General features: G+C 38.8%; 1 protein-coding gene across 2 annotated transcripts; it reads left to right on the forward strand.

Moving 5' to 3' along the window:
• Positions 1 to 22,205: 22,205 nt before the first annotated feature.
• LOC127787078 (heterogeneous nuclear ribonucleoprotein Q) lies at positions 22,206 to 52,760 on the forward strand. Of its 2 annotated transcripts, none has more exons than XM_052314935.1 (9): positions 22,206 to 22,396; positions 23,316 to 23,769; positions 23,893 to 24,009; positions 24,203 to 24,343; positions 24,454 to 24,633; positions 51,165 to 51,369; positions 51,925 to 52,103; positions 52,192 to 52,277; positions 52,367 to 52,760. In XM_052314935.1, exons 2-9 carry the CDS (start codon positions 23,368 to 23,370, stop codon positions 52,506 to 52,508), a joined length of 1,452 nt encoding a protein of 483 aa, XP_052170895.1. In that variant the 5' UTR covers positions 22,206 to 22,396; positions 23,316 to 23,367; the 3' UTR covers positions 52,509 to 52,760. The 2 variants fall into 2 exon arrangements, with proteins under 2 accessions (XP_052170895.1, XP_052170894.1); XM_052314934.1 differs by having other exon boundaries at positions 22,207 to 22,396; positions 23,322 to 23,769.
• The last annotated feature ends 19,329 nt before the right edge of the window (positions 52,761 to 72,089 follow it).

Genomic DNA, 72,089 nt, shown 5'->3' on the forward strand with positions numbered 1-72,089 from the left:
GTCAAGGTCCTTTGTCTTGTTTATTACGAATCTGTTTTAGAACGATCCTTGGCAAAGGAACCATTATTGAGCATCGAGTCTCACCTTCCTTCGTGGGGTTCACATCAGGAGCTAAGGAAGAGAAAAGCAAGGCATGAGTGTTTTTCTCTGTGATATAGAAAAAAAATGAGCTAAAAATGAGAGGGTTCAATACAACAGTTGCAATCCCTTCAATCTCTCTCTTTTAGGCTTATTTGTCAAACATCTAAAAACCCTAATCGCCCAAATCATCCTCACTAGAGACAAGAGACATGGAAATCGGGCTGGGGATAAGGAGGAGACCGGAAGGACGCACGCCATCCTCCCTTCATCCACCTTTACCACACACCCTACCTTTTCATTACAGAAGATGACAAACCTACCAATGCAAAACTATCGACAGTTTCTAACAACTGTCGACAATTCTAGGACCTTTATCCCAAACTTCCAGAAATTGCATCTAAGCCCTTTAACAATTCTTACTAGCACTTTCATTATCTCATAATGACACTAAGACCCCCATTAACTCTTAACGGCATGCATGTTAACTCTTAATGATTACTCCTTATTAATTTGATCAATGAACTCGATCTGTTAACTCTTAATGGTAACGTTATTAACTCTTAATGATGGTTTCAGCTTTAATCGCTTAGTTAACCATCACACCCGAATATGCGTGTGACCTTCTAGGTTCACTATTAAGTAGCAATCATGATACGTCAACTCTTTAAAGTTGATCAAACATTTTGGTCTACAATGAGAATCTATTCATCTCCTCAATGTACCTTGTGACGCCCCGCTCCCACTTATGGGTGTCACTAGTGAACAATCATCCAAATTGCTCACATCCCCCACCATTTGTGAAAAGCAAACTATGTTTCAACATGAAACGTCTTAAGTGGGAACTAGGTTTCGTCCATCCCTTCCCTCAATCCCAAGATCGACTAGCAAATTTGGGCTTTAACCATACCACACTTGGTTAATTAATTTTCATTAAGTTTGCCCAATCATCATGATTATTATTTTAATTCTTCTTCTTTCCAAGAATTCCACTAGGCTCCATATATTTCAAAACTCCAAACCACTCATTGATTTTACCAATTTTGAGGAAAAATTCATAAATTTTAATTTTTCAAAAAATTCTGCATTTATCTCCAAAAATGCCTGAAAAATCTCTTTATTTAAAAAATTTCTCCAGGGCCCAAAATCAATCAAGAAATGCCCCAAAACTCCCCAATTTTTTCAAATTTTTTTAAAAAATTAGCCAGTGGGGCCTGCTGGCACCCCCGAGGCCCTACGGTGCGCTGGTCACGCGGGCTGGCCGAGGGCCGCACACGCTTGCCGCATGCCCGCACTCCCGCACCGGCGCACTTGTTGCCCACTGTGGCCCCAGCTACTGCCACTGTGATCCTTTTTCTCTTTTTTTTTTTTTCTCCTGGGCTTTCTAGCCCAAAATTTCGATAAATTAAATACCAAAAATATGCATACACAATTGCATTTTTCACTCCACTTTAACTCTTTGGCCTTCAAGCCTTCAAACCAAATTTTTATTCAAATTTTCCTTAGAGCTCCACAATAAACCATGAAAGACTTACCAAAATACACTTGGTATCAACCATATACTTATACAACATACATAAAAATTACAATACATGCTTAGGCTTCAACAAGCCATAAACTAACAACACAAAAATACATCCCAAAGCTTCTAACCTCAAGCTTGCAACTTTCCCAACCTCTTTCCATAAGAATAACCTACAAGGTGAGGATGAAAACCTCATGAGTTACAAAGCTCAGTAAGGGTGCAACGTATGTAAATATGAATATAACCATGTTTATGTATGTCAAATGCATGCAAATGGTCCATTCGTCCTCACAACCCACCCAGGTTTGAGGCATCAACATACCCCTTCCACAACACTAGTCCTCCATATGGCCATAGGTACACTAAAACTCACATTATGCAAGTGTTAACCATTATATGCAAATGCTACATAAAAATTTATAAAATATATTTACCAACTTGCAAGGCTACCTCCACATGGGGCCATCCCTTACCTTTTCCATTCTTTCCTTTCCTTTCCTTTTCTTTTCTTTCTTTCTTTCTTCATATTAGAAAGCTTCTCCCAATCTCTTCCTTTTTTCCCTTCATCTTCCATTCTTTCTCAAATTGGAAGACAACTTACCCTTATATATCTAGTAACTTCAAAACCCATTCCTAGCCATTGGATCATCTTATGAGAATAAATCCTCACCTTCCAAATAAACACCATCCATGGCATTAGGTCTTGCTTAATATCCACCTTTGGATCACATTCACTTTCCAAGATAAGATCTTAACCATACAAGAAAGCACAATCCATGTGCTTTTGAGAGCTTTAATCTCAACCATTCATTTCTTTAAATTACATTCCTCTCTCTTGGAAGAAGCACAATCCATGCCCACTTCTAAGACTTAATGGTGGCCCTTGGATCAATTCTTTTTCCAAGAACAAATCTCATCCATTAGATTTGTAAATTTCTCACCATTTAATAAATGAGACAATTTTCATACATCAAGAATGAAAGACATAATTTTAAATAAATCCTTCATTTTCAAAGTATTAATGGGTGACAATTTTCCATTTTCATTTGGAATTTCTTTATTCCAACACCATCATTACATGAATGACTAATTTTCATTAACATTTGGATTTATTTAATCCCACCATTTTACTTGAACAAGACTTTGCCAAGTGTCATCTCTTGACACTAATCTTGTCTTCCAAACATTAAATCCTAGCCATCCAATTTGCCACCACCTTTATTCACCAATTTAGGGGAAAATAATTTATTTCCACTCACTAGTTTATTTTTTCTTTTTCCAAAGATTAATTCCCTCATGGAATTATACTCCAAATTACCAAAATGCCCCTAGGAATTAACAATTCCATCAATTCCACTCAATTGCACAATGAGATAATTCCCAACAAATTCTCATTCCAACTAGGGACTAATTTCCAAATTTTTCGATTAGCCTTAATGGGGTCTCGCTACCCAATTTATTAAAATGCCCCTCCCCAAGGGCACTATTATTTCCATAGATCCACTTATCACAAGGGCACTTTTCGAAAGTTTCAAACAACTTTCCTTATTTTCTAACACCAATAACACCAGGTGTTACATATCCCGAAAGACCCTGAGTGACAACTAGCATTATGTCAGGGCAATTCTACTAGAAATGAAGTCTTACTTCAGAATAGAACCTATTTGGGCTTTTGATTTTCATGTACTATAATCCCTCCACCAGTTATCATCCTGATCAAGTGCGAGTCATGGACTGATCAAACTCACTAACTCGATGACTATGCCAAAATCAGTGTGGTGAGATTGAGACGACATGTCGGAACTCTTTTCGACATTGGAACACTTTCCAATCAAATGTACCCTAACTAGGGGTTTCTACAATCAATACCACCATTGATTGCATAGGATGTTCACCTCACACTGAAGGTCGATGGATCCCATTAGCAATCACCTACCTCCATATGCCACTACACAGGGACCACATAATACATCTCTCACTCGGAAACCAAATGGTTCTTAGCAACGACAAATCCTTGGCACTAACACATAAGACAACCGTGTTGCCTCTGGTCAAAGGATCACTAACACAATCGAAGCCTGTGATAAACCATAGATCCTCTAAGACATGTGATCTATCACGTGTGTCACATTCAGTAAGTGTTCCACTAATACCTACCCACATGTATACTATATCTATCTCATGGATTATGGCATGTGACTCACCATCCTTTATCATTAGCATCTCATACTAATCAAAGATAGTATCCCATATGTCAGTCCGTACTTGACTAATCATAGTCCCCTTTTGAGATGTCTAAGGACTGGGAATTTATTAATAAGATATCCTTATTGCAAAGGTCAATTATCACATATTCTTAACACTTAAGAATAAGACCTAATATGCCTTTCAAATGAGGAAAGGTTCATAGAATAACGAGTGGGAAGGCACCTCGCAGCCCCAAGAGTCCAAAATGTGATGAGAGTCCAAAAGGTGATGAAAGTCTAAAATGTGACAAGAGTCTAAAATGTGACGAGAGTCCAAAAGGTGACGAGAGTCTAAAATGTGATGAGAGTCCAAAAGGAGCAGGCTGAGAAAAAGAGACTCTCTTAGTCCAAAAATAGCAGGCCAAGAAAGGGAGACTCTCTCAGTCATATGACCAAGAGACCTTCTTAGCCATACTAGGGAGACTCTCTCTATCATTTGACCAAGAGAGTGTTCTCCCCTCACTTACTTGGCCACCTCATGCCTAAAACACTCTCTCACCACCAAGAATATCCCTCGGATGGGCCGCGAGACTCTTTGGACTGGCCGTGAGACTCTCGAGACAATCACCATGTGTCTCTCTCTCCCTCTTCTATAAATAGGAGACCATGCCTCTGACCTCAAGTATGCTCTCTCTAGCACTTGGAACACATTCTTGCTCTCAAGAATTAACTTAAGCATTAGAGGGTTTGAGCGGGGATATTCACCCGCTCCCTTAACCGTGTGTTCATCTTACAGGTCACTCAATTATCAAGGCTCACTTGGTTATTAAGACTCTCTCATTCATCAAGTCACCCGTTCAAAAGATCACGAGAGTCTCCCGTCACTCTGTGTACCCAAAAGCCACAAAACTCTCAAGACACTTGGTGACTAGACTCTTGGAACACTTTGGTAACGAGACTCTCGGGACACTTTGTTAGCGAGACTCTCAAGACTCTCAAGATCCCTAATACTCATAAGATCTTTCACTCTCGAGACTCCCATGATCGACCGCACATGTTGTATTCTCCCACAATTAAAACTAGATTGTTGTATTTTGGCAATAACAATTGGTGTCGTCTGTGGGAAAATGGACAAAGAGTCAACTTAAAATATGGCAAACACCCATGGACATCGACGAACTTTCTCTTAGGGCGTAGAAACACGCCCATCGCGTAGAAACATGCCCACCTCCATGGGACTCTCAGCAATAGGGAGCGTACCCATCTCCACAGGACTCTTACCCATAAGGAGCACCCCACCTCTTCCAGACTCTCAGCCATAGGGAGGTGCTCGCTCTACTTTCCTAAATCCACAAGTGGGGTACAAGCTAACCCCACCTCCACTTAACATCAGCTCACAAGCATACCCTACTGATCAAGTTGGGACTTCGCGACAGCCACCACGCATAGTCCCGTGGGATGGATATGAAGCATTAAGACAATGACATGTTGAAGGTATACAAGCACTTCGGGACATGGTTAGGATACTCCAAAGCATGATGCATGGAGGGGCACTACCCGATACCTTGAAAAGGTTTATGCCAGAACCTATGTAGCCACAGAAGTCTTAGCCTAATTTGGGAGCCGATTCCTATCGGGAAGCTGCTCCTGACTCTCATTCTCAGTTTTCTCCTCATCTGGAGAATAGTCCAAGATCACCACTACTAAGGAATAATTCCCACGTTGGACCCAAAAGAAATGATAATCCACGAATGGATGGCAGGGCGAGGAGCCCACAAAGGAAGAGGTACCATGAAACCATGGCCAGTACGCCAAAAAGAGGAAGACAAGAAAACCAAACAGTAGCAAGTATACGAGATGATATGAAAAAGGGTAGTTTAAAAGGTACTTGAATGGAAAAAACTAATCCCGGCTGTAGAGGAGCAACAATGCAAAAAACTTCCCTTTACTGCAAATTTATTAGAGAAGCCATTACCCAGGAAATTCAAGATACCCCAGATCGCCCCTATTCCAACAAGGATGATCCTTATGATCACATCCAAAACTATGAGTCATTGATGATATTGCATGTATGGGATGATGACATAATGTGCCGGACATTTCCCTAACTCTATCAGGGTACGCCCAAACATGGTTCAACAGTTTACCCGAGACCTTTATCTTTTCATTTGGGCAACATGGAACAGAATTCATTAAGGCCTTTGTAATTAACAATCGAAGGAAGAAGAATGCCACATACCTACTTAGTATTCGACAAGGGAATAAGGAAACTCTACGTCAGTATGTGGACAGATTAAGGAATGCCACCCTTGAAGTTCACGATTTGCTAGTTGAAATGGCAGTGTCTGTTATGTTACATGGAACATGGCTAACTTCCTTACAAGAATCATTGTCTTTGGACCCACCAACATCCCTGGTAGACTTGTTTGCTAAGGCAAATAAATACGTGATCTGTACAGAAGTTATGAGAGTTGTAGGAGGAAATGAGGATAGAGAGCAGAAAAGGAAGGAACGCGATACTAAAGAAGACTCTAGTCGAGTTAGGGGATCGGATGTACCTCGACCCCAGTTCCACCATTACACAAAACTTCTGCAACCTCGGTTGACCATTCTTGCAGCCATCGAGGGGTTAGGTTTCATTAAACTCTCGAAAAAGGTTGACTATCCCATGGGAAAGAATAGAGAAGAATATTACAGATATCACAAGACTCGTGGTCATTCCACTGACCAGTGTAGGGAGTTGAGAGATCAGATTGAGATTCTAGTTCGTGATGGACATTTTCAAAGGTATGTATAGTGTAGAGATAGAGAGCCTCGAAGAGGAGAAGAGAGACGAGAAGAGCGGGAGAGATCAAATCAGAGACAACAAGAGAGAGGAAAGGAATCCATCTCTGGACAATGAACTAGTTCATCAACCCATACATGTTATCTCAGGCAACGAAACTATGGCAGGGGACTCATTCTTTTCCCAAAAAGCTTACGCCCGACAAGCATGCCAAATTAACTCAATAATGGAAGTTAAGGAGAATGAAAAGCCTATTACATTCACACCAGCTGATAGAGGAGACATAATCATTTTGCACGATGACCCATTAGTAATTTCAGCTATTATTGTAAGGCATCCCATCAGCAGAATACTGGTTGATAGTGGTAGTTAAGCCAATCTTATTTACGAGAACTGTTTTGAACAAATGAATATCTCCTGTGATCAATTGAAAAAGGTTTCTTCCCCCCTATGCAGCTTCACCGGAAAAGCTATTCTCGTTATAAGAGTTATTCAACTGCTAGTCACACTTGGCTCTGAACCTCAAACCGTAACACAACAAGACACTTTCATGGTAGTTAAGACCTCTTCACTGGCGTACAATATAAATTTGGGTCATCCTTTGCTCAACGATATGGGAGCGGTGGTTTCTTCTTGTTATTTGTTAATGAAATTTCCTACATCTGAGGGAGTGGGACAAGTTTGAGGGGATTAGCGAAAGGCATGCACCTATTATGTGGCATCCACAAAAGGAAAAAAAGAGCGAAGTTACTTTATACATTGCCAAGATAAGCCATGAAAGGTCAGGCCCTTAGGAGAGAGCGGTTAGTGACTGTTACGCTACCCTGCACATTTATTGTTCAAAACTATAACCAAATTCACCAAACGTCAATTCTCTTATTAAAGCAGGTGTAGGGCGATTATACTGGGCAGTGTGTGTGTAGTACAATTTTAAGTTTATATTTCAGTGAGTCCAAGTCGGTTCACAAGGAGATTATTTATGGATGAAAATAAAAATCACAAAAGATTTGATTTTCGAAGGTGATTAAAAAGATCTAAAGGGACGAATTAAAACTAAACAAACACTGAATTTAAGCAGCTTGGGTCAAGACAATTTCAGTGTCAAAACTAATTAATTCCCGATTTAATAGAAAAGATCAGTAATATTTATCTGAATTAAGTTTTGTAGATCTGTCAGTAATTTTAGTTCGAGATAATGATAATTCTTGTTTAACTAGTCTCCATACATGGCATGAAAATTCTAAATTAAGCAATTATCATAAATTGAATTATATTCCACAGACAAAATTTATAGATACAGATTAATCATTTGGGATTGGGTATGAAAACATTTTCAGGTCTAGCAATCTCCATATATGGCATGAAAATGCTAAGTTAGGCTTATACTCCAATCCAAACTCAAAGATACACTATACGTATACTGCTCAAATTAAACCAGATTAATATTACACATTTAAAGCACAGCTTTTTTTGGAATCATTGGCGTTGGACACTATCCTTGTCTTAACCCAAGATTAGATTTAGCTACTTTTCTTCATTTGAAAATAAATTGGTAAAAATTTAAATGACGAGAATTAAAAGACAGTATTTAAAAGACAATATTTAACCGACCATATAGGCGGTATATAATTAAAAGACAATATTTAACCGACCATATAGGCGGTGTATAATTAAAAGACAATATTTAACCAACCATATAGGTGGTGTATAATTAAGAGACAATAATTGAAAGATAATATTTAACCGACTATATAGGCAGTATATAATTAAAAGACAATAAGAATAACATAACACAACTATATGGAAACTAAAGTTTGAAGATTTGAGAGAGAAATTCTAAGAACACAACTATACAAAAACTAAAGTTGAAAATTTGAGAGAAAAATTCTAAGAACACAACTATGCTTTCATTATATGAAAACTTGGATGGTTACAAATGCAACCAAGTGAGCTATTTAATGCCCACAAGATGCAATGGAGACCACACAAAATATATAATTTAATAATACAAAATATCTAATTTAATAATATAAAGAAAAACAAAATACCTATTTAAAAATACAAAGATAAATAAAATATCTAATTACTCAAAAAGTTTGGGCCAAAGTGTAGTTCTTGGAACTTTATGACTTGATGTAAGCGATGACAGCATTCCAACCCATGATGTAAGCGATGATGCAAGCGATGATGTAAGCGATGATGCAAACAATGATGTAAGCAATGATGTAAGCAACTTGTGGGACTTGGGCTTTTCCTTGTTTTGGACTTGCAATCCATATATTATATTTATTTTTTTTTATATTATATATATTTATATTAATATTTTAAACCTGCACGCAATTATAAAATGCATAATAATACTCAATTTAAACCATTTTAAGATCAAAATAAGGGTAAAATTAGAACAAAACTTTTACAAAATTAATTACTAATCAGTTAGTTGTCATTAACTCCTTCAGAGAAAAAACTAGGAGAAAACTCCAGACACGTTCAAGATAGATTATGAGAAAGATCAAAAAGATGAACTATTCGAAATTGTGCATGACTTATGTATCTCGTGATTAATGGTAGCGATAAGACCCCAAAACGAAGCAGTGGATGTACTCGTTTATTTACTAAACCATGCAAAAAATGTTAGTGTTTTCATTACTCTGACATTGCTTTATGAAATTTGTTTGTTATGTTTTGTTTGCAGGAAGTAAAAACAAATTTAAGCCCGTTGTCTCGCTTATAGTCTAGTAACGAGGGAAAAACAAATTCAAGCCCATTGCCCTACTTACAGCCCAGCAATGAGGGAAAAACAAATTCAAGCCCGTTGTCCCATTAGTAGCCCGACAACAAGGGAAAAACAAATTCAAGCTTGTTGCCCCCACATATAGTCCGGTAAGGAGGGAAAAACAAATTCAAATATGTTGCCTTACTCACAGCCTGACAACGAGGGAAAAACAAATTCAAACTCATTGCCCCATTCACAGCCCAGTAACGAGGGAAAAACAGATTCAAGCCCGTTGCCTCGCATACAGCCCAGTAATGAGGGGAAAACAAATTCAAACCCGTTGCCCTGCTTACAGCACGATAGAAAGGGAAAAACCAATTCAAGCTCGTTGTCCTGCTCATGGCCCAACAACAAAGGAAAAACAAATTCAAGCCTATTGCCCTGCATACAACTCGACAATGAGGGAAAAACAAATTCAAGCTTGTTGTCCTGCTCATGGCCCAGCAACGAGGAAAAAATATATTCAAGCTCGTTGCCCTACACACGGCCTGATAATGAGGAAAAAACAAATTCAAGCCCGTTATCTTACTTACAACCCGGTAACAAGGGAAAAACGAACTCAAACCCGTTGCCTCACTTACAAACCCTACAACGAGGGAAAAACCCAATGCAATCCTGTTGTCCCGCTTATCGCCCGACAATAGGGGAAAACGAACTCAAGCCCATTGTCCTGCTCAAAACTCGACAACAAGGAAAAAACAAATGCAAGCCTATCATCCTGTGCATAAAGCAAATAACTGGGAGTAAAATCAATCTAGCCCATTATACAGTGTATAGCCTGTCAATAAGCAAAATCAAACGCATTGTCTAATACAAAGCTGGGCACATATGGAAAGAAAACTTTTCGTGTACCTCCATAAGGGAATTTGAAAGCATGAAAGCCTAGAAATTAAAATGCATGATGCACGAATAGATTCGAAAGAACGTGTAAAAGATGAAACAACTCAAGAGAAGAAATATCCAAAAGTTTGCAAGACAAGGTACTCTTCTGCTCGAGACTCTCAGCCAAAAAAGTAAGAAGTAATTGATATGCCTTGCAAACAAGGAAAGGTTCACAGAATACCGAGTAGGTAGGCACCTCGCTGCCCTGAGACTCCAAAATGTGACGAGAGTCCAAAATGTGATGAGAGTCTAAAAGGTGATAAGAGTCTAAAATGTGACGAGAGTCCAAAAGGTGACGAGAGTCCAAAATGTGACGAGAGTCTAAAATGTGATGAGAGTTTAAAATGTGACAAGAGTCCAAAAGGAGCAACCTAAGCAAGCCAAGAAAGGGAGACTTTGTAATACCCGGTATTAAATAATAAGAGAATTTTTGAAGATATGGGTCAAAAATAATATTTAGCAAAGTTTCAGGCCTAAGTGCGATATTTGAAACTTAAACAAAAGAGGAATGACTAAGTTAAGATGAGCTAATTGACGAGAAATGGCACAATTAGATGATATTTGATAAAAATCAGGGATTTTCAAAGGTTTGAAGTCAAAAGCACGCAATTAGGGGAGTTCGGGCAAAAGTACAGATTTTGCAAAATATCAGAGGGAGGTCGAATCGACGAATTTTTCAGAAATTCCAAAAGGAAATGGAAAATATAGAACTTGAGGGCCGTTGTGGAAGTGTTAGAAAGTCCAAGGGTATCTAAGAAAGGGAGGAAATTCAATTAAAAGAAGGTTGGGGGCTAAAATGCAATTTTTGCAAAGTTCTTGGTGTGAAACCGACTGGCCGCCTATGGCCATCAGCGGTCGCTTCTAGGGCATCGGGCAGGTCGCCCGGAGGCTCTAGGCTAGCCTCCAGACGATGATGGTCTCGTTGGGAGCTTCCATTGGCCGGAAAATGGTGTGATTTGATCGGAAATCATGGCCAAAAGATTTCTGATTTGGCCGGATCTTTCGGGGGCTTAGGCTCGCGATTTGGTGCTTATTAATTGGTTTAGAAGCTAGATCTAGGGTTAAGGGGATAAGGGCAACCGATCTATGGTGGAAAATCGGGTCGAGAGAGGGTATAAATAGACGTCGAGAGACCGAGGGTTTTCTTAAAAATTGAGAGAAATTCAGGGCATTCGGGCTTGAATCGAGGCACAAGGATAAGGGGCTTTTGTTCTTAGTGTTCTAAGGATCGATTCTGGAAATTTTGGGGGCGTTTGGTGTAGAAATAGAGGGGTTTTAGAAGCTTGGCCGGAAAAACGAATCGTCGCCGCCGCGACCTACAACTCGCTTTTAATCCTACCTCCGGCCACTTTTTCCGACGAACAAGGGCACCATTGAGGTCGCCTTGAAGAGATCTACAAGCCCCTATAAGAATTTAGGGCATTGGACGTCGCCGGAATCGGTGAAGACGACCGGAGAAGAAGACTGTGCGGCGGCGCGTGGCAGCCACTCGCGGGACCTCTGGGTGGCGCATGAGGGCGCGTGAGGTATGATTTTTATGTGTTTTTAATTTCATAATTTAGGTAAAATTATTCTAGGAATTATCATGGAAAAATATTTTGTGAAAATTGATGTTAGGTATTTTTAATGAATTTCTGAAGGTAAAAATGTTTGAAAATTAAATAAAAATAGAGAAAATTGTGAAAAAAATAGAAATGTTGATTCCAAAGGTCTTAAATGGTGAAATAGGAATCAATTGGGTCATTGGAAGAAGAATTACACAATTTTTGAAGTGTGGCACGTTTTTCGAGGCAAAATCCGAACTTTTCCAAATTGAGGTGAGTGGTTTGATTTTAGCCTTATCTTGACTTGAAAGTGTTTTTAAGTGCTTTTGGTGAGTTCTTGTGAGTAATTATACCCTCCTAGACTTAGCTTATTTTACAAGGCTTTTACTTACATTCGTTGTGTCGATATTCACTACATTGCATTAACTGTTTATTTTTAAAATATTGGTGCATGGCGTGTAAATTTTCATATCATGTGAGGTCAAGTCTAATTGCATCGTTGGGTCCGTATGGGGTGATATGGGGTCTACTTGAGATTGGGACAATATTAATCCAGGTGAACGGGTGTCACGACGGTGCACCCGAGGGATTAACATTAGACCAGGTGAACGTGTGCCACAGTGGGACATTCGAGGGATTAAGCATGTCAGGGTGATATCTCGAGTTAGACGTGTCCTACATGTTGTCGTATAGTATGCCATGCTCGTATGTCTTTCATGCATTATATAACTATTTCATACCTTCACTTAGATGGTTTATCATCTAACATGGGTTATGCCCCTGGAACATTCAACGTTTCAGTCAGGGACAGCAGCGAGGTCGAGGACACGACCGATGAGCCAGTGGTGTTTGTTTGATAGTTGTTGTGTTGTATTATTTTGGAAGCATTGATGTTATATATCGCTTGACGATGTTGTAATAATTTTTATGTTATATTCGTATGACGGTATGGGAACATTTTGGTGTGTAACACATGATAGGCCACGTCAATTTGATTAATTAAGTATTTCCGCTGTGTTTATATTGTTAACTAAACGAGTAAAACTGGAACTCTCGGGGTATATATCTGCATGTGGAGATTGTTCTTAAGATCACCGCGGGTGCCAGCTGTAGTTTTACAACGAGTGTTTCATTTGCATGTGAAGATTGTGCTCACAGGCGCCGCGAGTAACAGGCTTGAAAAAAAAAAAAGAAACCCCGGGAATTTCCTTATAGTGACACGCCTGTATAGGGCGGGGTGTTACAGACTTTCTCGGTTATATGATTGAGAGACCCTCTCGGCCACACAAGGGCGACTCTCTCAATCATTTGATCGGGAGAGTGTTTTCCCCTTACTTACCCCGATACCTCATGCCTAAAACACTCTCTTGCCACCAAGAATATCCCTTGAATAGGCCGCGAGACTCTCAGGAAGGCAACTACGTGTCTCTCTTTCCTCTATAAATAGGAGGCCATGCCTCCGACCTTAGGTACGCTTTTTCTAGCACTTGAAACACATTCTTGCGCTCTTGCTCTCAAGAACTGACTTAAGTATTTGAGGGTTTGCACGGGGACACTCAGCCACGCCTCTAACCGTGCATTCATCTTATAGGTCACTCAGTCATCAAGACTCACTCGGTCATCAAGACTCTCTCATTCATCAGGTCACCTATTTAAAAGATCATAAGAGTCTCTCATCAGTAGACTTACCCAGAACCCACAAAACTCTCAAGAGACTTGGTGACTAGACTCTTGGAACACTTTAGTGATGAGACTCTTGAAACACTTTGGTGATGAGACTCTCATGACACTTTGGTCATGAAACTCGCAAGCCACTTTGGTGACGAGACTCTGAAGACCCTCAAGGCTCTCAGGACTCTCAAGACTCTCAGGATCCCCGATGCTCACAAGACCCTTCACTCTTGAAACTCCCATGATCACCCGCACATGTATTCTCCCACAATTAAAAATAGATTATTGTATTTTGGCAACAACAAGACCTTTAATAGGAAATCTAAGGACTCATTCATATATAATGATTGGAGAGTTATGAATAAAAATATAACCTCAAAATATGAAAACACATTTTGTTATATATATATTCTAAGAATTACATCATTAGTCCTATAATTATAAATGTCAGATGTCATCTAATTCTAGCATTAAAGCATCAACACTAACATATCCGAGGGTGGAACCGCCAATGACACTTATGGATATGGGTTACTCAAGGGTGAAGTTATCCGAAAACCCCTATGGATGAGGGTCTCTCGGGGGTGTCACAAGCCCATGGATGAGGAAGTATACAATGCAAAAATCATGAATCCAAGGGAACTTTGAGAGAATTCTTGCAGGAGAGTTGTTAGAGAAAAGATTAAATAGAAGGCCAAGAAAAGATAACTACGAGAGACGTGAAGATAGAGGAGAAAGATAGAGAAAAAAAATTTATTAAGGAAAAAAATGGCCTATTGAAAATAAAGTAGAGGAGTAAGCGAAATACTCTTCCTCCTGGGATGCCAAAAAAAAAAGAATAGTGAGCAATTGTTATGCTTAAAAAAATACTGGAAATGAAAAAAGAAATTGAAAAGATAAGGAAACGTCACATGGCAGCCTAAAGAAGCCCCACGTGGTGATTGGGAGTAACCTCAGATAGGGGTTAGCCAAGGTGGTAGGCATCTTCGAGTGGGGGTTACTCGAAAGTGACAGAAGGCCATACCCCCAAGGGACATGTACTTGGGGGTGGCGTAACCAGGCATAGGCCCCAGCAATTGGCCATGCCATGCTGCCATAAGACAAGGGACTATCCCCCCACAGTGCCATGATGGCTCATCCCTAAATGGGGTCACTTGGGGGTGTTACACCCATGCACAACTGCATGCCTAACAGCGTACCTGTGTCCATATCTGTCTGAGTCTGTGTCCAGGCCCATGTTTGCACATGCTAATACCATCAACACCCTTGAGTGAGGGTCATCTAGGGGTGCCACGAATGCGTCTGTGTGCCCACATGTTCGTACCCTTGTTAATGCCTTTGAGAGACTTAATCAAAACTACTCTCGCGAGACTCGGTTAAAATCTTATCTGAGGTTTTTGTTGAGAAGATTGGGTTACTCGACACTTGGTAGCCTCTTCTATTGCTATAAATAGAGGGGTCATCCCCTCCATTGGGTACACTTTCACATTCACACTTACTTCTTACATTTAAGTATTCCACTTTTATGATAGGTTGATTTAAGTATTAGAGAGTTTGCACAAGGATTCTCACTCGTGCCCCTAACCTATCTTTTTTTCAAGAAGGCAATCCATTGCTCAGAGGAGTTATCCATTTCTCGGAGAAGTTATCCATCCTTCAGAGAAGTAATCCATCGCTATCGTTCTATCACGAGAGAATCACATATCGTTTGGATAAGCTATACCTGAGTCATCCTAAGGCAATTTCCCATCTATAAAATCATTGTTATAGTTGAGTAACAACAATGTATTAATATCTCGGCATGAATTTTGAGCCCAAACTTATCTTGCGATAAGGTTTTGAAATCCTATGGGCTCAATAAATGAGAGATAAAAAAAGTTAGGGAAAAGAATGAGAAAATAAAAAATGATATTGTTGTGCCATGAAAAATAGGTTGAGAAAAAATGAGAATTTTTAAAGAAAAAATAAAAAGACTTGCGGTAGTGTGCCACAAGCCCACTTGCGGCAAAGGGTTTGCCACAAGGGCCTTGCGACAGTGTACCACGAGCCTTCTTTGTGGTAAAAACTTGTGGCAAGAGCTAGTGGCAAAGGCTTGTGGCAAAAACCTTGTGGCGAGAGCTAGTGGCAAAGCCTTGTGGCGAAAGAGCTAGTGGCGAAGCCTTGTGACAAAACCTGGTGGCGAGAGCTGGTAGCAAAGCCTTGTGGCGGAAGAGCTAGTGGCGAAGCCTTGTGGTGAAAGAGCTAGTGGCGAAGCCTTGTGGCGAAAGAGATAGTGGTAAAGCCTTGTGGCAAAACCTTGTGGCGAGAGGTAGTGGCGAAGCCTTGTGGCCATTGTTGTTAAAATCTCGATTTTACGCGTACGATTTTACGATTCGAAGACCCCCAAACGATTCAAATCCCATGTAAAATCCAATTTGGGATAAAATCCTATAAAATCTCAATTTTACATGTACGATTTTATGATTTTACGCTTCAGAGATCCCCAAACGATTTTACGATTCAAAGACCTCTATTGATTTAAGTTGTAATTTAGAGGATGCTTCCAACGTCTCAATGTCACATAGCATCTGACATTGGAACTTATGCAATGAATTATTATATTTTGCCTCTAAATTGGAACTTGATTTAACATTGATTACATAAATTCCAATGTCACATAGCATCTAACATTAATTGCATAAGTTCCAATTTACTTGATTTAAATTATAATTTTTACTTGATTTAACATTGATTGTATAAGTAAATCAAGACAAACAAGTAATTAATTAATGGACCACCCAACCCCAAATTGGGATATTACTTGATTTAATCAATGTTAAATCAAGAAAAAATTGCAATATAAATCTAATGGAAGACATTGGAAGCATCCTCTAAAGAATTTTAAGCTATATTTTACCTCTAAATTACCTATATTTTGCCTCTAAATTGCCTATACCAACCTGCTAGTTTTTGAGCTATATTTGGGAAGTATCATTTTTTGAATTATAATAAGGAATAATCAAGTTATTAAATAATATTAATTCATTTTCTACAAAATTATATTATTGTAAACATATATTTACAAAAATTAAAGGGTATTTTTAATTATCTCTAAAATCTTACGATTTTACGATTCGATTTTACGATCCGATTTTATGGACCCTTTGTCGATCCCACTTAAAATCCCGATTTTAACAACCTTGCTTGTGGCAAAGCCTTATGGAGAAAGAGCTAGTGGCGAAGTCTTGTGGTGAACAAGCGAAGGCGAAACCTTGTGGAAAAATCTTGCAGCGAGACCTTGTGGCGAAAGCAAATCTTTGCGGCTAGACCTAGTGGCAAAGTTAAAGCCTTGCGACGAAACCTTACGACAAAGACTTGATTGCAGCCACACACCTTAAACATGGTTCATTCAACAAGCAACACGTGTCAATACCAAGCATCCTTGAGAATTATGCCCTATAAATACCCAACTACAGGACATTGGAAGGGACTTCTAATTTTGATAAAATCTATACACTTTGAATGCACATTTACTGCTTTTGTGAATAGTCATTGAGATTCGAAATTGACTTTGGCATCAGAAGGTCTTCATGGGGAAAGATTCTCGCGAGCCTTCTAACCCATTTTCTTCGCATCAACAGGGTTAAATCCTTACGGCCAAGCTAGCGGCGAAGTCAAATCCTTACAGTGAAGCTAGCGGCGAAAGCAAAGACTTGTGGCAAGAGTTAGTGGCGAAAGAGCTAGTGGTGAAGCCTTGTGGCAAGAGTTAGTGGCAAAGCCTTGTGGCAAAACCTTGTGGCGAGAGCTAGTGGCGAAACCTTATGGCAGAACCTTATGGCAAGAGCTAGTGGCGAAGCCTTGTGGCAAAAACCTTGTGACGAGAGCTAGTGGTGAAATCCTTGCGGCGAGCATCCTAACAGCAAACTCCCTTAAGGTGACCTTTCTTACGGCAACCTAACTTCACCCTGACACCGAACTCGAGTAGACCCCACATCACAAATTTTAATTATTGTATTTTGGCAACAACAATTTGGCGTCGTCTGTGGGAAACGCAACAAAAAGCCAATCTTAACACAAGATGATGAGAGGGACAAGATCAACTAGTTGGGCGAACCCGCCTAACCCTGCCCGACGGAGCGCTCGTACCAGGACAAGAGCCATGAAATGCCCCTATCAGGTGCACTCTTCCATACCAAAATTTTCAATAGATCACTCTAACAACGATGTGCATTTTGGGAACTTTCATGTACTCGAATGCAACCATACCACCGGACTGGGAGGTATGGAATGTTCAGAGTAAGGAGAAGTACACGTAGCTGGATTGAGGAGATATGTGACAGGGCGAGAGAAGCAAGTCCCATGTGCAGCGCTCGCTAGTTAGGAACAACATTCCTCTGGGCAATCTTCAATTCCAAATGGAAACATCGTGGGGACTTCAAGAATAGCTCCACCCACAGTCTTACTCTCAGATTATGAACTACTGCGGAAGAATTTTGAGGAGCTGAAACAACAGAATGATGAACTCAGAATGACCAATGAGGAGAATATGAAAAGACTATAGGAAGTTACTACTTTGTTACATGAACTAATGTTGGACATTCACATTCCCCACATGGGACAAATCGATACGAGGGTAGAATATCAAAGATCCCAAGACAACCCTTCAAGGGCTCCTCGACAGGGGATAAGAATCAGAACTCCAGGGCTAAATAGTCAAGTCTTGGAAGTAACGGACTCGAGAAGGAAAAATAGCAGGAGGGAAAGAAAAGCTCACACGTATAGAGAGACAATAGAAAACACCTACTTAGGAGTTCCTTATGACCCATCTCTTCGCCAAAATGAAGTGAAACATGAAACACTCAGCGTGTCTAAAATTAAACACCTCATAGAAGAGGTGCTAGAACAGAAACAGGTAATAATGGTACTAAAGGTAACTCCCTTGAAAGGGTTCCCTCTATTTGAGGAACTCCAAAGGCGACCAGTGCAACCAGGGTTTGAACTGCTGCACCTTTCGGTATACTCGGGAAGGGAGGACCCCGAGAAGCACTTACAACATTTTATCGTAATGGCCATGCTAGATGTATGGAATGAGGTCACGACATGCAGGGCTTTCCCACTCCCCCTGGCAAGACAAGCTCAACAGTGTTTCACTGAATTACTAGCATGACATATATGATCATTCGAACAGTTGAAGAAAGAATTTCTAGATGCATTCTCCGTCTATCTCCCAAAGAAGAAGAGTGCAATATATCTAATGAGTTTACAGTAGAAGTTAGATGAATCCCTAAAACAATACATTGAGCGGTTTAGAGCCGCGGCGCAAGAAGTAAGGGATCTCCCAGTCGGATTAGCAGTGTTAGCCCTGCTAAATAGAACTACATATGCTTCTCTTAGAAGATTCTTAGCTTTCTTTGACCCAAATTCTGTGATTGAGTTGTTCGACCGAGCAGAATAGTTTATCATCCAAATGGAAATTTTTGACGCATGGGAATGTAATAGAAGAGAAATGGAGACCCAGCCCGAAATGCGAAGGACCTTACAAAATTCAGAAAATGATAGGCCCCAACATGTGCACACTACCAACACTATAAAGCTAGGTGATAGGAAAAGCTTGGAACACCATGCACCTCGAGAGGTACTTCCAAGCTTTAGCCCTAGGGGAAGGGACGAAGCACGAGACGTAGAGTGAAGCTTGTCATCAGAAGCATTACTTGATCTGGTTGGAGGCCAGAATTGTCTCTAATTTTCCATTGTAATAACATTTCTCGATATATAAAAGAATATACCCCCTGCATTCCCGTGGAGTAGGCAAAACTATAAGCTGAACCATGTAAAATCTCCATGGGTCCAGATTATTTGTATGTGTCACGCAGGTATGGCGGCTCAAGGACAGCTCGCTTCCAAAGGTCAAGTCGCCTAGTGGCAATCTAATGCCGATGACCACGGGTTGGCCCGGGATTACAAGAACATCTGATGCCTATGCCCACAGACTCACCTGGATCTCTCGTTCGAGTTAGGTGCCATGCTTTTTTGGCTAAACCCAACTCCTTGGTTGATCTAGCGCCTAGGTCTCTTAACAAACTTGGATGTCTGGTAGGAATTTCGCGCGTGGACCATTGGCCAAATCCAGATTCCCTGAAGTAAACTGACCCTAGGAATGAAGAAAAAAAGTAAAGTGATCACATGATAGCTCTAGCATAAGCCCGCTCCCAAAGGTCAAGTCGCCTAGTGGCAATCTAGTGCCGATGGCCATGAGCTGGCCTGGGGTCACCAGAGGATCCGATGCCTATATCCGCAGACTCACCCGGATCCCTCATTTGAGTTCAGTGCTATACCTTTTTGGCTAAACCTAACTCCTTGGTTGATCTGGCGCCTAGGTCTCCTGGCAAACTCAGATGCCTGGTAGGAATCTCATGCCGAACCACTGGCTAAACCCAGATCCCTTAAGGTAGACTGGCCCAACGAAGGCATGAAGAAACACACAACCCTATAACAAGTTCTGCCATGATCTCGCTTATCAGAGTTGAGTCTCCCAGTTGCAATCTAGTGCCGATGACCATGAGTTGGCCCTGGATCACCAAAACATCTGATGCCTATGCCCTCAGACTCACCCAGATCTCTCGTTTGAGTTGGGTGCTATGCTTTTTGGGCTAGACCTAACTCCTTGATTAATCTGACACCTAGGTCTGCTGGCAAACTCAGATGTCTGGTAGGAATCCCGTGCCTGACCACTGGCAGAACCCAGATTCCTGAGGTAAACTAACCCCGAAAGACAGACATGGAGAACACAATAGCCAGTGCGCCATGATTCATCCTAGGATCATCGGACGCTTCGAAGACTGTGCTCGCAGGCTAGCTAGGACTCCTTGACTGAGTTCGGTGCTATGCTCCAAACTAGACCTGACTCCTTGGCTAATCCAGCGCCTAGCCCTCCCAGCAAGCTCAGACACCCGGTAAGAATCCCACAGCGGAATCTATCTCTCGAGGGCCTGGTTGCCCAGAGATAATCTAATACCTAAGCCCCCGGTCGACGTAAGATCTTTGGGTATCCTGGAACCCTTGATTGAGTTCAGGTGCTAGACCCGGTTCTTTGGCTAATATTTTACTCTTCAATTTTGTCTAAAGACAAAACAGAAGAGTGGGGGGAATTGTTGTGCCGTGAAAAATAGGTTGAGAAAAAATGAGAATTTAAAAAAAAAAAAAAAAGGCTTGTGGTAGTGTGCCACAAGTTCACTTGCGGCAAAGGGCTTGTAGCATAGGCTTTGCGATAGTGTGCCATGAGCCTCCTTTGTGGCAGAACCTTATGGCAAGAGCTAGTGGCGAAGCCTTGTGGCAAAAACCTTGTGGCGAGAGCTAATGACAAAGCCTTGTGGGGAAGAGCTAATGGCAAAGCCTTGTGGTAAAACCTGGTGGCGAGAGCTAGTGGCAAAGCCTTATGGCGGAAGAGCTAGTGGCGAAACCTTGTGGTGAAAGAACTAGTGGCAAAGACTTGTGGCAAAAGAACTTGTGGCGAAGCCTTATGGTGAAAAAGCTAGTGGCGAAGTCTTGTGGCAAAACCTTGCGGCAAGAGCTAGTGGCGAAGCCTTATGGCGAAATAGCTTGTGGCGAAGCCTTATGGCGAAAGAGTTAGTAGCGAAGCCTTGTGGCGAAAAGAGCAAAGGCGAAACATTGGGACGAGACCTTGTGGCGAAGGCAAATCTTTGCAGCTAGACCTAGTAGCAAAGCTAAAGCCTTGCGGCAAAGACTTGATTGCAGCCACACACCTTGAACATGGTTCATTCAATAAGCGACACGTGTTAGTACCAAGCATCCTTGAGAATTGTGCCCTATAAATACCCAGCTACAAGACATTGAAAATGACTTTTAATTTTGGTAAAATCTAGATACTTTGAATGCACATTTACTGTTTTCGTGAATAGTCATTGAGATTCGAAACTGACTTTTGCATCGGAGGGTCTTCGTGGGGGAAGATTCCCGCGAGCTTTCTAACCCATTTTCTTAGCATTAACAGGGTTAAATCCTTGCGGCGAAACTAGTGACGAAGTCAAATCTTTGCAACGAAGCTAGCGGCGAAGCCGAATCCTAGTGGTGAAGCTAGCGGCAAAACCAAATCCTTGCGGCAAAGCTAGCAGTTAAAGCAAAGTCTTGTGGCAAGAGTTAGTGGCGAAACCTTGTGGTAGAATCTTGTGGCAAGACTTAGTGGCGAAGTCTTGTGGCAAAATCTTGTGGCGAGAGCTAGTGGCGAAGCCTTGTAGTGAAAGAGCTAGTGACGAAGCTTTGTAGTAAAAGAGCTAGTGGGGAAATCTTGTGGCAGAACCTTGTGGCAAGAGTTAGTGGCAAAATCTTGCCTTGTGACAAAAGCCTTGTGGCGAGAGTTAGTGGCGAAATCCTTGCGGCAAACTCTCTTGAGGAGACCTCTCTTATGGCAACCTAACTTCATTCGACACCGAACTCGAGTAAACCCCACATCATAAATTTTAATTGTTGTATTTTGATAATAACAAATATATAAAGATATAAAGAAATGAAATGACTAGTTAGGACAAGTTCTATCATTTTTACTGCCGTAACTATGAGAAAGATGGGAAAGACGAGAGACAGACATAAGAGAAGGGGTTTTGAGAATTTAAGAAAATGTGGCAGTCATAAATTAGGGATAGGGGGGTATTCACAACATGTTCTGTAAAATAAGGTTACTTACTGTAATTTCTCTAACATAAAGGGTAATCTATGTGTTTTACGAAGCCTCGCGTATGGGTGTATTTTACCCATTAATTTAGGGCCATTTTTCTGGACTTTGAAACCTTTCTGGGCTTCATCGAATGCCTCACGGACGCGACTGCAACTAGATACCAGAGACGGATAGGTATAAGCAAAAGCGCATCACTATCCTGTAATTTGGCCCTAGTTCTTGAATCGCTTTTGGACTTGCAAAGCTCGATTCTTTCCCGCTTTCTATTGATATCAGAGGTACGTGGATTGGTATACGAACATATGTGCATTTCTCAGAACCAATTTTGCTCAATAGGGTTTAAGGATTGGATGCCGTTCTCTCCTCTCTCGGTTGCTGCTGTAGATTAATTTTGGATTGTGTATTTCTGCATTGCTGGTGATTTAGCATTCACTCGTGTTTCATGATGGTTCACGCTCATGGCTGGTATTTGATTTAGCGTTCCCTTGTATTATTCTTAAATCTGCTAACCTCTATGGATTTCGACATCTTAGATGCAATTGAATTGGGTATTTACTACTTGTCTTCATCTGCCATCGTCGTGTGTAGATAACATAGAATCAGCTTTTCATTGGCAGTAGTAGAGATTCTCTTTCTGCTTGTCTATTCTCAATTTCATTTGTGTTTCAACCTTTGCTTTCTGGTAATAGAAACATTGCAAATTTGAAATTTTAATTGGTTTCACGTTGGTGTAGGATTCTTATGTTGAGAATTCCAGTTTCACTGCGGTGGTCAATGTGCTGTTTCCAGTAAACAATTTAAACCTTTCTTTCTTCCCCCCCTTTTTTTACTGCTAAATCTTTGGGAAACACTTCTTGCCAGCATGTGTTTCTGACCCTTTTTCGTTTTTCCCGAGAACAGACAACAATCTTCCGGGATTGATGCCAAATTGCTCTTTTTTTACTCCCTTTTTTATGTTTTTTGTTCAATCAAATTATTAACGACCATGGGGTACAGTATAGAGTTCGTTAGCTTTTGCTTTTCGGACATACTTCATTACAAAACCCAGATGATTTTCTCATGTAATGGAAAGTTAGCATGCTTTTCTGGTCTTACATTTCTTTTCCGAACATTCTTTGCCTTTACTTCTCTTTTACCTATCCATACTGGTATCCCTTTATCATGAATAAAATATGCTTCTTATGTCCTTCTTTGTAGTTGCAGATTAAGTGTAATCATTGGATGATATTACTTGGGACGTGAAGCAGTCATGGCTGAGGGGACAGAGATTGAGGACAGGGTGGATTTTGATGATGACAATTACATTGAAGAGATGGATGATCTTGAAGAACAAATAGATGATGAAGGGGCTGGGGAAGGTGGCAGTGAAAATAATTTAGACAGACCTGAGGATGTGAGAAGTGAGGATAGTGGGAAGGACCAGTTGCAAGAAGTAGATGGAAGCGAACCAGATCAAGCCGTCATTTCCAGGGAGCCTGTGGAAGATGAAGAAAAGCCTGCTGCCTCCATTGATGAAGATGAGAAAGCGAAGCATGCTGAACTCCTTGCTCTTCCTCCGCATGGATCTGAAATTTTCATTGGGGGGCTTCCTCGTAATGTTGCAGAAGAAGATTTGAGGGATCTCTGTGAATCACTAGGTGAAATCTTTGAGGTCAGTTCCAATGCACAGGAAAGATAAAAAGCTAGCATAGACTTCATTTTCTGTTGTTTCTGGAATTTAGGTGTTGGTTTTATCACCTTCCTATATTGTTTTAATTTCTAAACCATTTGACAGATAAGGTTGATGAAAAATAAGGATACCGGTGAAAGTAAGGGTTTTGCTTTTGTAGCATTCAAAAGCACAGAGGTTGCACAGCAGGCCATTGAAGAGTTACACAACAAGGAATTCAAGGTACAGCTGGAGGTTATAACAATACTACCCCCCCCCCCCCCCCCCCCCAACCCCCACAAAAAAAAAAAAAAAAAAACCAACTTAAAAAATGAACATTTTATGAATGTTAAATGGTTTGTGCCTTAATCTTACTTACTTTGATGCATTTTCTTTATGTATTTTGTTTGACCTTTTGTATGCATAATCACTGCAGGGGAGAACATTAAGGTGTTCGCTATCTGAAGCTAAATACAGATTATTTATTGGAAATGTTCCAAAGAGCTGGACAGATGATGAGTTTAGAAAAGTCATCGAGGAAACTGGTCCTGGAGCAGAAAACATTGAGCTTATAAAGGTATGGTTTGATGTATGTGAACAAAATATACATGAATCTCTAAGCTTCTTTTTTATCAAATTCTTGATACTAATAAGAGTGCTGGTATCATTGTGTTTTTGTAATAACAGGATCCTCAAAATCCAATCCGCAATCGTGGTTTTGCTTTCGTAGAGTATTACAACAATGCTTGTGCTGATTATTCTAGACAGAAAATGTCAAGTGCAAATTTTAAATTGGATGGCAACACCCCAACTGTTAGCTGGGCTGATCCAAAGAGTACACCTGATAATTCTGCTGCTGCTTCTCAGGTAATTTTCCATGGGATGGAAACAGCGAAGTCTTACATCAAAATTACATGTTAGCTACTCCCTGAGGCCTTTAGTATTTGGTAAATTGCTATAGTTTTCTGTAAAGGTGTACACCTGTAGATGATTTTCTGTTGCAACTGATGTTACACCTATAATATCCTTCAATTTAGTCTCTTACTTTGGTATTGGCCATGATATCTTGTTAGAATTTGCATTAGTTAAGTTGTCAAGTCTCGGTAGAGGGCTTTGTATGTAGTGGGAATAATTTTTTGTATGTTTATATTTTATGTGTTTAAGATATAACGGAAATAACTTGCTGTAAGTTATTTCCGGTAGTCCTTTTATACTTTCCGATTTGCATCTAAGTCCTTGTTTGTAACCGCCTCTATCCCTTTTATAAATAGAGGCAGATAGGTTCTCGGGGGTTTTTTTACATTCAGCATTCATTCTTCTTGTTTCATCTTGCACTGATCTCTAGAGAGAATTAAGAGAGAGCATTGCTTGGTCCTTGTATTCTCGAGAGAGGAGGCTATTGTTCATAGCCAAGTGTGTGTGAGAAGGAGTGTTATATCCTATTGCTTTCTAGTGGATTCTGTCTCGGTCACCGACAGTCTGGATGTTAAGTTCTTGCCTCTTTTACTTTTTGTTATTGCTCTTTGATTTACTCTATTAATTTGTTAGTTTATTTCTATTACTATCAGGTGAGAGTTGGCTGTGAGGGAGTGAGAGTTCTTGTGTAATTGATCCTAGACTCAACAATTTGGTATTAGAGCTTAGGATTACACACAATCACTTTCAAGATTCATCCAAGAACCCTTATAACAGTCTTAGAAACCCAAGAAAATGGCTCTGTCTGGATCTGCATCTAGTTATGATGTAGAACAATTTAATGGCTCCAATGATTTTTCTTTATGGAAAATAAAGATGCAGGCCCTCCTCGGTAATCTTGGATTAAAGGAGGCGCTAAAAGAGGAATCAAGGGATAAGGAAAAAGTTGGGTTGGGGCTAAGACACTCTCGGTAGAACAAAAAGTAGATATAGAGAAGAAAGCTTTCAATACCTTGATTCTCAGTTTAGGAGATAAGGTATTGAGGGAGGTGTCTAAGATGACTACAACTTTAGAAATCTGAAAAAAATTGGATAGTCTCTATCTAACAAAAACCTTGTCAAGTAGGTTATATCTAAAGACAAAATTCTTTACATTTAAGATGAAAGAAAATCAAAAGTTACAGGATCATATAAACGAGTTCAATAAATTTTGCCTAGACTTAGAAGACATCAATGTCAAGTATGATGATGAAGATAGGGCATTAGTCTTATTGCACTCTTTACCTCAATCATATGAGCATTTTGTTGATATTCTGCAACATGACAAAGATAAACTATCTTTAGAAGATGTAATAGGAGCCTGAAATTCAAAAGATTTGAGAGATAACCAGGAAGAAAAATCCTCCAGTGGTGATGATCTGACTGCTAGATCTAAGAGTTTTAAAAATGATTCAAAAGGGAAAAACAAATCTAGATCTAAGTCAAGAAATGGGAGGAATCCCTTTAAATGTTACCATTGCCAAGAAGAAGGGCATTTTAAAAGAAACTGTCCAAAAAGAAAGAAAGATTTCAAAGAAAAGAATGTCCTAGATGGTGGAGCATCAATTTGTGAGTTTGGGTATGATAGTTCTGATGCACTAATAATGTGTGAGAACTCAGTAAATGAAATGTGGATTATAGATTCTGGTTGTTCCTTTCACATGACACCCAATAGACACTGGTTTGTGAATTACCAGGCAACTGATGGGGGCAAGGTTCTTCTAGGAAATGATCATGAGTGTAAGGTCCTAGGAATAGGAGATGTAAGGCTTAAAATGCATGACAATATCTATAGGACCCTTCAAGCTGTAAGATACATCTTGGAATTAAAAAGAAACTTAATCTCTCTTGGTGAATTAACTAAGAATGGCTATAGTTTTAAGGGAGAGGGATATACACTTAAGGTATCCAAAGGATCCTTAGTGTGTATGAAGGCCAGCCAACAGAATGGGATATATGTTCTGCAAGCTGCTGGGTTAAATGGGGAAGTAGCAGTGGCTGGTGATAAGGTAGCCACAACTACAAGATTGTGGCACTTTAGGATGGCTCACATTAGTGAGCTTGGCCTTAAAGAATTAGCCAAGCAAGGGATGTTAAAGGGGGATCAAGTGGCAGGACTAGAGAAGTGTGAATCTTGCATATATGGAAAGGCCACTAAGGTAAAATTTAATAAAACAGCTATACACTCATCTAAGGGACCCCTAAATTATATCCATAGTGATTTATGGGGACCTGCCCAAATTGTCACTTATGATGGAGCTAGGTATTTTTTGTCCATAATTGATGATTTCTCAAGGATGGTATGGATTTATTTTTTGAAAACAAAAGAACATACTTTTGAGGCATTCAAAACATGGAAAACCATGATATAGAACCAAAGGGGGAGGAAGATAAAGACCATTAGGACTGACAATGGCCTTGAATTCTGCAATAAAAAGTTCACAGACCTATGAAAAGACAGTGGGATAGTTAGGCATTTGACTACCCCAGGAAACCCTAGACAAAATGGCCTTGCTGAAAGGATGAATAGGACACTCTTAGAGAGAGTTAGGTGTATGCTATTTCATGCAAATATATTAAAGGCATTTTGGGGAGAGGCTGTAAACATTGCAGCCTATGTCATAAATAGGTCTCCTTCAGCAACTATCAAATTTAAGGCCCCTTATAAAAAATTGACAGGTCATAAACCTAGCCTAAAACACCTAAGGATATTTGGGTGTATTGCATGTGCCCATGTAAAATAAGAAAAGCTGGAACCTAGGGCACATAAATGTATTTTCATAGGATATCTAGCCGGGGTAAAAGGGTATAAGCTATGGAGTCTAGAACCTGAAAACCAAAGGATTATAGTTACAAGGGATGTTATCTTTGATGAGAAATCAGTAGCTAAGGGACTGCATGATAAGGGTAGTGAGGAGCCAACATCTACAATAGAAAATGTAGATATAGAATGGCAGGAAAATATACCTAGTGTAGAAGCATCTGGCTTTCAAAGCCAGGATTTGAGACATCAAGAAGATCTAGAGGAGCCCATAGCTGACCAAGGCTTTGACCCTCATGAAGAAAGAAAGGAGGGATCGGATGCAGAAGATGTACCTGACTAGCATAGGTATAATGTTGCTCGGGATAGGCAGAAAGGTAGTCCAAACCCCCTAAGAGATATGGTTTTTCAGACTTGGTTTCCTATGCACTTACAAGTGCATCAGAGGTTGTGGGGGAGGAACCTCAAATGTATGATGAAGCTATAGCCTCTAAGGATTCAAGGAAGTGGATTGAGGCTATGAAATCAGAAATCAACTCATTAAATAAGAATGAGACATGGACCTTAGTTGAAAGGCCTAAGGGACAAAGAGTAATGGGCTATAAATGGCTCTATAAAATAAAGGAAGGAGCTGGGAAGGATTTTAAGCCTAGATATAAAGCTAGGCTAGTTGCTAGAGGATTCACACATGTTGCAGGAGTAGATTATAATGAGGTATTTTCTCCTGTGGTTATGCACACCTCAATTAGAATACTCCTTACAATGATAGCCCACATGGATCTAGTGCTGGAACAAATGGATGTCACAATTGCATTTTTACATAGAGAATTAGATGAAAAGATTCTCATGGAGCAGCCTAAGGGGTTCGAGTCTAAAGGAAAAATAGAGCAAGTATGGTGTCATGACCCAAGTAGTAATTAAAGGGCAATATAGTAATAGTATTATAATAATAGTTAGGAGATATTTTAGAAGCACATGGGGTGCATGTGCTAGGCCACTATTGAGCTTGTAATGCCTATATAAGGCTACTGCTATTGGTTTGTTGGGGTATGCTGAAAAATTATGGAATTGAAATTCTAATTTCTTCTCTCTACCATTCTTCCTCTCTCGTTCTTCTCTCTCTTTTTCTCTTCTGTTCTTCTATTTCTCCCTCTCTTTCTTCTCATTTTCTTCTCCAAATCTGTCAATTCTTGGTTCTAAATCAATCGGATTCTTTTGATTACCCGTTTAAACCTAGATTAAATCTTGGGTTCATGACAAATTGGTATCAGAGCCGTACCATCCTCGGCTGTGATTCTGTTGCAGCTCCAATTTGAAGGTGAATCCGATTGGGGCTCAGCAGTGTGCTGCTCATTTGGATTGGAAGGTGATTCCGACCAGACCATTCGTTCCTCGACTGTGAGTTCAGTAGTCGTTCGATCCGATTTTGAAATAAACAAGCTGATTTGAAGTAGAACATACAATCCTCGGCTGAAGGTGAGGAAGAACTCCAAAAATGATTTCATAGGCGCTATAATTCAAGCAATTATCAAGACGCTGTTTAGAATCGATTACGAAAGTCAGTAGTACTCAGGCGAGTTCGAGCAGTGACCAGTAACTCTCGGAACCTATCTAGGTCGTTGCACGTGGGCGAGATGAGCGCGGGCAAGCAAGCTCTACGATCAGCGACAGTGATTGGTGAGACTAGTAGAAGATCCACGAACGAACAGACAATCGAAGATCCACCGGACTTGAGCCCATCATCGATCAGTATAGAGGAGAGTTCGCGATTGGAGTGGGTCGATAGGCAAGTATACATGAAGCGTCGCGAAGATCCACCGGACTTGAGCCCATCATCGATCAGTACAGAGGAGAGTTCGCGATTAGAGTGGGTTGATAGGTGAGCATACTTGAAGTGTCGCGAAGATCCACCAGACTTGAGCCCATCATCGATCAGTAAAGAGGAGAGTTTGCGATTGGAGTGGGTCGATAGGCGAGCATACTTGAAGTGTCGCGAAGATCCACTGGACTTAAGCCCATCATCGATCAGTACAGAAGAGAATTCGCGATTGGTGTGGGAGTCCGCCGAAGGAGGTGACGTGGACATCCAAGTGGGTCGCGACTGGAGTGAGCGATTGGTGTAGGAGTTCCAAGCGATCGCGGTTTGGTCGGGCAAGGAAGTTAGTGTTACAGCTGAGTTAATTGCAGTAGGTCTGGCGATTGTGCAGCGGGTTCCTCACGGTGGTGCAGTGGGTGTCGCGGCCATTTTCAATGGTTGGTGATTGGGCAGAACCAAAGGAAGGACCCGAGGTGAGTCTAGCAGTCTGGGCGAACAGATTGAACACCTTTGATCGGAAATATCGCCTAATCGGGATTGGAAGGAGTTCCACTGACGAAGGCTGCTGAACGCGAAGGATCACAAGAAGCAATCTTGGACAAAACAAGGAATGGATTGAATAGCTAAGTTGATCTATTCGGGAGGCTGTGCTGGAGGCGACTTGGCCAAGTGGTTCTGATAGTGCATTTGGTGGCTCTCGGTTTGAAATTCAGTAAGTGTTGGTCGAAGCTTGCGAACGAACAGACAAGATGTCTCCGAAAGAAGGTTCGATGATTCATCGAAGTGGAAGGGCAGGTTGATATACTATTGATTTTGTTGAGGCTGTTGCAGGTGCTGTTAGTAAGGCGAAGCAAATTATTCTGGTGAGTTTGATTGCTGATCATAACCAAAGGGGAGAAGTAACTGTCGGCTCGGAAGTTGCAGTTAGTTTTAACGGAAATTTCAGACAACAACAGAACGGAAGTGTGGGGAATTATGATGGAAAGAGCTGCGGTTTCTTGGCCTATTGCTTTTTCAGCTAGTGAGATTTCGGCCCGGAGGAATAGTGCACAAAGGATAGTAGTAGAACCTCAATTGCAGCAGAAGAATACTTCATTTTCAGCTGGAATGGAGCCTCAATGGCAGCCAAAGGAGGCTGCATTTTCAGTTGGCAGCAATAGGGACAAAGGAACAAGTAATGGGACTCATGAAGAGTGCGAGGAATTTGGCCGTAAGTTCCGTGAGAAGTTACAGGAGTTTGCAATGATACTTATTAAGAAGTATCATTACAACTTTCTGGTAGAATATTTTGATGATTATCATGAAAGTTTTAATAAGGAGGAATTCCTTGGAGTGGAGCAGCCTAAAGAGGAGGAGAAGTTGAAAGAAAGAGCAAACAAGAAAGCAAGGAGCATTGATCATTTTATGGAAGAGTGGGAGCATGAATCAGAAATGAAGGAAAGGCAAAACAAGGAGCATGGTGAACACTGCAGTGAAAATTCTGCCCCATCCAATCAAAATGATGAGCTGCCAGATGATTTTAAACCAGATGGGAAGCTTGGATCAGTTGATAATGGAGATCTACAAGCTACCAAGCTTAATGTTGGAAATTTGTCTCCTCAGGTGGATGAAAATTCAGTTATTAAACAAGCGATAAATAATGTTGGGACTAAAGAACCATTGGCTGGAACTGAAGAAAACTTGTCAAGGGTAACTAATGATTCTGAAGAATTAAAGAGAGGTTATAAAGACATCAGTTTAGGCCAAATTTTGCAAGAGAAAGAAGCAAAAAATTGTGTTGAGAATCAGTCTACAAATCAGATTGATGATGAGAATTGCTATGAAGATGGCCTACTTGTAGCTGAAATATCTTCCAATGTTGTGAAGGTGTGTAGAACTGATCCTAAAATGTGCCACAATGTTGCTGTAAATTTTGAGGTTGAGGAGCAACATCAATTGAAGGCTGAAGGACTGCAAGTTTCAGCTGTTGCTTGTGACTAGAAGCAATTAAATTCAATGAAGGCACTAAATGAGGATATATTGACTGGATTTGGCATCATATTGGATCCTCAATCTATGGGTACAAGCTATCTTAATTTGGTAGCTATCACCAACCCACGGGAAATGGTATGCCACTCCTTGGAGGAAGATGTAGCTTTGATTGCACTGATTATCATTTTTGTTTCAGTTGAGGAGTATCCAAGAACAAAGAAGAAGCGGCCTAGAAAGGGAATGATAAAAGGAAGAACAACCAAGCTAGATAGAGTTGATATTGGTTGAGGAGCAATGGCTAAATTGTTGTAAGTTCTTGGGAACAAGAACTCTCTCAAGGAGGGGGGAATTGTTAAAGGGCAATATAGTAATAGTATTATAATAATAGTTAGGAGATATTTTAGAAGCACATGGGGTGCATGTGCTAGGCCACTATTGAGCTTGTAATGCCTATATAAGGCTACTGCTATTGGTTTGTTGGGGTATGCTAAAAAATTATGGAATTGAAATTCTAATTTCTTCTTTCTACCATTCTTCCTCTCTCGTTCTTCTCTCTCTCTCTTCTGTTCTTCTATTTCTCCCTCTCTTTCTTCTTATTTTCTTCCCCAAATCTGTCAATTCTTGGTTCTAAATCAATCGAATTCTTCCGATTACACGTTTAAACCCAGATTAAACCTTGGGTTCATGACATATGGCTTCTTAGGAAATCCCTATATGGACTAAAACAATCACCACGTCAATGGTATAAAAGATTTGACACTTTTATGATTGAACGTAGGTTTGTTAGGAGTTCATATGATTGTTGTGTATACTTTAAACAAGTATCAAACAACATATCCTTGTACCTCCTATTGTATGTTGACGATATGTTGATTACAAGTCAATCAAGGGAGGGAATCCAGCAGTTGAAGCTGGACTTAAAGTCAACATTTGAGATGAAAGACTTAGGAGAAGCAAGGAAGATATTGGGAATTGAAATTAAGAGGGATAAACAGATTAGAGCCCTAGGACTGTCACAAGAAAATTATCTAAGAAAATTAATTCAAAGATTTAGAATGGCTAAGGCAAAAGCTGTTAGCACACCATTTGCCCAGCACTTTAAACTTTCAGCAAGTTAATCTCCTATAAATGAGGAAGATAAGGCAGAAATGAGAGATGTTCCATACTCTAGTGTTGTAGGAAGCTTGATATACAGCATGGTCTGTACTTGGCCAGATCTTGCACATGCCATGAGTGTGGTTAGTTGATTTATGGCAAACCCAAGGAAAGCTCATTGGAGTGCAGTTAGGTGGATATTCAAGTACCTAAGAGGATTATTAGGCACTGGTTTGGTTTATGGTGGAGCAAAAAGGGGAATATAAGCCAAAATCCTAGGATACTCTAATGTAGACTATGCAGTAGATCAAGATAGGAGAAGATCAACCACAGGCTATGTCTTTAAGATTTGGGATGCTACAGTGAGTTGGAAGGCAAGTTTACAACATGTTGTAGCTTTATCAACTACTGAGGCAGAATATATTGCCATAACAGAGACAATAAAGGAGGCTATGTGGTTAAAGGGGCTCCTAGGAGAATTGCTAGGAAGGGAGGTAGATACAACCCTGATATGTGACAGCCAAAGCACAATTCATCTATCAAGGAATCAGGCTCACCATGAACGCACAAAACATATTGATGTGCGTTTGCATTTTATCAGGGAGATACTTGACAAAAAGGAGCTGAAGCTAGAAAAAGTGGCAGGAGAAGAAAATGCAGCGGACATGTTCACCAAGGCTGTTCCAGTAGCCAAGATGAAGCACTCCATGAAGCTACTCAACATAGCTTGAGGAAGTCTAAGCAATCAAGCTTAGAAGGAAACCGGAAGATGGAAGAAAGGAAGTAGAAGCAGAACCTGGAAGACTGAAAATTGAAGGTTCAACTATGCAAATTGGTGGAGAAATTGTTAGAATTTGCATTAGTTAAGTTGTCAAGTCTCAGTAGAGGGCTTTGTATGTAGTGGGAATAATTTTTTTGTATGTTTATATTTTATGTGTTTAAGATATAACGAAAATAACTTGCTGTAAGTTATTTCCGGTAGTCCTTTTATTCTTTCTGATTTGCATCTAAGTCCTTGTTTGTAACTGCCTCTATCTCTTTTATAAATAGAGGCGAATAGGTTCTAGGGTGGTTTTTTACATTTAGCATTCATTCTTCTTGTTTCATCTTGCACGGTCTCTAGAGAATTAAGAGAGAGCATTGGTCGGTCCTTGTATTCTCGGGAGGGGAGGCTATTGTTTATAGCCAAGAGTGTGTGAGAGGGAGTGCTATATCCTATTGCTTTCTAGTGGATTTTGTCTTGGTCACGGGCAGTCTAGATGTAGAGTATTTCATGCCTGAACCAGGATAAGTTCTTGCCTCTTTTACTCTCTGTTATTGCTGATTTACTCTATTAATCTGTTAGTCTATTTCTGTTACCATCGGGTGAGAGTTGGCTGTGAGGGAGTGAGATTTCTTGTGTGTAATCGATCCTAGACTCAATATATCCTATGTGTCTTGCCTAAGAGTTTCAGATTAGTTTTCTTTTGGATCTTCTTTACCTACTTTTTTGTAAACTTCTTCATTTTGCCCACTCTCCTCTTATGTGTCTATTGGTCATTGTCTAATATGTCCAAACTATGTTAAACTTGTTTCATGTATCTTATCCTTTATAGGCGTCACTCTAAATTTATCACGAATAAGTCTATTCTAATTTTGTATATTCTTCTATGAACATAAATTTACTTTAATTTTGCACATTCTAGTGTTAAATTATCCAGGCATCTCTTACCATATAATAGAATTGGTCTTACAACTATTTGATATTTCTTTCTAGCTTTAAAGAGATTTTACTTTCACAGAAATGTTAGAGGCTCTTCTACCTTTTAATTATCATGTCTTGATTCTGTGAGAAATATTCTCAATAATTATTTTGCCTTTCTAGACAATTAATTCCAGATATCTAAACTATTTTTTAGTTTTTGGAATAACTTGTTTTTCAAGTCTCTTCTCAACATTTACTAAACTGGAATTTCATTTAGTCAATTGTTAACTTGCTCAAGTTGAAATATTTGGATTCCAATATGTCCCTTCATAACTCAATTTATTATTCACATTTTTTTGGGTCTCATTTAACAAGATAATGTCAGCTATGAGTGACATGCACTAAGACACCTTATTTGATGTACTAGTGAGTTCATTCATCACTAAAACAAAGAGATAAGAATTGATTCTTGATGTAATTCAATTGTAATTGAAAAATCTCTCTCTCCACAAGGAGTAGCACATGTTTCTATTCTTTGATACATGTCTTCTTTATTGTTTGTATAAGCAACTCAAACTAATTTCTTTTTCCTCTAAAATCTTCTATTTGACGCTTCAACAAGTAGATAGCTTTCATTGTTGACTTGCTAGGCACAAAATCAATCCAGATACCTTAGTTTCTCTTCTTAACTTTTTGGTTTGATCACCTTCTCCCAAGATTCTATAATATGTTTCATTAGCTTGATTCTTCATTAAGGCTTTATATGTTGTTGTCTATATGCATATTCAAGTTCTCTTTCTGCTATAGGTGTATTGTTTGGTTCAATTGCTTTCTCATTTACATCTTTTTTTGTGGCTTGTTTTACATCTTTTGGGAAAATACATCTAGAAACCACATACTTCCTATTTTTGGAATTAATAAAATGTTTTAGCTTATTATTTATTTGTTCATATTCATTGAATGGCATGACGAGGTTCTTCGTAATAAGGTTGGAGTGATTTGTATTGAAGATAAAATGTGTGGGATGCGGTTAAGATGGTTTGGTTACCACTTGTAACGCCCCTCCTTTGACCAAATGCTATTGTGCAACCCTACCACGCGAAGTTGCAAATGACTTTTCCTACTAGATGGATGGCTCTCTGATATCTAAACGTGTGATTAGGCATTCAATTTCCCTTTTGGTCATAGGTCTAGTCTTTACTATCAGGGGTTTCACTTTAATCATTTCTCTTATCATCTATATGCCGAACATTAAACTAAGACAACATTAAGCACAAGTTTATTTCATATATCACATGTGTAGCTTTAATACATCAACATACTATTATACATGCTATGACATGCTTTAAAGATACGTGGATGATTTTATACAACTCTTCATCTTGTATCTAACCCCCAAGCTGGTCTTCCTTCCCCTCCCTTGCATGGTCTGGAATGTTAAAATACAATGCATGAGAATACAATCTTAGTATGCCATGGCAATCATTCACACATTTTATGAAGGCAACCTCAGTTTTCCCTTATTTCTCCTCCTATGGGTGCACCTTAGGTTCATGCCCATCATACCACACATCTGATGACATCATTCACATGGTCTAAGGGCCCTGAAATCTTACCCTTGGCCTTTCGGCCCATCAAGAGGGGTCATGTATGCACTTATATGGCAATGAACCTTCAAAGTCATGCATGCTTGACTCACATTATGAGCATGCTCACAATGCCCGAACATATCATGAGCATAATCATGCTTTAAATGCATAACAAGCTGCCATAAAATCGTTTTATACATAATGCCAACATGAATGAACCATAACCATGCACTTACCTTAATCAAGATGATTCTTCAAGTTGAGAAGAATTTCTTCACTCTACCAGCTTCCTTTCATTCTTTACCACTATTTTTATAGCTCTTTCTCTCAGTAAGACAGTTCTGCCTCTAGAGCCTCTCACTGTAGAAAATTGATTGTGCTGTAGAAATGATGGAGAGAGCTCACTAGCTGCTTCAGTAGTTGGACACTCAACCCTTCTCCAAGCTTGCCACCTAGCCATAAAAACCACTTCTCACTCACATCCAACACCTCATGTGTTTGCTTCAGTTTTGTGCTACCTCATGCTGTTTCTATAAGCTTTTCTAAGCTTCCTCAAGACTCCACATAACTGGCCCTTAGCTAATTTTTGCTTAATTAACCTTAATCACCTTAATTAATCCCTTAATCCAACTCTCGCAAATCTCAACCAAAATAAAAAAATTTTATCACTAGTTTTTTTAATGCCTAATAACATATTGACTGTGCAGCTAATAATCTATTCATTTAGCATCCTAAAATTGAGTTCAAAATCAGCTGCTTACTAGAACTTTTTCCCCCCCTTGAGCAAATATGGCTACTGCCTTGCAGATTTTTGCTTTAGCTGAATCTGCTTTCACCTTTCCTCCTATTTGTTGCCACATGTTACTCTTTTCTTGTGGTGGCAATTTCCTTTTGTGACAGCCCATTGCCTTCTAGATGGCTCTATATAATGCTTCTACTTCCTATTTATTCTTGTCATATATATATATATTTTATCTATATTCATTTTTTCACAGGGCAACTCACTTGCCAAGTATGGCAATGTTTAGCCATTTGCTTGAAGTTGAGCCCTTCTTATGAAGTCCCATATTAGAATTTTAGTTTTGAGGCCTTTTGTGATATGGATTGGTTTGTTCTCACTTCTATCCATCATACTATAGCCACTGACCTACTATCTCCACCTCAAATTCTGTTGCAAAATTCAATCGTTTGGTTCTCTTTGTATTTCATACCTATAGGGTCTGACACACAAATCAAGATGGCTCTCCAAGTGTCCCCTAGACCTCCAATTTGAACCAAGGGATCCCAACACCCTCTACAACCTTATACCACAGATCTTCTTGAGTTTTGTCTTAAAATTATTTTGTTTGGATAGTTGTTTTGATACTTTGACCCTTTATTGTTGTATTTGTGGTCAACTAGCGAATGAATTGTGTTTTGAGGTCATTACACACTCAAATAATGCATTTTGAGATATTCTAATGGTTTTCTTGCATGTTAGATTTCTTGGAGAGAAAATTGAAGGTTTTCAAGAGGTTACAAAAAATGTAGATTTTGGACATATAGTCTAGATATTGCCCAAAAAATAGAAAGTTTGAAAATTGGTTAAGAAAGCCAACAAAGCTATAAATTGAGGTTTGAGAACTTTCTAAGGGCTGAGGGTCAAAAGAAAACCCAACTTTTTAAAAAGTCTATAGTTTGACCTAGGGGTAAAATGGCCATTTTGATTCCCAAAAGGGTATACCTGTCCAAACAGAGGAATTTCAAAGCAAAACTCTAAGGGAAGTATGGCCTAGTATTTAGAGAGCACTAAGGTCCTTTGGTTCAATTTTGAGCCCTAGAGGACACCGAAGAGCTATCTTGATTTGTGTGCCAGCCCTTATAGGGCACAAAATATGAGGAAGAAAAATGATGGAATTTTGTAATGAGATTCATGGTGGAGGTAGTAGATGTGATATAATGAATGTTAGAAACGAGAATCAACCAATTTAAAAATGGAAGGTCTTGAAAATTAAAACCCTAAATTGGGGCTCTACAAGAAGAGTTTGACTTCAGATTGAAAAATAATCAGTCAAATGATATCTGAATGTGGCCATACCTGACACAAGTTCCCCAGGTGAAACCAAGTCTAATGGTGATTTGTTCAAGAAATTGGAAGAATACACCTTTAGGCACCAGTTGCGAGGCATACTGCCCTAGACTGATAGTAAAACCCAATAGATTATTTATTTTTACTCGGTGCATCTCTCATGAGGGCAATTGTATGTGTATAATGCTATTTTATATGGTGTATTATCTTAAATAGCATAAATGGAGAATGTGCCTAGAAAGTACAAAAAGCATTTTCCCTAGTTTAAGCTAAGAGATTACTTTTTGAGTTTGGTCAGAATGAAAACCTAGAAGGCTACTAGAGGGCTTGCCATGCCTAGGGTTAGGGGATAAGCATAAATAAGGAAAGTTTCACCAAAATGGAAAAGCCTTATGATTATTGAATTATGGGTAAAACAAATGTAAGATGCCTAAGGGCTCATTTGGGATTGAATTAGAAAAATGAGTTGAGGTGAGGTGGGTTGGGTTGGGTTACATAAAATTATTTGGTAAATTTATTAAGTTGAGTGGAGTTTTGGTTATGACTATTTGGTAAAAGACTACAGTTTAGAATGTTAAAGTGACTAGAAAGGACAGAACTAATTATGTGCATTACTTAGTTTTTCTAATTTATGATGATTCATAATTTTATATGAAACCAAATATAATAAAATAAATTATTCTCATGTTATTCTATTGTTTTGTTATCCAAAAAAAAAAAAAATTCCAACTAATAGTTAAGACCAAATAATTTGTATGATGTTTGAGATATTAAAGGAATTACTTAATATATATACATATTGGTTTACAACTCACAAACCCTATAGTTCCTTCCCTTAGGCATGTAATTTGGCTTTTGTTGATTTACCACATTGTCATTAAAGTTAATAAAATAAATCTCCGTAAAATATCATGACACTATTTACTAGTTAGAAAATCAAATAAGCTAACATGGTCCAAGTCAAAGTAAATCAACGATAAAATATTGATGCTGCTATAGATTCATGCAATACTTCCATCTCTAGTCCACCATCAGCTCCACCAATCTCATCAGTAGTGTCATCCATGTCATCTCCACTACCGTCATTCTGCATATATGCATTTGGACAATTGTCTGCAATATAAAACTCATTGAAGGAATGATCTCATTTTTCTTTAATGAAGCATAATGATTCGACCAAGGAGGATTCTTTGTTGGAAATTTCATGTTTTTGTATTAACTCTTAGATATTATGATTTTTGTAAGCAATGTCATGTACATACTTGAGGGTTAAGGTTAATTCTTGTAATGAATCCTTGAGATGGCCAAATGGTTTAGGAGGATTAGGAGGAGCTTATGTGATGTTTTGATATAATGGAGAATTAATTTTGAGTTCTTGCTCATCATTTGACGCAAGTTATGATGGATATGCAATATAGTCAAAGCTCATGTTTGCATTATGACTTTTCATGTTGAGAGATCAAATGAGTTACAAGAGCCTTATAGATATTAGAAGCATAAATAGAAATGACCAATGAGCTAGAATTCATGTACCCGGCCCTAAAAAGAGGGATAAAGGCTTGATATGATGTTGTTTTTATGCTTAGAGATTGAATAAATAACCTAGGCACACCCTAGAGGTTTCAACCAAAATGGGGAATGGACTGAAATGAACATTTTAAATATTTGAAACAAATGAGCCAAATGAGTTGAAATGGGCATTAATTAATCTTGGAGATTGGTTTAAGTGTAGGAGTTAAAACAGGCAAAAGGGAATGAGATTAGAATGAATTTGGTTATGGATTTTTGAAGCAATGCTCACTGATTTGTAATCCTCCTACAACAGAAAATTGGGTATGAAAAATGAGGTCATTTGATGTTAGAAGATATCTCAAAGACTCACTCAAAGCGAGGAGATCATTAGATGAAGGTAGAAACACAAAAATTGAAGTTAAAAGGAAATTGTGCAAGATAATCAAATGTCAGAAATTAGTGCTAAAGTGGACTGCGTTAGGAGTTAGGAACCCTTAATCCGTCCATTAAGGGATGGGTTAGTTTTATGTTGAAGTGGATTTAAGGTTTGGCCCATAATGTAAGGAAATGGGGTAAGTTGGACCCTAAGGTGAGCTAAATTGGGCTCAAAGATATAAAAATCATTGGGTAGTGGTGTTAGGCTTTGGATGTAATTTTAACTCTTATTTAGTGCCTAAGACAAGTGGTTTTGGGTAGGAAAAAATTGGGTTCAAGTTGGAACTAAATTAGGTTAGAAATGAGCTTGAAAGTGGGCTTAAAGGGAGCCTAAAGTAATAAAAGGCAATGGACTAGTTGGAGCCCAAATTTAAATAATAGGTTGGCCCTTTAAATTAGGCACAAGTTGGTTTTAAAGTAAGCCTAAAGGCTAATTTAATTTTAGGTCCAAGTGGAGTTAAAGACAGGCTTAGAACATTTTTAGAGATGTAGGCCTATTCTTTTAGTTTAAGGTCTAAAGCTAAGTTTGTTTTATGAGGCCCAAAGTAAACTAACTAGAGTTGGCCCACGATGAAAAAAAAACCCAATTGGATAACCCAAGTGTTGACCCATGGGTGGGAAAGAATAACCAAAGCTAGGGGCTTAAGTGGTCGCATTGACAATACAAATTCATATAAAAGATCAATATGGCAAAATTTTATGTCAGATGCCCTTCTAATACAACCCTCTAACAAGGGAAATGATGAGATAAAGTTCCCATAATCTTGCTATGAAAAAGTGTCAAGAGATGACAGTGAAAGAAGATAATTAATATGGTTATATTCTATCATATAGTTGATATCGTAAAACCAACTTGAAGAAAATAATTTTTTATTTATTTTAATTAAATAAATAAATTAAATTATTAATTAAAAATATAATTTTCACCAAAATTAATTTAATAGGAGCATATCTGAAGGGACAGGTTTTCATGGTTAAAACAACTATTTTATCCCTGGGTCAAACTGTTTGCTTTTTTACCACAACTTGGATTCTCTCAATAGTGGACCCTTAGTAAGTTCTCAAACTTCAAATTAGAGCCTTGTTGGCTTTCTTGGCCATATTTGAATCTTTCCATTTTTGACGTCTCTGCATCTACTTGTTTGGCAAGTCTCAAGTTTTCACTATAGGATAAGCTAACATGTACAAAACACCATTAGAATGTTTCCAAATACATTATTTGAGCCTTTGAATGACCTCAATTCACAATTCATTTATTAGAAGTACATTACTAAACAGTTGGGGTATCACAGAATGTATAGAGTTTCACTCAATAGTGTACCAATTTCCAGCAATTTCATGCTTTGACAAATCATGACAGACCTTTTTTCAGAAAATATTCCATTGAACAAATTACTTGCATTTGAATAAAACACTTGAAGTTCCTCTTGATAATGTCACAGAATCTCCCCAACAAAAATTCACCAACACTTGTAATTACTCAAAGTTAAACTCAAAAAAATGATATCCAATACCTAACCGTAGAGGACATCTCAATGAGATAACATATCATTGAATCTCTCTTGTCTTGTGTCCTCCCTCTGCTGCCATTTGCTTCCAACCTTGGGATTCCTTGTTTGGACCATATTGATGAATGGAATGAGGCTTTCGGTTTAGGTTATGAAGAAGAAAGTATGTTGAAGGAGAGGTGGTCTCAGTCAAAATAGAGAGGGTTCGGGCAAGTGAGGTTGTGATAGAGAGAACTTGTGGTCAAAAGGGAAATAGAGAGAATGAGGAAAAATGTTTGTTTGGATGAGTAAGTGAAGGGTTTTAGAGGGTTTTGTATGCATTTATGTGTGGAGATGGATACACTGAAAATCTTTTGAAGCTTTCGATAGGTCTAACAAACTTTGTTGAATAAACTTTTGGAAGATTGAATAGAATTGTTGAGAGTTTGCAGAGTTCATTTATTGTGTTGGAGTATAGTAAACTGTCAAAAACTATGAATTGATTTATGAAAGTCTTCTCCGTTTCACTCAAAATCGGCTTTAAAAACATTGTTTATAGATGTGAATCATGAATATAGATGATAATCATTTATAATGCACAAGTTATTCATAATCATTAAAGCATATGATGCACAAACCATTCTTTCACACGTAATTACACGTGGAGTTTTGAGTTTAAGATGTATACCATTCTGAGCTCACTTCTAAAATGTTCACACCTACTCTTGTCCAAATGGCTTGGTGAATATATTTGCAATCTGGTTGTGAGTATACTATCAATGGCATCTCCTTTTTGTGCATGATCTCCAATGAAATTGTCTTATCTCAATGTGTTTGGTCTTAGTATGGTGCAAGGGATTTTTTGTTAAGGCAACAAGGCTAGTATTATCACACTTGATGGAAATATGATCTAATTTAACTCTAAAATCTTCTAGTTGGTGTTTTAATGTACAATAACCATTGAGAACAATATATTTTGCTTTGGTGGATGATAATGCAATGGTGTTTTTCTTTTATTGCAATGGTGTCATATCCTAGAAATTTACATGAGCCACTAGTGCTTTTCTTATTAATTTTACACCCAACATATTCCACATTTGTATAAACCATAATCTTAAAGTTGTTAACTTTTTGATAAAACAATCCTAGATTATGTGTAGCTTTTAAATATCTAGAAGTCTTGTTTTGGCTATAAAATGTGATTCCTTTGAATTAGATTAAAACCTAGTGCACATGTGTACACTAGAAATGATGTAGAACTTATATGTGGTCAAATATAGCGACGACCTTATCATGCTCTTAATAGAGTTTTAAGTCAAAAGGCTTACCATTCTTATCTTTGTTAGGCATAGAAGATGTTCCCATGGCATGGAGTTGTGCTTGCAATCTTGCAAACCCAAACCTTTTAGTAGATCTTTGACATGCTTTGATTGATGAAGATTCTTTCCTCCATTTGTTTGATTTGAAGACCACGGAAGAAGTTGAGCTTACCCATCATGCTTTTATCTAATTTTCCTCTCATTCATAGTAAATTCTTCACAAAGGGACTGATTAGAAGCATAAAAAATTATCATCCACATAAGTTCTAATTACAACTAGTAGAGCTATTTGCTTTTATGAAAAGTGGTGTGAACCGTTTCCCTTGCAAAGCCTTCTTCAATTAAGAATTTATCGAACCTTCCATACCAAGGTCTAGGAGCCTACTTCAAACCGCATAAATCCCTTAGTAAGTTTATAAGCATGATTTGTAAAGTTATAATGTGCAAAACCAAGGGTTTGTTCAACATACGCTTATTTATAAGTCCATTTAAGAAAGCACTTTTTAACATCCATTTAAAAGTTTGAAATCTTTATAGTATGCAAGGCCAATTATGTGTTGTAGCCTCTAATCTAGATATGCAGGCACGGGTTTCATCATAATCAATACCTTCCTCTTGACTTCACCCTTGAGCAACTAACCTAGCTTTGTTTATGGTCACCATCCCCTTTTCATCCATTTTATTTCAAAATCCCCATTTAGTGCCTATTGTAGGATGATCTTTGGATCTTGATACAAGATACCAAACTTTATTTGTTTTAAATTTGTTTAGCTCCTCTTGCATGGCCAAGAACCAATTCTCATTGTTGAAGGCATCATTGACATTTTAGGTTCAACTTGGAATAGAAGAGTAAGATACTCAATGTTGGAAACGTGGAGCCAGATTTGATTTATGACTCCTATGTAGAGCTGGTACGGGGATCTTGCTACTCGATCTTCAAGTGGGGGGTCAAGGGGGCAATGCCCTTTGCGAGGGCTTTCCCTCGAAACCTAAATAGATTAGGAATCTTGTTCGAATTAGGAGTTCTATTTTCCCTAGTTTTGGTCTATAAATATGTGGGCATAATTCTTATAATTGTAACCTTCTTGAATAGTGAAAAACACCTAGTATGGCCATAGATTGGCATCCTTTGCCTAACCATGTAAATTGTTAAATAAGATAAGTAAAGGGGTATTAGTGTATTATTTTTAAGTACATGTATGTATATATATATGCTTGTACTGTACACTTGTGGTTTAATACATACAGTTTATTTTATACATATAACATGGTATCAGAGCTGAAACCCTAACCTAACCCTAACCCTAGCCACTGCCGCCGTCAACCGATGCCATCATCGCTGGTCTCTTCATCGGCTGTTGGTTTCGTTGGTCACGCGGCCATCGCGGCTCTCCTTCTCCAGATCCGGCCATCTTCTTCCAGCTGTGACCAGATCTCGCCCTCACTGTCGCCGCCTTTGTCCAGATCTGGCCATCCTCAAGCGACTCTAGCTGTGGCTTTTAGTCTTCTCCGGTGACTTAGCTTCAGCTTTTGTGCGCCCAGATTTGCCGTTGCTCTAGATCTATTGCTCCTTCTCTTTAGACGTGTAATCCAACTTGCTCTAGATTTGATCTGCTCCAGATCTGCAGTTCTTTCCTCATCATGGCTTCATCTCCAACTCACTCTTCATCCACAAGCCGCTCCACCATATCCACACCTGTGACCATTCCCTATTTTTCGGGCACACCAATTATTACCACAGAGAAGTTGAGTGGACAAAATTATTCCACTTGGTCATCTACAGTTGAAATTTGGTTTCTTGGCCATGGCCTTGAGGATCATTTATCAAAGACTATTTCAATTGTTCCTAGGGGCGATCAACCTCTTTGGCAGAAAGTGGATGCTCAGTTATTGAGTTTATTGTGGCAGACCATTTAGCCAACCTTGATGCCTATAATTCAACCTTTTCGGGAGTGTAGTGCCCTATGGATTCGGGCTCGTGAGCTGTATACTAATGACATCACTCGTATTTATGATGTGATTGATGCTTTGTTCAATTTACGACAGGCTGATTTGGATATGACCACATATTTGGGTAAGCTTCAAGCTTCTGTTACCGACTTTAACGAGTTGATGCCCTTTGATACCGATATCAAAAAACAACAGCAACAACGTGATCAAATGTTTACTATCCTCCGTCTTCATGGAATTCGACTGGAGCTTGACTCAGTTAAGACACAAATTCTTGGCAATGCTTCTCTCCCTCCTTTGACAGAGGTATTTGCCAGGTTACTTCTATTACTGCTGTTTATCGTGGCATGTCCGTACCTGGAGATCACTCCGCCCTTATTACGACCTCGACTGATCGTGGTCGTCTGGGTGGTGGTCATCCTCGGCCCCAGTGTTCCTATTGTAATTGTCTTGGTCACACTAGAGAGACTTGTTATCGCTTACATAGTCGTCCACCTCACGCAGCCAGTATTGCTAACATGGTTGTCGGTGCTTCAAAGGGTCAGACATCTATCACACCTAGTGATTCCTCATCAGTGACTATCTCCGAGGGGGAGTATGCTCAGTTTCTTTAGTTTCGAGCGGCACAACAGGCTACTTCACCTGTCACATCCTTTGCTGACACTGGTAACCCTACTGCCTGCTTTACTAAGTTTTCATCTTCTCTTGGCCCATGGATCTTCGACTCTGGTGTAACCAATCACATGTCTGGTAATCTTTCTCTCCTATCTCATGTTCAAACTTCAGTCTCTACCTTCTGTTACATTGGCTAATGGCTCTCAAGCCTCAGTCACGGATATTGGTACTGCATTACCTCTTCCTACTTTATCATTATCATCTGTTTTACATTTATCACAATGTACCTTTAATTTGCTCTCTGTTAGTCAACTCACTCGCAGTCTTAATTGCTCTATAACTTTTTTGTCTGATTCTGTTCTAGTGTAGGATCGGAGGACTGGACGGATGATTGGCACGGGGCTTAAGTCTCACGGTCTCTACTATCTGTCTCTACCTGCTTCTTTAGTGGCGTGCACGACTATAACTTCTCCACTACAAGTCCATTGTTAGCTGGGGCACCCTTCTCTTCCCAATCTCAAGAAGATGGTTCTCAGTCTCTCTAGTAATTCTTCCTTAGAGTGAGTCTTGTCAACTTGGGAAACATAGTCATAGTTCTTTCCCAAGTAGAGTCAATAAACGTGCTAGTTCTTCTTTTTCAATAGTCCATTCAGATGTATGGGGTCCCAGTCATGTTAGTTCACAAGATGGTTTTCGTTATTTTGTAACATTTATTGATGATTTCTCTCGGACTACATGGTTATATTTAATGAAAATGTGTTCAGAGTTATTTTCAGTCTTCACTACATTTTGTGCTGAAATTAGAACACAGTTTAATTTGCCTATCCGTGTTCTTCGTAGTGATAATGCTCTTGAATATTTGTCTCTCCCATTTACATCTTATATGCCATCCAATGGGTTTCTTCACCAGACTTTGTGTCCTGGAACCCCACAACAAAATGGGGTAGCTGAACGCAAGAATCGTCATTTAATTGAGACAACCATCACACTTCTTCTTCATATGCATGTTCTGCTTCAATACTGGAGTGATGTTGTCTTAACTGCATGTTACTTAATTAACCACATGCCATCTTCTGTCCTTAATGACCAGATTCCTCATTCCATTCTTTTTCCTCATGTTGACTTATATTCTCTTCCTCATCGTATCTTTGGGAGTATGTGCTTTGTTCACCATCTTGCCCCAGGTCGTGATAAATTATCTGCTTGTTCCGTCAAATGTGTTTTTCTGGGTTATTCTCGCCTTTAGAAGGGGTATCGTTGCTATTCTCCTCAATTAACTCGATATTTTGTTTCAGCGGATGTTACCTTCTTTGAGTCATCTCCTTATTTCCCTTCTTCGTCTGCGATCTCTGATTCTGTGTCTGCTGGGTTACCTTTCCCTGTCCCTTTTCTTGACCTTACATCATCTCCATCTCCAATGTCTTCACCGTCTCCACCATCCTTTGCCTCTCGCCTTGATCGCCCCGATCTTCAGGTCTATCAACGGCGTCCACAACTCGTGACCCAACTAGCACCGACTGTCGTCGCTAGTCCGCGGGAGCCGTCTCCTAACTCATCCCTGGTCCGTCGCCTTTGACTTTTGATCTTGACTTACCTATTGCTCTTCGTAAAGGTACTCGCCATTCTATTTCCCATTTTGTTAGCTATGATTCTTTGTCCCCTAGATATTCTGTTTTTGTTTCTTCTTTATCTTCTATTTCTCCTCCTAAATTTGTTCCCGAAGCTCTTTCCCATCCAGGGTGGCGGGCTGCTATGGTTGAAACCGGGACTTGGGACTTAGGACTTAGTATCTCTTCCCCAGGGTAAGTATACTATTGGTTGTTGCTGGGTTTACACTATTAAAGTTGGCCTTGATGGTAGGATCGATCGTCTTAAGGCTTGTCTTGTTGCCAAAGAATACACTCAGGTTTTTGGTCTTGATTATGGCGATACATTTTCTTCTGTTGCTAAGATCTCCTTTGTTCACCTTTTCTTGCCCCTTGCTGCTATGTTTCACTAGCCTCTTCATCAACTGGACATAAAAAATGCCTTTCTCCATGGCGATTTACAGGAGGAGGTGTATATAGAATAACCTTCTGGCTTTGTTGCTCAGGGGGAGTCTGGGCTGGTGTGTCGTCTTCGAAAATCTTTATACGGTTTAAAACAGTCTCTTCGAGCTTGATTTGGTCGATTTAGTTCAGCTGTTCTTGAGTTTGGGTTAACTTGGAGTGAAGCTGATCATTCTGTTTTTTATCATTCCCAGTCTGGCCGCCACATTCTTCTAGTAGTGGTGTATGTTGATGATATAGTACTTACAGGGGATGATGATGTTGGTATCACTGAATTGAAGGCACATCTTCACCAACAATTTCAGACTAAGGATCTAGTTCCTTTGAGATATTTTTTGGGTATTGAGGTAGCTCGGTCAAAGCAAGGCATCTATATTTCTCAGAGGAAGTATGCCTTGGATATGCTAGAGGAGACATGATTGCTTGGATGTAAGCCTACTGATACCCCTATGGATCCAAATATTAGGCTGTTGCCGAGACGGGGGAGCCTCTTTCTGATCCTGGGCGCTATCGTCTACTAGTTGGGAAACTTAATTACCTTACAATCACTCGTCCTGATATTTCATTTGTTGTGGGTGTGGTAAGTCAGTTCTTGGATTCACCTTGTGACAATCACTGGGATGCAGTGATCTGCATTCTTCGATATATTAAGGCTACCCCTGGTCGGGGTGTATTGTATCAAAATCATGGGCACAGATATACGAACGCTGATTGGTGTCATGACCCTAGGGTTTAGCTAAGGTCTAAGAAGGAATTTGGATAAGAGTTTGAGGAAGATAGAGTAAGAAGAGGACAAGAAAGAACAAAACAGAATTAAGGGAGAGAGAGAAGAGCCGTGGGAGAGTATTGAGAAAGGGAATTGAGCTTTAAATCATTCATTAAGCTCTCTTTCTCTAACTACTCAAGCCTATTTATAGGCTTACAATTGAAGATGTTAACAACAACATGAAATGCAACTAATGCAACTAATAAGGAAAACACATGACATGTATTACTAATATATCCTTGGGGTTCCTTGGGGTCATGACAATTGGGCAGGATCACCTAGTGACAAGAGATCCACATCTGGATACTGTGTATTTGTGGGTGGAAACCTAGTCTCTTGGAAAAATAAAAAGCAAACTGTTGTCGCTAGATCCAGTGTAGAGGCTGAATACAAGGCAATGGCCGTAACAACATGTGAACTAGTGTGGCTGAAACAATAAATTAAGGAGTTAGGAGTTATGTAGGTTAAGTATATGCAATTGTGGTTTGTGACAACCAGACTGCAATGCATATTGCTTCTAATCATGTGTTCCATGAGAGAACCAAGTATATTGAAATTGATTGCTATTTTGTTAGAGAAAAGATGCTCTCTGGGGATATAGTTACAACATATGTGGGTTCCAACGATCAACTAGCTGATTTACTCACCAAGTCGCTTAGAGGGTCTCATGTGAATTATATTTGTACCAAGCTGGGCATGCTCAATATATATGCTCCACTTTGAGGGGGAGTGTTAAATATGATAAGTAAGGGAGTATTAATGTATTTATTTTTAAGTACACGTATGTATATATATATATATGCTTGTACTGTACACTTGTGCTTTAATACATATAGTTTATTTTATACATATAACATAAATGTTGTCTTTTGTTTGTGCGATTTTGTTCCAAGTTCTTTTTATCACTTGATTTGTTCCCTAACACTTTATTCATTTCTTGAGGATTATCTTATTCTTTGCCTAGCAAGGCATCATGCCTACCCAATTATTCAGAAATATTCATAATCCGTAAACAACCTTTCACGAGCATGGTTACCGTGTAATTCAATCCTCTCATCAATGTATCTTATGTGATTTCAAGTCTGGTGATGTGTTGTTTGATTGCGATCACATGAGGTTTTTTTGGTTCTCTGGATATCTTCACTCAATAGAAAGTGAATCAGTAATTCCTTATTGATCTCTTTCACTATGATCATGGATTTAAAGTGGATATCTATCGAATGTGCTTTAGATACATCATTTTCTTTCAAGAGATAGACGAGTCCTATCTTGGTTATGAACCCATCTCCATAAGCGTCACGATTTGCCCAACGATCGCCCATGTGCAGCCTTTGTCTAGACCCATTGTAACGATGTCAAAGCATATTGATCTTCTTATGAGATGACTGTGATAACCTTAGGTCCAAGGATTAATTACACTTATCTCATATGAGAATTCCATCAACATATAATTAAAATGGATTCTCATGGCGAATCATGTCTAGTGACACGTTCTCCAACATTGGTCATCCATGTACTTGTTTAGACATCTTCATGTTTATGGGTGTGAGACCCCTAATGCTATTACATAACAAAAATATAGCACATACAAGTCTTACCCAATGTGAATATCATTTTGATGAAGACATTCCCTTTCTCTTGGATGTGAATGCTCCCTTTCTTTTTGAATTGTCTCCATTTGATCCATCTTAGAAGATCCTTCATCTTCTTGTTATTTTTTTCTTGCTTGAGGATAATTTTCCAATTGTTGCTCTATTTTGTCCACATCACAATCACCAGTATTCTTTCTACAAGATGGGTTAGATTCATCAAGTACATGTATTTTTCTCACTACAGGAGTTCTTTAGTTGAAAATAAACTCTGTTTTGGGTTGAATATCCTAAAAAAATTCCTCAAATCAATTTTGGCACCAAATTTTCCTAGGGATTCTTTTCTATTGTTTGACCAAAAAAGGGGTGATGATGGTTTGATAGACTTCAAGGGCTTCCTTTGATGGTTTCTGTGGATTGATATACATCAAGTGCTCCCGTTGGGTGCTGTCGATGAAGGAATGTTGCTGTGCAGTTGTTGCTGCTGTGAAAACTGATGGTGTTGATGATGAAGATGAAATGATGAATGGGATTGCTGTCGATGTATTGTGATTATGGTTGTTGTAATGTGAAAAATTGCTATTCTTGTATGGTGGGATGATGATGACCAAATTGATGGAAGCCATGAACCAAGGTTTGCTCATAGCAATTTGATGGGCGACAGCAGAAATGAAGAAGTATTGAAGAAGAGATAAGAAATTAGGGGAAGAAGAAAATAAGTGGGGAGGGGAGGAAAATCAGTAAATTGGTATATTCAATATCATCAAAAGCATGAATTTCTGAAGTTACAACGTAAGCCTATTTATTGGTTGAAATCCTAACTAAAAGTTAATTGATTTAACTATAATTAGCTCAACACCATAAAAAAAGATAAAATCTAAAATCTAAATGGCTAAATTTCCTAATATGAAATTAAAATTTAAGTATCCGAATTCCTCATTGTGCATGGCTTATAAAATCTAAGCACTTGATAAGTGCTTTAAAAACATTTCAATTTCAAAATAATCAATTGCAGAATCCAATTTCTTTTGCTTCAAAAATTGGTATAATATCAAATGGGTAAATTACTAAAAAATACTAAACGTTAACCATGTTTTTAGATCAAACTTCTGATATTTTTAATAGCCACATCCAACTTATTGTTTGGTTTCAATAATGTACTGTTGCTCATGTGAATAATTCTCGTTAAACAATCATATGTCTCAAGCTCTAATAGGCTATTTGAAGAATGAGGTGGCAAGCTCACTTCCCTTCCTGTGTCGACCCTTTCTATTTTTTGGTTTGGTTTTGCACGAACTTGCAAAACTCCAACATTTGGGAAATTTTTCAAAATGTTATCAGACGTCTGAGGTGGCAAGTCATTCTTCAAGCAGGCTATTTAAGCTTACTATATCATCATTTAATGGGAATTATTGACAGGATAAATAACAGTCTATTATTGAAATCAAATAATAAGTTGTATACAGCTATTGAAAAAATTATAAGTTTGGTCTAAAACAATACACAGTTAAAGTTCAGTATTTTTTTGGTAATTAACCCTTATCAAATCTCTTCAAATAAGGGAGTGCTTATCCGAAAAATGTCCAACTATTTAGCTGCTCTTTCTATAAAATCATAGAATTAGTTTTGAATCATGTAAGGGATTTGGAGTCCTTATTTTTCCCTAGCTGTTTCATTGGTTTGCACTGTAAAATTCTTCTAATTTTGATATAACGCATGTTGCCTGTTTGGTTTCCTAGGTTAAGGCTCTCTATGTGAAGAACATCCCTGAGAACACCCCAACTGAACAAGTGAAACAACTATTTCAACGCCATGGGGAGGTTACTAAAGTTGTTATGCCTCCTGCTAAATCGGGTGGCAAAAGAGATTTTGGTTTTGTACATTATGCAGAACGGTCCAGCGCATTGAAGGCTGTCAAAGATACAGAGAAATATGAAATTGATGGTAATATTCTCATCAATGCTTTATTTCATTATTATTTAGGAGTCAGACAATTGGCAATGAAATGCTGGCTAAACAATATTTATATGCATGCTAATTTCTTTTCAGTGGAATGACACCATTGTAATATTTGGATTTTTTTTTTCTGAAAATAAATTCATTTAAAAGAAATGATATTATAGCAGCAATGACAGCACTCCAAGCCTTAGTCCCACTAATCATTTTGAAACCTTAATCACACAAGCCTTGAAAGCAAACTTTTTGAAAATTTGATTAACAATTATTCAAGAAGCTTCATCAAGATAACTGCCTATAGGAATCAGGTTGAGTTCCACTCAAGTATTTTAGCTCTGAAAACGTGTTTACTACTGAACTAATTTGTCATAATTCTAGAACTAGAGAGAGAACAGTTTCCTCTTTGTATCTGGTTTACCTCTTATGTTAAATGTATTTTGTAAATTTTGAAAATGGAACGCTTTAATAAACCTATTGCTTCTCTTTCTCAAATCCTTTTTTTATTTTTATGGAGAATAATATGTCCAACGGTATAAACTACAGGTCAGGTGTTGGAAGTTTGTCTTGCTAAACCTCAGAATGATAAGAAGTTTGATGCGGTTAATCCTCACACTTCCGGGCCTCATCCAAATTACATTCCCCATCCTGGTTATGGTGGCTTTCCTGGAAATCAGTATGGCCCTGTAGGAGCTGGATATGGTGTTGGCACTGGCTTTCAGCAGGTATTTGCCTGGACTAGCATGATCTCAATGTCCCTTTTAGACTTTCTTAGGTGAGTTTTCACCTCATGTGCTTTTTGTGCTTGAACAGCCCATGATATATGGTAGGGGACCGATGCCGGCAGGGATGCAGATGGTGCCGATGGTTCTGCCAGATGGTCAAATTGGCTACGTTCTGTAAGTTGTCAGCCCTGTACAAAAACTGCCTTTGTATCAGATTAATAGTGAAGCTATAGTTTGGTTTATGCTGACTTGGGATCTTGCAGTCAGCAGCCTGGAGCGCAGATGTCGCTTCCGAGGCCTAGGAGGAACGATCGTGGCAATGGCTCAGGTGGCCCACAAGCACGGGGAGGGGGCAGTGGTGGTAGCGATGATGCCAACCGTGGCAGACGGTATAGACCTTACTAGGCTTAGACGATGAATAACATGTCGAATAGTAGTAGTTGTGCCTGAAATTCTCCTCCTGTTCCAACTGTGCGCTCGCACATCCCCTTTTCTCCTGAAAAGAAAAAAAAAAAAAAGAAGAGAGAAAATGGGGGAGCGGATTAACCAAAGAACCACAATGGTGGAGGCATTTATGATCTTGTAGTGATCTCAACTCTGTTCAGAGAGTTTTAAAATTTTCTGATGGTGGAGGTATGTCATAATTTTCTTGTAGCAGTCTCAGTTAGATACTTTTGTGTGTGTGTGTGTGTGTTTTTTTTTTCTTCTTTCCCTTTTAATAACCTAGGCAGGGAAGTTTTGCTGCCAGAAGTGACGCATGCTAGTGCCCACTTTTTTAGTACAACTTTGACAAACTTAAATACACACACACACACACATTATGTCATTCGTTAACTTCAGGGAATTGATAAGGTAGTGTTTGTATGATGTGCCATTCAGGGGAGTAGTTTTTGTGTGTTAAGACAGGGCAAAATATAATTGATACATAGGGGTTTTAGGCAATCGCGGGGGCACAATCTGCATATAACGCACCCAGGGTTGTTGGGCAGCGTGTCATGGCCAGATAGCCCCTCGATTGGTGGTTGGTGTGTCGTGGGCGCTGCTGAATCATGGGCTTGACTGTTAGATTTTTCTCATACGCGTGATGGACTAATGGGCTTATAACTGTGTAGTGGACTTTGTTGACTACCACTACCTACGTTGTTCTTTCGTTCATGTAAAACGTTCTTTGAATTTGTGTCCTGGTGATGCAAATATTTGGCATTGTTATTAAAGGGTATATATTGCTTATCTAATTCCTCACTCCTCGTAATATATGGAGTGAAAAATGTGGATGGAGTAATTATAGCGGTCGAGTTAGGGGTGTTCAATCCGTCTGAACTGGTCCAAGATTGGAATTGGTAGAAATTTTGGGACGAAAATTAGATTGTGTAAGGGCAAGAATAGATTGGTTTTGTCCAATCCAATTAAATTTGTATGTATAGATATATATATAACATGCAGTATTTACAGCAATCTAGTAGTATGTATTGCTTTTGCATATATATTAATATATATTGCTGTATTTGCAGCAATACAATTTGTAAATATAGCAGTATTTAAAGTTTAGGGTTTAGCAGTATTTACAACAATACAGATTGTTGTCAACAAGTTGTATTGTTGTATAAATAAGCAATATTTATATAGAAATAATACGACAGTACAGTTTATTGTTGTATATTGCTATGTTGCTTAGTGAAGTTACAGATATATATATATATATCTATATAATATAGCAGAACAGTTTTTGAATTGTCTCAAATGTATATACATTTTGATGAATGAGATCAATTTTTGAAACATTGATGGTTGAGATTAAAATTTTTTTCGCCCAGCAATCTCTCATTTTTACACTTCTCTGCTATCCATTTAATTTCTCAGAAGCCGTCAAATCTCACGTAGTCAAGCTCTCACCTCTTATTCTCTGCATCACTCAAGCTCTCACCTTTCACCCACTCTCTCTCACCTCTTACTCTCTGCATCACTCGCTCTCACCTCTCACTTTCTTTCTCTCTCTCTCTCTCACTCACGTATCATTCAAGCTCTCACCTCTCACTCACTCTATCTCTCCCCCACTCTTTCTCTCAAACCCACATCTGCGGGTTGCAGTGTCCATTGAAGTAGCAAAGGCGCGGGAGGTTGCCGGCGGCAGCGAACGACTGATGGTGGCAGCCTCTCTCTCTCACTGACCCACTCACTCACTCCCTTACTCACGACCTCTCTTTCTCCCTCTTTCTTTCTCTCTCCCACAGACCCACCCCCTCCCTTCGCCATTTGTTGCTGTGGCCAGATCTTAGTTGCTGTGTATATGTATGTGTGTTTGTGATGTTTGTTGTGTATATGTATGTGTGTGTTGTGTGTGTCTGATGTTTGTTGTGTAAATCATAATATAGCTTTAGCTTTGAATGTCAAAGATGTTTGTTGTGTATATTTTGATGGTGGCTAAGGGGCTGCAGACGGTGGCAGGAAAGGCCGCGGCAATGGTCGGCGAGGGCCCAGGTTAGTGGTCAGAGGCAGCTGGTGCGGATGGTTCAGCCGTGCGTGAAGGAGAAGCTGGAGGAAGAAGAAGATGAGAAGGAGAAAAGAAAATAAATAAAGAAAAGAAAAAACTGTTAAATCTGTATGTTATTTCTTCAAAATCCATCTCGAATTCTTAGTTTTTCATTGTTTGTTGGTTTGTATCAGTGTGATAGCACAACCACTGCTGGGTTATCTAAGAAGACTAGGGCTCAGTCATCTTCAACCCAACCACCTTATCTCTCTCTCTCCTTATTGTGTGTGTATGTATATTCGTCGCCGTTGAGGCTCCATCGCGATTGTGTGTGTATGTATGTATCTCTCATTCTCTCTCTCTCTCACTATGTGTGTATGTATCTATTGTATGTATATAGTCACTGTGTCTATATAGTCGTCGTGTGTATATAGTCATTGTATCTATTGCATTGTGTGTATATAGTTTCAATGCATTTAGTTCCTTTAGTTGATATATTTGTGCATATTGCTCGGTTTATTTTTTAATTTTTTAAAATTTATTTTTTAAAGCATTTAAATATCAACTGCGTGTGTGTTTATATACTAATTGTGTGTATGTGTCTATATATAGATGGATGAAATAAAAAAACAGTATAAGTTTTTAAATTTTTTATTTTTTTAAAATTTAATTTTTAAAACATTTAAGTATTAACCGTGTAAGTTTTTAAAATTTTTTAAAAAATCATGTAAGTTTTAAATAAAAAAATACTAACAGTATAAGTTTTAATTTATAAGAATTTGACATGTATGAATCAATTTCAAAATAAATAAAAATCTCTTTTTTAAGTATATAAAAACACACACACACACATGTGAAATTGGTTAATTTATCTTATTGAATTACTTAAAAATGTAAATATTTAAAAGGAATTTTATTTTTTGTTTTATTAATTTTATTTTTTATTTTAAGCATAATAAAATCTTTTTTAAATTAAAATAATATAAAAATAAATAACTCCTGACCACGCATGGTCAGGGAACCCAAGGCTCCGACCCTAAATCGGGGTTTTTTTCCCTCTTGTTGATGATTGTGGCCATGGCAGTTGGCGGTAGCTGGTATGTATTGTTTGATATTTAATTTTCAATTTAATTTGTTCAGATTGTAGAGCATTTAGTGATGTGCTTTATTATATAGATTTAATAATTTTTTTTATTATAAAACATTAACAAGTATATAATAAGTTTAATTTTTATTTTTTGTTCAGTGTTTATAATTTTTTTTATAATATTAGTGAACATTATTAGATTTTAATCTTAATATTATTTACACCGTGCCTTTAAGTACGGGTATCCACTATTATATATATATATATATAGTAATTTATTCGATTTTCAGTCTAAAATTGGGACCGAATGAGAGATCGATGTTTTAAAATTTTTTGATTGGAGACTATATTGAACTTATTCAGTCTTGGATTAAACTGAATTTTTCGATCTGATTGGATCTAAAATTTGAAAACTCCTAGATTTATTGAAAAGAAGTATCAAAGGATTGAGCCCACCCACCATAAACTCATGGCTAAGCATTGTACCAAGAACTTCCCGATTAAAGGTGGTGGGGAATAAGGACAAGTGCACTGATGAGGACTTAAATCATGCGTCAATAATAGGCAGACACGTGAATAAAGGGCACCTTTGTTCACTGTACTTCGTCTTATTTGGGTAAGGCTGTTCCAGTTACCTAAAGTTTGGACCATTGACAGCCATTCGCGAATTGACCCACAATCTAAATCATTCTTCCATAAGCTCTCCTATAACTGTCGGTCTTAATCTTCTCACATAATTACTTGATTGTGTGGCAATTTTGTTCCCAAGTTAGGATCCTGTGACTATATTTCATATATCTAGATAGATTTCTACTTAGTTTGGTGTCTTATATATAAAGTTCCTGTAAATATGACCACACACATGCTCAACCATATGTTGTTGATATGTGAATTCAACCAGAACATACTTCTTCCGCGTGGGATGATTCTTACCAAACTTCACACATTTAAGTGTCCTTTTGAATAACGATGAAAAGAGGAAACTTAGGAAAGTTTAAGAAAATAAGGTATGTGAAAGTAAGAGTAAAATGGCACGTGGTTTGTTGTAATCGTAGTGACCATCTCTCATATTTTGAAAATAACAATAATGTTGCATGATTAAAAAAAAGAAGATAAAATTACTATTTTACCCTTATTTTTTCCCTCCTTCCCCCTCCCCCATTGGATTCCTACAAATTAAGGATCTTGTCTAAAGGAGAGATACAACCAGAACTGTGATTAAGGAAAATATGATTGATTAGACAATTAACCAAGTCTCCATTGTTTAAGCTGTCTCCATTGTTTCTGTTACATTTTTGTGTCCCTGTTGTGATGATGACAAAACACAAGTGTAGAATGGAGTAGTTTAGTATTTACTAGTTTTATAGTGTTTTTGAACACTTTGGATGTGTGGTACATGAATTAATGGCACGGCGGGCTCTTTGTTCTTTTGTGCCTCGCTTTGAATTGTGGATAGTTTTGCACAAAGCTTGTTGATTGGTAACTATAATTGTATGGAAATAAATGTTAAATGAAAGATAAATCATATGTAGATGTCACCATTTTACTTCTTCAAATGATATCTAAATCTTTTTGTCAAAATCATTTACAAAATTCGTGTTCTTTCATGAGATTTCAGAATTATCTTTTTTGAAAAATGCTACTTGTACAAACAATAAGGTTATCAAAAGGATGACCAAAGATAACAAATGACAAAAATGCCCTCACCTAATTTGCCGTTGTTGCCTCTGGATGAAGCTCGATTGGGCTTCATCCGGGCTTGATCGAGTTTCATGGAACCCGAGCTTGTCCCGTTCGCAGTGCCTTGATGATCAATGATGAAGGCCAACTTATGAAGTTCGATTAGACTTCATCATTAGATGAAGTCCGATTCGATCATCGGGCCTGTCATCCCGTCGGTACATATAGCACGATCCATCTTCTTTATACTCTTGGGATGAACTTTTTAAATTGTTACACAACCATGAAATTTCATATATTTGTTTTGAGAACCCAAAAATTTTCTTTCAAAAAAAAAAAAAAAAAAAAACAAAAAAAGGCATGCTTCGCAAATGAAAATTTCCAAAACCCGAGCATGACCCTAGGAGGAGCAATCTCAACTTTTTTAGAGCCTTTTGACATCATAACAAAAGGGAAGATTCTCAGCCAAGTTCTAATGATGATAAGACAAATCTAAGGACTGAAAATTCTACTTGAGTGAATAAGCAGTTTAAAAGTGTAATTGAAGTGATGTTTGCACAAAAACTAAAGTGAAAAAAGTTCAAGTACACGAACCTAAACGACACATCAAGAGAAAGGTCTATAAGGTCTTGACAATCAAAAATATTGAGCTCAAATTGACATATCATTTAAACTTCTCATCTAAAGATCATTTTTTGAAAATACATCATTTCCCAAGCTTAACAAAGACACACTCTTTGTAAGAAAAGTTAAATACTCCTCAAATTCATATATACAAAAATAAACTTTTCTCAAAATTAACTATGTTGAATTTATCGACTTGATTTATTGATAACAAAGAGTATTTGTGTTTAGTTTGATAGAAAAGTTCAAACCAATCTAAATCATTGTATAGGGTGCGATTTTTTATTTAATAAAAGAAAGTATTCAAAAAACGATTCTAGCGTTGTTTCTCATATTTCTTTTTTTCTCTCACGGGCAATAGAGATCATTAATTATTGATCTGGTTTAGACTTTTATGGTTGGTTTAGATCTAGTATTAGATCTGGTTATTTTTCAAAAAGTCTAGTAGGATTATTTTTAAAATTTAAATCAAAATTAATTTAGGTTTTGTACTCTGAGACCCAACTCTGTGGTCTCCACTCGTGTTTTCTAACCATGTAGCATCTAGCCAAAGCAAGCTTTCTTCTATGGGCTATGGCAAAAGCTTTGGTTTAAGGGGTGAAGACCTCTCTTTGAACAAGTTTGTTTTTCTCCTTAATAGACTTATGCCCTACTTGATTTATTGTGTTGATTTGCTTTTGAAAGAGTTGCAAGTTGCTACCTTGCATAAAGAAAATAAAGTATTTAATATAAAGGAAAGGAAAATAATATTCCAATTTAGTCAGATTGTTTAGTTATTGAATACTATTATATTCATAATTATTTCCATAGTGGATGGGGTAGATTTGAGACAAAAATTGAATGTTAACTCAGCCTGAGATTGGTTTTAATTGTTGGAGATTTTGGAGGATATGCCAAGGAGACTCCACGTGGTTAGGCAATGGAAATTAGGTGAAAAATATTCTTTATAAGGTAATTTCTATTGAATTTATTTTACATAAATTAATTAATGAACTCAAAGAATGTGCAATAAGATTGGGTGTTGAATTATTAATGCAATCAATTATCAAGTTTGGAAGACTTGCCTTGTTGTTTCTTGAATACAATAATTAAAATTTGTTTATTCTGGAGAAATCTTAGCAAAAAGTCAGCAAGGCCAAGCGGGAAAACAAGGTTTGTTTGGGAGAAGTCAGCACTAGGAGAAGAGCATCTTGTCAAGTATCGAGTTTAGAGGACTTGCCTTGTTATTGCCTGAATACATCAATTAAAATTTGTTTGTTTTGGGGAAGTCTTAGCAAAAGTCGACAAGGCCAAGTGAGAGAATAAGGTTTGTCTAGGAGAAGTCAACATCAGGAGAAAAGTAGTTTGATTTGTTATCCAAGAGAGCTGGGAGGTGTCCAGAAGAAAATAGCCTGGAGTGTCTCCATTATTCGAGAGAAGTGATGTGTTCTTGAAGAGAAGGTCTGCAAGACAAAAAATAGCCAGAAGGCATAAAAGGATTTCTCCCATGCAGGCCCTCCGATGCTTAAGTTAAATGGTAACATGGTGTAGTCTAGATGCAATCACTATATGCAAGAGTATGATGTATGGTGCAGTGAGTGGTCTACGAGAAAATGATTTCTTTTGGGAGAAATAAGGTTGTGTGGGTGCTCGAATGTGAAAGGTCGAAAAAAAGAAGGAAAAGTCCCTGAATATAAAGGATTGAGGGTTATTTATAGTCATTTAACATGACTTGGACACATGACACGTGTGTGTAGGGGCATGGTGTTCTTTTAGCTGCAAACCGTGGTGTTGTTTAGAGATTAAGCTTGGAAAAAGGCCTTCATAAGAAACCCCTTGAAGGAAGGAGAGCCTGTTCTAATTGCACCACGTTGTGCAAGACAACGTGGGACAAAGTTTTTGGGGAGAAGAGTTTCCCTTGTTCTTCCTCGGGAGGATGGCTTGACTAGGTGGATAACTGTGCATGCAAGATGTTTTTTTCGAGAGAATTGGTCTTGGAGAACTATTCGTTAGGTCCTTTAGGAGAACTTCCCTTGGAGGGTGTAATACCCCAGATTTTCAAACTCAAATATGACGTAATATATGGGATTATTAGGTTCTAATACTTGAGGAAATAGGTCATTCGAAGGAATTATAGAACTCTTGAGACAAAGGTTCAATTTCTAAACCAGTGGTAAAATCATAAATACTGAAGTTCGAGTAAAAGTGTAATTTATCTAAAATCTTGGGGTGCTAAGTATAATTTATCCATTTTCCATGGACCAAAAAGTGTAATTTATCTAAAATCTTGGGGTCCTCTAGGAGAACTCCCCTTGGAGGGTATGCTATAAGAATGACTCCCCACTCTTGTCTTCGATTGAAAGTGGGAGGAAGAGTACACTAAGTGGGGGAGTTATCTTGGAGAAGCCAGAACTTGCTCAATTTTCACGCTTTAGTTATCCAATAGAAGAGTAGGTGCGAGAGGAAGACATTGAATTCCGAAAAGCTTTCTATATGCCCATTTTTCCAAGGTTGCCTCTTATGCGAGCATAAATGACATTAGAAGATGGGTGCCTACTTTACGGTGATAATTTCCAAACTAACCACAAGATGTTGGATTTTGATACAGTGACCGAGCCTGAGATTAGGGCAAGACTTACTTAACGTAATGAGCACTCGCATGGCACTACTCAAAACTAAGTTTGCGATGCAGGTAGATGAAAAGGAGGATTGGATATGGGAACATGACATATTCTATCCCATATTCATGACCTTGAAAGGGTCTAAAAGAAAGTCTGTGATCTTGAAATGAAAAATGAAATGCTAAGGATAACAAACTTTCTTTAGAAGAAGAATGCCAAAGCATGGATGAGGAATGATAGAGGACATTTGGTGAACTTCAAGTGTCTTATACTACCCTTACCTAAGACCACAACCAAAATGTGGAGGCATTGGAGCAAGCTAATGGGGACAACTCACATCTACAAAATTTCCTTCAAGAGGCATATCGCGAGTCGAAAAGGATAGATGTGAAGTTCATCCACTCATAGGCCATGTAATACCTAAGAATTTTCAAAGGAGTCAAGAGTAATTTATCTTGGGGCAAAAATACAATTTATAGATAAATTGAGGTCTATGTTGCACGAAAACACCTCATAGAAGCCGTTTTTCCATTTTCAAAACGTTTCCTATTCCCGTTTTGGATCCTATTTATGCCTATTTTTTTAGAAGAATGTCCGTTTCCACGTTTCTATTTCCAATCAGAAACGTTTCCTATTTTTGTTCTCGTGCAACATAGATTGAGGTTATAGGGTAATTTCAGGTACAGTTATGAGCGACCGAATCGACTACAGGGAGTACCCTGAAGCTGAAATGTCTAAGGAAAATGATATGGTATTGACGAGTGTATCAAGGCATGATTTATGGCATCGAAAGAAATCGGGTTAGAAACAATTTTTGGCACAACTGTGATTTGGGCTGAAAAACCAAATTATCGTAGGAGACTTCAAGAAAGTTAACGAAACCCCAGGGAGGTTCATATTTGGTATATAGAACAACCCTTCAGTGATTTCAGGGTGAAATGAAAGGATTTACAGTCAAAATGTACATTCAGGCCTAAGTGTAATTTCTTAATTTTGCCAGAGGGAAGTCGAAAGGACGTTATTTCTGAATCTTTAGGGATGAAATGAAAGATTTGAAGCTTGAGGGTCGTAATTGAACTATTGGGAAGCTCAAAGGCTTCAAATAAAGGACCAAAGTGAAATTAACAATTTGTAAAGGGGCTGAAGTGTAATTTTTGCAAACATGAGGATGAGAAGATTGCCATGGCCAACTAGCCTCGTTGTTGGTCATTGATCGCCACTTTCGGCCATGAGGGAATTGAGGAAAGGGGTCGGGGAGGCCCTAGGGCTAGGCCTAGGCCGACGTCAGCCGTGAGGGTGGTCGTTTTTTCGTGTTTTTTGGCTGTTTCTTGGCCAGAATTTGGTACATATTTTGAGGGTCAAATGATGAGGTTTTAGCTCGATTTGAGGAAGGCAGGAGCCTTAGAGGCGTTGGGTTGAGCAGCCACAAGCATTTGAGAGTTCGGGATTGCCTATAAATAGAGGATTTAAGAGTTGGCCGAATACTGCAAAAAAATTAAATTCGAAGATCCAAGCGTTTGAAGAAAAATTGAGGGAAATGGATAAAGAGCTTTTGTTCCCCATGTCTAGAGGATCATTTTTGGAAAATTTCAGCAATTTTCATTAAGGTTTGAGGAAGATACGAAGCTTTGTCGGAAAAACAGGCTTTGCTGGAATTTGAGAAAAACTAGTAGAAAAATAGCTCCGATTGAGGCGTTTGAAGCTATAATCCTGTAGAAGATGAAGAGATGAAGGCTTAGGTTCAAACGAGAGTCGAAATGGAACTCGGATGAAGGAGAAAAGCTAAAAATACAGAAGCTGATCGTGGAAGAAGGCCAGCGGGTGCAGTGCACGCGCCAGCCATCGCCTACGAGTAGGGGCGCGTGGAAGAAAAAAAGAGAGCGTGTGAGGGAAAGTCCTTGCTGAAAAAATCTGAAAAATGCCCAAAAAATCAAGAAAAATAAAATAAGGGGGGTTTATGTTCAAAATTTGGTGTTTACCTTTCGGGTTTCATGGTTTTTGCTCAAGATAACATCAATAAGCATGCATTCGAAGAATAAGGTAAGTGGTTCAACCCAAAACCGATTGTATGCAAATGATTCTATTATATCGGCATGCTATGTTATGTTATGCGTCATGTAGAGTACATTTACATGTATTGATGATGAGTTATGTATATGTTCACGATAATATTATTGATCATGCATCGCATAATGGTTTGGGATTAGAGACTGGCACCGCTACTCTGCCAAGGGTACACCCATACACCTCGACCTGGTAAGGAGGCTGTTAAAATAGAGAATAATAGTTGGGTGTGGTCGACTCAAACTAAAGGAATGATGTTATGTTGCATTTTGCAGTCTTACACAAAAATATGAATTTTGAATCCTTACTTAGATAATTCATCATCTAACTTGGCCTATGCCTCTGGAACATTCAAACATTCCAGTTGAGACTTGTAGTTTAGGTAAGGAAGTGGTCAAGATATGACAGCATGCGATGACGTGGCCGATTGATTTAGCATGTAGATCTGATGTTCTGCTTATTCATGAAGATTTAGTCATGTCGAACTTATGTTCCATTGATGATTAAGTTTTGTAGAATCAAGTATGTTATGTATTATGAATGATCATGAAATATTGTTCAATGAGGTATTGAAGCGTCATTTGATTATGTCTGAGGTATTTAGTTGTTACTTTCGAGAGATGGTTCTCCATGTATTCTATTTGAAGATACCCTATATTATGATTTTCAGGTTATGAATAAAGAGAATTAGGTTAAGTAACATGTCAGGTTTCGATTATTGCTTCCGCATTTGTAGATGATATGCTGGGGTTTTGTTTGAAATACGGTACTCGAGCTGTATAGAAATGTATCGTGTTAAGAGAATGTATGTATTTATGTTAGGCCCTTGACATAGTGCCGCCCTCTGGAAGGACGGGTTGTTACAGGCCATGAAGGAGTATCGACCTTCCAAGGATTGCTACAAAATAAAGGAAGCGTACTCCTCAAGCTTTATAAAGTATAGGTTCTCCATAGCCCATAGCCTTTTGGAGTCATAACGTCCTGGGGAGTTATTACCCATGTTGGTTTACACTGATGAGGTTTCAACAATGGAGGTACTAGACTGGAGGAGATATGACCAGGATCCTTGTGCTCCCAATGAGTATTTGGATTCTTCTTTAGTGGATGACTTGGCTAACTTAGCCACGGAGTTCAAATATACGAGAACTAGATATGACTCAAAGATGATCAAGACTTTACAAGACCTCGATCTGTGACCTCTGAAGGAAGGCTAAATTAGGGATTAGCTTGGGGTTCCTGCCATGACCCTCGAGCAATCCAACATGCTTCCTTCAGTGCCCGTAGAATAGTTTTCTTTGATGCATTTTTTATTTTTGTGATGTATCTTTTGATCTCTTGTTTCATGCTTATTGTAAACATGATTCATGAATGGAATGAGACTTTTTGGCTCTAGACCTCATGTCCATTGTGTATGTTCATGCATATGCTTAAGCATTCATTATATGTATGTAAATAGCATGATAGAAAGATAAATAGTAAGGGTACCAGGTACATGGTTCTTTAGTGATGCTTTCTTGAAATTTGCCAACCACATGGGTTAGGGTAAAGAATGGAAAAATAGTGTTAAGCAACACCTTACCTTGAGCTCCCACAGCAATCATTGCATGAGTGACGCGATCGCCCTAAAAGTAAAGCAAGATTGCTACGGGGTAAACAGCGTAGTTCAAAATTTTGAACTTACCCCGATCCCGGCGATTGGATCAACGTCGAAATTAAATCATTCACAAACAAATAAATAAATCTAACCTTTAGATTATCGAGTCGTTCGCGGATTCGAGCCGTCCAAGCGTCCGGCCTCTAACTCGTGATACGCGGCATGCATCCGTTGGCAAGGAGAGCGGAATAGGAGTGCTAGCTCCTTCTCCTTTGCGCGGCTTGTGTATAGACGGTAAAAGAACGTCCACGTTTCAAATTGATGCCAAAAAGAAACGGGAAGAGTGAATGGCAATACGTTTTTCAATTCTTGAAAAACGACACCAAAAATCCCCTTAATTTTGGGCAACCCATAAAGGGATATTTATAAGGAAATATCCTAGAGTTTCTAAAATCCTAATAGATTGGGCTAGCCCATTAATTCTAATTTAATTAGAATCTTAAGTGGGCTTATTCTAGTCCAACTAGAAATATAATTAAATGGCCCAATCCTTTTATAGGTTAAATAAAATATTATGGCCCAAATATAATTCAAGCCCAAATATACTTTATTTAACATTTGGCCCAAATCTAATTTGGTCCAAATATAATATTTAATATTTGTCCCAAATCTAATTTAGTCCAAATATAATATTTATTTTAATATTTGGCCCAAATCCAATTTAGTCCAAATATAATATTTAATTTAATATTTGGCCCAAATCTAATTTAGTCCAAATATTAACTTAAGCCCAAATATATTTTATTTCCTATTTGCCACTCCAACAAATAGAAAATTATTAAATTAGAAATTCCTTCATAATTTAATCAATTGCCATTTTTAGGAAACTCTTTCCATTATGACGACTTCTCGTCATATCGACGTCATTACGTCTATTTGTTCTTTTTCCATGAGAACCTGCGACGGCAAAACTTCTTGCCGAAGTGTCCCACTTAACCATACGTCCACTCTCCTAGTTTAAGCCAGGGACCGTGCCTATTGCGTATGACTCATTAGGCTTCCGAATATGTTGGCAATGTGTCGGTACAAACACATAAGATAAGATTGACCTCTAGCAAGGTATCATGCCTACCTAATTATTCAGAAGGATTCATAATCCGCAAATAACCTTTCACGAGCATGGTTACCGTGTAATTCGATCCTCTCGTCAATGTATCTTATGTGATCTCAAGTATGGCGATGTGTTGCTTGATAATGATCACATGAGTTTTCTTCGGTCTTCTGGATATCTTCACTTAATAGAAAGTAAATCAATAACTCCTTATTGATCTCTTTTACCATGGCCATGGATTTAAAGTGAATATCCACCGAAGGCGCCTTAGATACATCATCCTCTATCAAGGGATAGACGAGTCCCATCTTGGTTATACACCCATCTCCATAAGCCTCACGATATGCCCAACGATCGCCCACGTGCAGCCTTTATCTAGGCCCATCGAAACGATGTCAAAGCATATCGGTCTTCTTATGAGATGACCGTGACAGCCTCAGGTCCAAGGATTAGTTACACCCATCTCGTATGAGAATACCATCAACATATAACCAAAATGGATTCTCAAGGCGAGTCATGTCCAGTGACACGTTCTCCAACATTGGTCACCTATGTACTTGTCTAGGCATCCCCATGCCTATGGGTGTGAGACCCCCATTACTATCACATAGCAAAAACATAGCACATACAAGTCTTACCGCAATTGTCAATGTCCATTCTTGACATTGCTACGACTTGGGACGTTTAATGATGTCTAGAAACTGTGATGCATCATCTCACATCTTTATAGATTAATCACAGTATACATCATATGGACTTCTATCTAGTTTCATTCAGTTATTACAATAATAACAAGAAACTAATAGAATGACTTCTTGTGAATTTGAACAACTCCTTATTCGAATAATAACATGATTACAATTGTCAGTGTACAACATGCCCAATCTGATTAGGTCTAGAGCACCTACACTAACAATCTCCCACTTGCACTAGAGCCAATCATTCATGTATCTTATACCTGATGATCAAACATGACTTTCATGTTTCTCTTGGGAAAGAGCTTTAGTCAAGGGAATTACGACATTGTCATCCGTCGACACTTTCTCTATATATGTCACCTCAGCTGATAATCTCCATTATCATATGGTGATGCCGCAATACAAGTTTGGTCCGTTGATGAGACCGTGGTTCCTTCGCTTACGCGATGGCTCCATTGTTGTCCCAATAACTGTTATTGGATCAACAATGCTGGACACCACTTTAAGTTCATCAATGAACTTACGGATCCATATAACCTTCTTAGCTGCTTCAAAGGTTGTTATGTATTCGACTTCAGTTGTTGAATCTGCCACTATCTCTTGTTGGAACTCTTCCAACTCATGGCCCAGCCATATAAGCAGAATATGAATTTCGACTGTACATGATTTAAAATCATCATGGTCGAATTGGAAACTAGCATCCATGAACCCCTTCATGGTATGCTCTCATTCTCCATATGGCAAAAAACATCTCTTTAGTGCTTCACAAGTACTTAAGAATGTTTTTCACAGCAATCCAGTGTTTCTAACCTGGATCAGCTTGATATCTACTACATATGCTCAAAGTATATGCGATATCAGGCCTCGTACATAACATGGCATACATGATCGAGCCAATAGCCAAGGCATATTATGCTCGACTCATCCTATCTCTCTCATCTTGTGTCTTCAAACACATAGCCTTGAAGAGATGTATTCCATGTGACATGGGAAGACTTATCCTCCTAGAATCTTCCATGCTAAACCTTTATAGCACCCTGTCAATGTATGCACTATGGGAGAGTGCTAGCAACCTCCTGGATCTATCTCTATAGATCCGTATTCCCAGAATATAGGCTGCTTCTCCCAAATTCTTCATGGAGAAAATATTTTGAAAGCCATATTTTAACTAATTGCATCATGGGAACACCATTCCCTATGAGCAATATATTGTCCACATATAGGACTAAAAGGACCACCACGCTCCCACTAACCTTCTTGTAAACACAAGGATCAACTTCCCTTTTGTGAAAAATCAAACTTTTTGATCTTTTCATCAAAACATTGATTCTAACTCCGGGATGCTTGCCTTAGTCCATAAATGGACCTTTGCAAGTTGCAAATCTTATTTGCATATTTATGAGTAACAAAACTGTCAGGCTGTGTCATATACACATCCTCGATCAGGTTTCCTTTAAGGAAAGCTGTTTTGTCATCCATCTGCCATAACCCAGAGTCAATGTCAGACATTGCCTTATCATAGGTAGTAGGCTCATCGTTCTCAGCTAGAAGCACATCTCCATGTGCCGAGATGAGAAATCCATATCTCTCTTGCTCGCGACGAACCCTCATCGACCTATGAGGTTCTTGTGTAGAAGGTTGGGGAGTTGACACAACTTCTTGTGTCTGACCTTTCTCGGGTTCTTGGAGGGGAGTATTTGTTTGTGGTTCGCCTCGAATCTTATTCGAGCTTAACATTCCTCCCACTAGCCACAGCATCTAAGAATTCCTTCTCAAGGAATACCACATGCTTAGCAACAAAACACTTTTTGTTCACATGGGTGGTAAAAGTAATATCCACTTGGATATCCCACAAACAAATATCTGTCGATTTGGGTTGTAGCTTATTATTGTCAACACGTTTAACATAAATTTGACAACCCTAAATCTTAAGGAAAGACAAATTTGGCTTCTTGCCTTTCCATATCTTATATGGAGTCTGAGTAACTGATTTACTTGGAACCCTGTTCAAAACAAAGATCGCGATGAGGAATGCGTATCCCCAAAATGAAATAGGGAGTTCAGCGCGACTCATCATGGACCAGACCATGTCCAACAAGGTCCTATTCCTCTTTTAGACACATCATTCATCTCTGATGTTCCAGGTGGAGTCCATTGTGAGAGAATCACATTCTGCTTCAGATGATCTAGGAACTCACTGTTCAAGTATTCACCACCTCGATCTGATCGAAGTACTTTGATACTTTTCCCAGTTTGTTTCTTACTTCAAATTTGAATTCTTTGAGCTTTTCAAAAGTCTCAGATTTGTGTCCCATAAGATACACATAACCAAAACATGATCTATCATCAGTAAAGGTTATGAAGTAGACATACCCACCTCGAGCCTGGGCGGATATGGGCCCACACACATCAATGTGCACAAACCCTAGCACTTATATAGCCTCTCTTTACTTTAAAAAGAGACTTAGTCATCTTGCCAAGTAAACAAGATTCGCAAGCACCATATGATTCATAATCAAATGTGCCAAGATATCCAGCTTTATACAAGTTGGATGTGCGAGTCTCATTTATATGGCTTAAGACGACAATGCCATAAATAAGTGCTATTTAAATCACCTGATTTAAGTCGCTTAATATTTATGTTATTGATAGGAATATCAACATCAAGGACATACAAACCATTACGTACTGTTGTTTTACCATAAAACAACTCATTTTTATAAAATGAACAACTATTGTCCTTGAATGAAAATGAATATCCATCCTTGTCAAACAAGAATTAGAAATTATATTCCTAGTCAAACTAGGATTGTAGTAACAGTTATGTAACTCCAATACAAGCCCTATGGGCAATCTTAATGAATAGGTCCCTACAATTAATGAAACAACTTTTGATCCATTTACCACGTGTAGGTACACTTCTCCTATTATTAATCTCCTCATACTCCTAAGCTCATACACAAAAGTGTAAATATGAGCACTAGATCCAGTATCTAATACCCATGTGGACTGATCAGAAGTAGATAGATTAATTCTAATAACATAAATACCTGAAGTGTCTTGAGTAAAACTCTTCTTACTCTACACTTCTCGGTTTATTACAGTGGAGATAGATTGCATCCTCTTTGCCTTTTGGGTTTTAGTCTTCTGGACACTTCCAGATTGCGCTATGGAAGAACTTTTCTTCCTTTTGGCTTTCTTACTCTTGGGCTTGCCCCTGTGCGTCTTGGGCCCTTCAACTAAGAGAACACTTCCCTTGGCCTATAATCAATTTTAGGCTTGGTCTCCCTAAGTATGGATAACCACTCTCCAAGAGTCTTTTCCATAGCCGTTAAGGAGGGACTGTAGCACCAAATCTAGGTAAGTTTCTGCATCCATACCCAAGTTTAGCTTTAGCAACTTATTGATAAAACGTATCATCTCCATGACATGCTTCTCAATAGATGATCCTTGAGCCTAGCCATGATCTCATAGGCATCATAACTCTTATGATACGACCTATGTTTTGGGGTCATGACAGTAAAGACGATATATCAAGCGATGATCATATCACCCATGTGCATCGTCAGGCCTAATGTGCTATTATTTTTTTAACTGGTGGATTCGTAAGAAGATAGCTCTTTATCGCATAAAGAATCTTATCAAACGTGAGGACTATCCTCAAGATGATCTCCCAGTCATAGAAATTAGTCCATTGAAGGTATTATTGCCCTCGAGTATCGATCTTATCGACATGTTTCCAGACATTCTGGATCAACAAGTGAATAGAGATATTATTATAATCATATTGAATACGAAATCATAAATTGCAAGAAGTAACATTTTATGATTGCTCCCACTATTTTCTACGAGTTTGTCACCCTCTAGACATAACTCGGGAAATCCCGTTGGAAGATTTCCTAGCAGGCTAGGATCCCATCTCCCCTCGCACAACCTTGAGTGACTCAACAAATTGTGTTAGGATCGATTAGGTAGGTACTTGCTACCAATTGCATCTCCATGCAACTCCTAGATTCATTGGGTTGACAACTCCTTGTCAAGCACATCATATGTGACTCCCAATCTTTGCCTCTATACTCAGTAAAGCCTTGAGTGACTCAACAAACCCCACCTTTCTAGTTAAGTCGGACCCATCATTCAGGGACATCTCATGGCCCATGAAGCATAGGAATCATAGGTGACACATGACCTTGAGTGACTCAACAAATCAAGTGTCAGCTAGAAACCTAATGCTTCATAATGACGGAAGGCAAGTTGGCTTAATATTAATGAGGGATTTATTATTTATTTACTTAGGTCTCATCACATGCAATTAATCAAATTAATAATGCATAATAAACGACTCAAACCGGTGTATGGTATGGATAACTACCGCTAGCCCCCTCGAGCCATAGAAGGAAAGCTAGCGGGTCAAACCTAGGTGAAGAATCACATCTTGCTTCATAAGCACATTCTTCAAGCCTTCATTGGTCTTCGAATCTTGTCTTCAATTTGGCTCCATCTCTTGCTCTTCATACAAACTACAACTATCGCTACTCTATTCTATTCTACATACATTACATAGAATCAGAAACCCCGAGTTACATTCGGAGGGAGTGAGATGAGAAGAGAATGTACATCAGAGTATAAGAGAGGCAGGACACGCAGACCCTATTTCAAAAACCAAATTTACAAGCATTCATTCCCAACATAAAATAAATGGTCGACTCGATCTATACCATACACCCATGCAATCAATCACATTGATTCATTTAAATTATGTTAATTAATTGTCGCATCTATTTCAATCTTAATGAAACGCTTTCAATAAATTGAAAATTTGTATAATTTTGGAAAAACAAAATTATTTTAATTGTGTTGGGCTTGGGCTCCATCCATTAGTTTAACTAACAAGGCTCAACAGGCCTTGGATCAACCAATGCATGTCAAACATACATTAGCAGCCCAATAATTAATAAATAACCCAATTAATGGCCCTTGCCTATTTTTAATCATGGCCCATAAGTGTCATACACTCATAGATCGGATAAAAATAATAAAAATAGCCAAACAATTTGGTCGGGCCCCACCAAAGAGAACGGAACGCACTAGGCCATCGAAGGGTCGGCCCGGGTGCTTCACGGGGACCCCCGGGAAGGGTCAAACCGAAGCTCGAGGGAGCGGGAGGGGCCGGGAGGCGGCTGGGCAGCATGTCGAACATATTGCCGGGCCGCAAGGCCAATGGGGAGCGCTGGGCGCGTCTGGCGCGCGCTGGCCGCACTTGGGCTGCGCCTGGCCGCGCGACAGGGGCCGCTGGGGGGGCGAGTGCGGCCCACGGGGGCCGCGCAGGTCGTCCGCGGGCGCGCGGGTCGCGCCCACGCCCGGCCACCCCACGCGCGCGGGCGGCCGCGCCAGGCGACGTCCCAGCGCCCGCGGCCGCGCTAGGCCGGGCCATGCGCGCGCCCAGGCCGCCCCAGGCCGTGCCCAACGCGCGCGGGCCCCGCTCGGCCGCGTCTTTCGATGCCCCGGTGCATCCGTATGCACCCCGAACCCTGTTTCGCCCTTTTTCGTGTCATACACGATCTTTTTCCCTTCACCCAAAAACGTTTTGCAATCCAAAAAAATACAAATGCAACAATCATTTAATTATTTCATAAATAACAACATAACTGAATCCGCACGTAAGGAATTGAAATATTTCTCCTTTGCGCGGCTTGTGTATAGACGGTAAAAGAACGCCCACGTTTCAAATTGATGCTAAAAAGAAACGGGAAGAGTGAATGGCAATACGTTTTTCAACTCTTGAAAAACGACACTAAAAATCCCCTTAATTTTGGGCAACCCAAAAAGGGATATTTATAAGGAAATATCCTAGGGTTTCTAAAACCCTAATGGATTGGGTTAGCCCATTAATTCTAATTTAATTAGAATCTTAAGTGGGCTTATTCTAGTCCAACTAGAAATATAATTAAATGGCACAATCCTTTTATAGGTTAAATAAAATATTATGGCCCAAATATAATTCAAGCCCAAATATATTTTATTTAACATTTGGCCCAAATCTAATTTGGTCCAAATA

This window comes from Diospyros lotus, chromosome 12 (genome assembly GCF_014633365.1).
Source record: "Diospyros lotus cultivar Yz01 chromosome 12, ASM1463336v1, whole genome shotgun sequence".
NCBI lineage: Eukaryota > Viridiplantae > Streptophyta > Magnoliopsida > Ericales > Ebenaceae > Diospyros > Diospyros lotus.

Excerpts from the sequence above, each read along its gene's own strand:
- LOC127787078 (XM_052314935.1), top strand. The coding sequence starts at position 23,368 with ATGGCTGAGGGGACAGAGATTGAGGACAGGGTGGATTTTGATGATGAC. Across the intron at positions 24,344-24,453 it reads AAAACATTGAGCTTATAAAG|GATCCTCAAAATCCAATCCG; the intron begins GTATGGTTTGAT and ends TTGTAATAACAG. Across the intron at positions 52,104-52,191 it reads TTGGCACTGGCTTTCAGCAG|CCCATGATATATGGTAGGGG; the intron begins GTATTTGCCTGG and ends GTGCTTGAACAG.